Source organism: Magnolia sinica, chromosome 4 (assembly GCF_029962835.1).
Source record: "Magnolia sinica isolate HGM2019 chromosome 4, MsV1, whole genome shotgun sequence".
In the NCBI taxonomy this organism is placed as follows: domain Eukaryota; kingdom Viridiplantae; phylum Streptophyta; class Magnoliopsida; order Magnoliales; family Magnoliaceae; genus Magnolia; species Magnolia sinica.
In genome coordinates, this window is record NC_080576.1 from 112,316,651 (window position 1) to 112,375,810 (window position 59,160).

At 39.3% G+C, this 59,160-nt stretch overlaps 3 protein-coding genes and 1 long non-coding RNA gene across 8 annotated transcripts; 2 read left to right on the forward strand and 2 right to left on the reverse strand.

Annotated features, from left to right (window-relative positions):
• Window positions 1–4,681: 4,681 nt before the first annotated feature.
• Window positions 4,682–8,223, forward strand: LOC131243852 (metal tolerance protein 1-like). The gene is made up of 2 exons (XM_058243466.1): window positions 4,682–5,072; window positions 6,901–8,223. The coding sequence occupies exons 1-2, from the start codon at window positions 4,803–4,805 to the stop codon at window positions 8,176–8,178; spliced, it is 1,548 nt and encodes a 515-aa protein (XP_058099449.1). The 5' UTR covers window positions 4,682–4,802; the 3' UTR covers window positions 8,179–8,223.
• Window positions 8,224–9,210: 987 nt separating this feature from the next.
• Window positions 9,211–14,557, reverse strand: LOC131243853 (ras-related protein Rab11C). 2 transcript variants are annotated; one of them, XM_058243468.1, is made up of 3 exons: window positions 14,367–14,557; window positions 14,042–14,234; window positions 9,211–10,058 (listed from the first exon to the last, which is right to left on the reverse strand). In XM_058243468.1, exons 2-3 carry the CDS (start codon window positions 14,204–14,206, stop codon window positions 9,576–9,578), a joined length of 648 nt encoding a protein of 215 aa, XP_058099451.1. In that variant the 5' UTR covers window positions 14,207–14,234; window positions 14,367–14,557; the 3' UTR covers window positions 9,211–9,575. The 2 variants fall into 2 exon arrangements, with proteins under 2 accessions (XP_058099451.1, XP_058099452.1); XM_058243469.1 differs by lacking the exons at window positions 14,042–14,234; window positions 14,367–14,557 and adding an exon at window positions 13,756–13,996.
• A 9,699-nt stretch (window positions 14,558–24,256) lies between these two features.
• LOC131243854 (uncharacterized) lies at window positions 24,257–37,934 on the forward strand. 4 transcript variants are annotated; one of them, XM_058243471.1, is made up of 3 exons: window positions 24,257–24,403; window positions 25,447–25,519; window positions 37,176–37,934. In XM_058243471.1, exon 3 carries the CDS (start codon window positions 37,191–37,193, stop codon window positions 37,713–37,715), a length of 525 nt encoding a protein of 174 aa, XP_058099454.1. In that variant the 5' UTR covers window positions 24,257–24,403; window positions 25,447–25,519; window positions 37,176–37,190; the 3' UTR covers window positions 37,716–37,934. The 4 variants fall into 4 exon arrangements, with proteins under 4 accessions (XP_058099454.1, XP_058099453.1, XP_058099456.1 ...); XM_058243473.1 differs by lacking the exon at window positions 25,447–25,519 and adding an exon at window positions 36,999–37,092 and having other exon boundaries at window positions 24,290–24,403; XM_058243472.1 differs by lacking the exons at window positions 24,257–24,403; window positions 25,447–25,519 and adding exons at window positions 35,416–36,006; window positions 36,056–37,092.
• Window positions 37,935–43,210: 5,276 nt separating this feature from the next.
• On the reverse strand, window positions 43,211–44,832 carry LOC131243855 (uncharacterized). The gene is made up of 2 exons (XR_009170204.1): window positions 44,238–44,832; window positions 43,211–43,477 (listed from the first exon to the last, which is right to left on the reverse strand). It is a non-coding gene; the product is annotated as an uncharacterized LOC131243855 (long non-coding RNA).
• Window positions 44,833–59,160: the final 14,328 nt, after the last annotated feature.

Sequence of the window (59,160 nt, forward strand, 5' to 3'; positions counted from 1 at the left end):
ATTAGATGGAATTGCATTGGTCCCGTGCCAATTTCACTCAATGTTAGCAAGTTGTGTAGGTCCCACCATGATGTGTGGGCTATATCCACACCGTCCACCCATTTTTTGAGATTATTTTAGAGCATGAGCCAAAAAACAGGTAAATCTAAAGCTCAAGTAGACCCCACCATAGAAAGCAACGGGGATTGGATACTTACCGTTGAAAAATTCTTTGAGGCCACATAAGTTTTGGATCTACCTCATTTTTAGGCCCATGCCATAAAATGAGGTTACAAAACAAATGAACGATTTAGATATACCACATGTGTGTTATTAAGTAATTTCAAATGATGGTGGGTATATCCATTCAATATATCACCGTATTATCAACAAAGCATGGCATTAATCTTATCCCATGGCAATAGGGGATAATCCCTGCCATGGATAATAATTATGTTTTTTGAATCTCATCCCACCTAATCCCTTCTAAATTACCGCCCAAACAGGCCCTAAGTGATTATTTGATTGTTGTGTCATTAAAGGCCCACTGAATCTGTTTTGGCCAAATAACAATGATTTGAGTAAAGTACTACATGTTAGCTCGTGAGCCGAAAACATACATGATGGGCCTAATAAGATGACAATCATAATATGAATAAGGCCAAAAACATGATTCTATGTGATAATATGATGACTATCATATACATGCATATGCATATCAAGAGTACAAGATTAAGTCATTGAATGTGAGCCCATCGATTCTTTTTAACTGGTGAACCATCATATATAAGGCATTCAAATATCTTGGGTTGTCGGTTAGTGAATCCCAAATGGCATGATTCTACCAATAGACCACATAATTGCATTAATCTTAAAATTGGCTATCTATCATTATGGTCCAAGAAAATATGCACTTGATATGCAAGAAGACAATCTTATGTTAGATGACAATTAAATCATCACATGGATAGCTAATAAAGATTCTTTGTCAAATACACCAATCTGAACCTAAGATCTGATACCACATGTTAACATTGGACCAATACATGTTAACATTTACATATGGTTTAACAATAACATAAAATCCATAAGATCTTGACTTAATGCATTTGACAAAATGAAAACCAAAGAATTGTACAAATTAGAGAGTGTACCTTGCACCATTGAATTAGACGATGAAGAAACTTGATGTTGATGAGCCATCGCTTTCAACGGTTTAGGTCATCTCAGGTTTAGGTCATCTCAACTTGGTACAATGATTAAGATCAACTAACTCTGATCTTCTCTCTCCTCAACTCTCTTTAATACGTGAATGGATATGGGAGATCAACTGCAAATGTTGAGTTAGAGAGAGGGACCAGGAGCCTTGAATTTATAGATGATTTGGTTCCAGCCCATCAAAGGAACCAAGTAATTACATGACTCTTTATCTTCTCCAATTAATCAGAATATTCAATGCCATTACATAATTCCAAGAGATGGAAGAGGAAAAGTCACTCCTTAGAATATGAAAAGTCATTCTTGGAATGTGGAGAGACACCCCTAAAATATAAAAAGGTGTGGAATATGAAAAGTTATTTTTTAATACAAAGGTTGTGGTCATAAGTGAGTTACTCTCTTTATATATATATATATATATTCCAACATCATGTTGTATTATTGATGGTCGAACCTAATGAATGTTGAGGGTTATAGTGCAAATCTCGTTCTCGGTCATTTCTCGGGAGATTATTACTTTATTCATCACCAAAATATCGCGATAATTAAAAATCTTGGTCGGGGCGCCCGAGCCGGGCTTGACCGTCTCTAGTTTCCAAAACAGGCTCAGACAGACCTCGGCCATTTTAATCCAAACCATCCAAGTCCTGGGCCACTGCATGGGGTCATAAGGAATATTAAACTGAACGAATGATTTTTATTGACTGGTCGTAGCTATCAAACAGACTTTTAAGATTCAGAAATAGTTTGATGGTCCATACCCAACATATAAATAAATCCATTAATCAGAATCTAGAATAATCCAAATTCATCTTAGTTTTAATGGAACTCTATATAGAGCAGAAAACATGGTTTGGACGGTATGGATTGTTGTATATATGTCCCTCCTATGTAATGAGTAGCATGCACGTGTACATATCTTCGTTCTCTTCCAAAGCATCAGATTAAGTCTCGTGATTACCGCCTTTGGACTTTGGTATTCGGACGTGAATTTCCCGCCACAATTGCCGTCGAAATCCGGTGCAACAAAAGGTTCTGTGGGGCCCACCATGATATTTGTCATCCACTCCGTCCATCAGTTTTGGTATATCATGTTGTTAGGAATTGAACGCAAAAATCTGTCAGATCAAAACTCAAGTGGGCCAGATCAAAGGACATAGTAAAGATTGGACGCTTACCATTTGAAACGTTCTTGGGCCACCGAAGTTCTGGGTCAGGATGATATATTGTTTTCTCCCTTCATCTAGGTGGTTGTCATCTTATGAACGGGTTGATGTCTTATAAACATTGCGATGGGCCCCACGATGGTTTCAATGGCAAGCGTCCCCATCCTCGCCTGTTTCCCATGGTGTGGCCCACTTGAGTTTGTACCACCTTGATTTTTTAGACTCACATCGTGAGATAATCTGGATCAACTGATGTACTGAATGGATGCCACACTGATATTATGAGTCGTCCCACAGAGCTTACTGTCGCATGGTCTATCTACGGACGCGGATTACGTCTACCCCCGCCCGGACGGTAATCCGTCCGGGCAGGGGTCTGTGGGGTCATTATGGTGTAAATGTTTTATCCACGCCGTTTATCATTTTTCTCAGATCATTTTAAGTTACGATTTTAGAAATGAAGCAGGTGTACAAATCCAATGGACCACACCAAAGGAAACTGCAGTGATAATGACAACCACCGTTGAAACCTTTCTAAGGGCCACCGTGATGTTTTTTAACCACCCAACTTATTCATAAGGTCATGTAGACGTGGATGAAGTGAAAAAGCAAATACCATCTTGATCCGAAACTTCTCCAGCTCCCAAGAAGTTTTTAATGGTGGTAGTTCAATCCTCACTTTGTGGTCCACTTAAGCCCTGTAGCTGCCTCATTATTTGGTTCATGCAATAAAATGATCTGAGAAAAATGATAAACGGTGTAGATAAAACACTTACATCATAGTGGGATCCACAGAGCCCTGCCCGGACGGTAGGACGCAATCCGCGTGCGTCCATCTACAGTAAGTGTTGTAGGGAAAGGGTGCGGATTAGGTGTTACCCGGGTAACACTCCTAACCGCGTGGGGTCCACATAGATATATTTTTGTATATCCATGCCGTTCGTCTGTTTTTATATCTCATTTTAGGACTCCATCCGAAAACTTACGAAGGTCCAAATATCAAATGTATCATAACATTAGAAAAAGTGATAAATAATCATTAAAAACTTTTTGTCGGCTATAAAAGTTATATATATATATATATCAAGGTGATCTTTGTAATTTACCGTAATAAATTTCTTTTTGACATTATAAACAGGTCTTTTCGAAATTTTAATGGTGAAGCACTCAATTACCAATATTTCCTGTGGTGTGGTCCACATGAGATTTGAATATGCTTAATTTTTGGTACCAAAAATTAAAATGAGTTGGATAAACAGATGTACAGTGTGGATATACACAATATAATCAATGTAGGCCCCACAGTAAAGGTAACACACATCAACGTGTTACCCGGGGAACACCCAACCCTCTGTCGTAGGGAAGTCGCTTCCGGGTCTTTCAATGTTTGAAGTCTTCCAAACGTACGCCAAGTTACACGAGAGACCGTGCAACAAAAAGCTCCGACTTCCGAGGGTCCCATCATGACGAATTTATTACATCCACTCCGTTCATCATCTTCAACAGATCATTTTATGATATGAGACAAAAAATCATTTTATTAAAAACTCAAGTGAGCCAGAACCAAGGAAAAGGTGGGGATGGGTCACTCACCACTCAAAGTTTACCCAAGCCCCAGTGATATTCTTATGCTATCCAACCCGTTCATGAAGCTATTACCATCAGGATGAATGTATAAACACATATTCAAGCATGATCCAAGACGTTGTGGGTCCCAAGAAGGTCTCGATAGTCAGCGTCCCCATCCCTTATTTTTCCTTTGGTGTGGCTTACTTGAGGTTATTATCTATGTTGTTTAATATGTTACATCCTAACATGACAATTTTCAAACGATGGACGGAGAGGATGCGATATTAACATCACGAGTGGACCACACAGAGATTTTTGTTGCACTGGCTCTGTACCACCGCTATTGTAGGAACTTTGACCGTTCTTCTTTACGTTCAGACTTTTGACTGTCTTTTCCCAGACGCGGTTTGTGCCCTACCCCTGCCAGGACGGACTCGGTCTTGGCAGGGTCTCTGCGGGGCCTACAATGATCTATATGGCAGGGTCTCTGCGGGGCCTACAATGATCTATATGTTTTATCCACACCGTCCATCCATTTTAAAAAGTTATTATAAGGCATGTATCCAAAAAGGAAGCATATCCAATTCTCAAGCGCACCACACCACAGGAAATTGTGGGGATTGAATGCTTACCATTGAAAGATTCTTACGGCCACAGAAGTTCTTGATCAAGCTGATATTTGTTTTTTTCCCTTAATCCAGTTATATGTACCTTATGAACAGATTGGATGGAAAAAAGACATCACGGTGGGCCTTCGGAAGGCTTCAACGGTGGCGTCATTATCAAAACTGCTTCCTGTGGTGTGGCCCACTTGAGCCTTGGATCTGCCTCATTTTTGGAAATACACCTTAAAATGATCTGTTAAAATGTATGGACGGCGTAGATAAAACACATGAATCACGGTGGGCCTCACATAGCCCCTGGACCGAGTCCTTCCATGTAGGGACACGAGTCACACGACGCAATTCCAGTCTTCTCCACCCTAGCTTTGATTGCCGCATTTGTGTTTTTTCCATGTTCGGCCTGCGTCCGTACAAAACCTTATTTATGAGAGAATTCCCATTTTCAATCCCACCCTTCAACCCTGCTGTGCAAAAGCCTAAACTCTTCCTCCATTTTCAGATCATCTCTTCTTCAAAGGTAAGACGACACCATACATATATATATATATATATATATGAGAGATCTTTTATTGTGTAAAATCTTTCTTTGTTTTTTTTAATCTTGGGCCGGTTCCTCTACAGCGTTTGTAGAGAAAGCTTATTCTGCAACTTTTCTTGTGGGGCCCACTGAGTTTTGGTGTACGGGAATCCACCCCGTCCAGAAGATTCGTCCTACCAAGAAACTGGGACAAGTCAGAAATTAGGCCAATCCAACCATTATCTAGGCCACCACGTGAATTTGGAAGTGTTTTTGGTGGATGTCCGTTGTTTTCTAGGTGTGACCCACCTATTGATTTTTGGTTCGTCCCATCATCATGGTGGGATTCATTTGATGCGTGGGTTGGATGGGATACATGTAACACGGTGGACCCCACGTAGAAGTTGAATATCATTTACACGGATGTGAATACATATATGCTACTAAGCATGTGCATGTATGGTCATGCATCGTATATTCGTATGTATGTGTTTGGTTGCTTCGATGTATGTGCATGCTTTCAATCATGCATCCATGGGTACCAAAGTACGGTTTTTTAGGGGGAGAGATGGGTACAAAAGTACTGAGTGTCAGTCATCCAGGGCTATTGGTGGATCAGATGATCTTAGCCGTAGATTTAAACCCCTGTTTATTCTGAACCACTGGTTGTGATTGGCCATTTTCAATAATGGGACACAGTCCATCAAATGATGGGCCCCACCTGTACCACTGGGGGTAGAATAGAGAAACCCCACTTCTTCCTATCAAGCATCATACCATGTTCTTGTAATGAACATCTGATGGCTAGGATCCAATGTCAACCATAACATCTATTGGTCCACCTGAGTCGCATCACATATCAGACAATGACCAAAATGCCCCCAGTGGCCCTTCTCTTTGATGGGCCAAACACTTCGCACACGTGTCACTTCCTCCATTAGTATGATGGAAGAATTCAGAGTGGGACACCAAGGAAATCCTTTAGAGTTTTGATTTTAAGTTGTAGAACATAGTCAGTCCCAATCCCCTTTTTGATCAGGCTCTAACATGTGACCATCACCACCGTTGGATTCAAAACCACATTTTGAATCTTTTTGGGATGTGGGCGTTCCATGATAAGGTGGCCCATTGTCTTAAAGGAAGGCCAATGGATCCGTTGGTTATCAAAATCTAAATGCAGACTACCACACGATCATCTTATCTATGGTACAGTTGTTGATGTCAGATATGGAACTGGTTTTGGAAATTTTCTAAGTAATCTTGAGAATTCCTGTTTGGTATGAATACTAAGCAGGGTAAATGGTATTTTAGTCACTCTCTATCAAACTGACAGTCTTCCAAACTCACGTGGTGGTCCAAATCTATGGATTCTGCCTCAGGCGAGCCACCCGCATTAGGCGGCCCATGTGAAGCGGGTGGTGAAGTGGGTCCCGTGAGGGGGTTCGACCGAGGTCATAACCCATGCAATGTGTCATGCTGTATTAGTTTGAGCTTTTAAAGCAAGTGATTAATTGTTACATCAGACAACCTATCATTTTAACAGGAAGATTGCCCACAAATTGGTCAGTGGATTTTTTTATTTTTTTTTTTTGAATTCTTTTCTCAAATCGAATGATCTGAATCATTCAGTTGTTCTGATTCAGTCGAGTGGTCTAGATTGTTTACATGTCTACCACGAAACCTGGTGGGAACTTGTATATGATAAGCTATCTGCGAATCCTCTAGAAATTGATCAAATGGACATGTTTATCAGTTCAACTGTTTTCTCAAATACTTTTTTTTCCCTCCTCTCTGAACTCAGATATTACCATTGTTGTATCCAAAACAGATGGAAGATGGAAATGTTCACACCATCAATAAAGAATACCAGAGAGAAATTGATGTCTCAAAATTTTCAAAAGAAACCAGGATTTCTTCCGAGCGGTGGCACTGCTCTTGCTATCCCATTTGCGGATTCTCAAAGCAGGCAAAGCACAAGCTAGAACATGAAGAACGGAACAGATCAGCAAAGAAAGTATTAGGAGTTATAGTGCTATGTCTACTCTTCATGGTTGTAGAGATTATAGGAGGTGTGAAGGCCAACAGCCTTGCAGTTCTAACAGATGCAGCGCATTTGCTAATGGATGTTGCTGGATTTGCAATCTCTCTTTTCACTATTTGGGCTTCGGGATGGGATGCAACGCCCCGTCAATCATACGGGTTTTTCCGCATTGAAGTTTTGGGAGCATTGCTATCAATGCAGCTGATTTGGTTAATAGTTGGGTTCTTAATCTATGAGGCAATTGATAGGATTCTTCACAAGAATTCTACAGTTGATGGGAAGCTCATGTTCGTCGTCGCAGCATTTGGGTTCATCGTCAATTTGATCATGGTAGTGTGGCTTGGTCATGATCATGGTCATGCCCATGATCATGACCATGTTCATGCCCATGATCATGACCATTGTGGGACACATGCTAGTTTTGGTAGCAACGAAGAAGCGGGAGAGATGACTATCCTTCTACCGAATTCTCCGAAGAAGCATCGACACGAGATCGGCAATTGTTGTCAGCACAAACAAGTTGTTTCTGATCAATTGGAAGACACTGATTACAGTGGGGATGTGAAACAGAACCATGTAATTCAAATCAAGGGCGGCCAGAAGAAGATGCCCCACAAGAACATGAACATTCAAGGTGCATACATGCATGTTGTAGGTGACCTGATTCAGTCTGTCGGAGTGATGATCGGTGGCGCCATCATATGGGCAAGGCCTACTTGGCTGATGGTTGATTTGATCTGTACTCTGGGCTTCTCTGTTCTTGTAGTGTGGACAACCATAAGCATGCTTAGAAGCATATTAGATATATTGATGGAGAGCACACCAGACGAGATCGATGCTGTTATGCTTGAAAGCGGCATCAAAAGTATTCACGGTGTCCGTGGGGTCCACGACCTACATGTTTGGGCCATATCGCCAGGGAAAATATTACTGGCTTGTCATGTAACAGTTGAACCAGATGATGATTCGAACAGAATTCTTCTCAACATTAGAAATTACTGTGAAGAAACATACAAAATCAGTCATATTACAGTACAGATTGAGAAAGAGGAAACCACATTATAAATTGGATAATTGTTGGTTTGATGAGTAATGTAGATTAAATTGCAATCTCTTGTGTTTTGTGTGGTATTAATCCTGTTAATGATGAAGGCCTGTTTGGATGCTAGGAATCTATGGATTACTCCAATTATCACATTTTCCAGCACCATAGCCCAGTGACTTCCAATAAAAAAAATTCTGTTTTTTCAAGATATTTAAAAGAAAAAACAAAACTATTGTTTGAACAGCAAGCGGAAATCCGAAATTCAATTCGTGTGGAATCTGAAAGGCAAGAAATCTCAAATAAAGGGAAAAGCAATTTTTTTGCCTTGGATTTCTCATTCCTTATATCCAAACATGCCCACAAGACATGTTTTGCAGTTTTTGCTTCAGTCAGTTTGGGACCACCATTTGACAATCAATCAAAGATAGGAAAGTTCTCGAATCATCTATCTCCCACTGCAATTAAGTGCAAGATAAGATTCCTTGAAAAAGGATCATAGTTGCATAGTTAATCAGGCCCACTTATCTGAAAAGGAAGCCTATGATATGATGCTGGTGCGCACTATAAAATACACCAATCATAGGGCCTCTTCGATGGGGCTTAAAAATTCCTAACAGTTTTGATATGATTTCCAACAGGGTCTGAGAGCATGACCTGAGTAAATCTCTGAATTGGTATCTACCTGCCCATGACCTGAGTTAATATCTGATGCCTCTAGTAAGGCTGGTGGGCCATGAAAGGAGGCATCAGATAGTGGCATAGTGCTGCTGGATGGTTGGGTACCTCACATCGGTAGCCGGCACATGTACTGCTGATAAATACAACACAGTCATTTTAAATTGACATGGTAGTACTGGGATCTTGCAAGCTGGGAGAACTGTTGAGGCATAGCCATCCACAGTGGGGTCTACCAGATCAAAGATCTTGATTACAAAATCATGGGTCCATCCTGTACAGACCAAAACCCTGAAATGCAATTGATGGAGGGGCCATACATAAAGAGTTACTAAACAGAGGAATCCTCTTCATTTTGGATGAGACCTCGTTCAGAAAAAAAAAAAGATATAACAATAACAACAGTTATTACAAGTTAGGAACAACAGCTCAAAAGACAAAAAGAAAAGAGTACCACTTACCACACGCACCACTCCTTACAACGCTTTTCTTCATAAAACCCTCCCCTACTCCTTTTTAGAACCCTATCAAAACTCTAAATATGTTAAAAAAGGCAAAAGACAAATACAATGTAGAGAGCCTAAAACTATTACCGTCATCTTTCATTTCATAAAACACAGCTCTTCTCTAATGGCATCTTCTCTGAGAAGTTGAGAGAAGATTGTTAATCTACACGTAATCATTCAAATGCAGAATTCGCTACGAAACATAAGAGAGAGGCTGTTTGTTCGCATTTAAGTCCTCATGTGGAGCAGCAGTTCTTCTTCGACAGGTTGCTGGTCTCGTTAACATTGATGGTTGTCCCCAACCCAGGCCCAGCTGTGGCTGCTGCCTCTTGAGCAGCCAGTGCCTTCTTGCTTATTATGTGGTATATCTCAGTCAGGATGCTCTGGAACGCCTTCTCGATGTTGAGCGCCTCCATCGCAGATGTCTCGAGGAATGAGAGGCCCTCCCTCTCGGCCAGGGCCTTTGCGTCCTCCTCCGGGACGGCCCTCAGATGTTTGAGGTCCGCTTTGTTCCCGGCCATCAGGATGACAATGTTGGAGTCTGCGTGGTCCCTCAGTTCTCGGAGCCACCTCTGAACATTGTCGAATGTTTGCCTCTTTGTCATGTCATACACCATAAGTGCACCCACAGCACCTCTGTAGTAGGCACTGGTGATGGCTCGGTACCTCTCCTGGCCAGCAGTATCCCATATCTGCGCCTTGACCGTCTTCCCTTCCACCTGTGTTAAAAACCAAATAATGGATTCTTTAGACGTCAGAAGGAAAATGTGGGCCTACCACCTGGAACCAGCAGCTCCATCGATAACAATCAAAATGACCGCAGCAGAGAGAATATTGGTGGTGCATTACCAAGATAGCTGTTCCACTGCCTCCAAAGGGCAGGCACTGTCTGCCATTGATCTGCCACTAATAAAATTGTTTTGAGTGGACTATCCTAAGCATCTAATTAATGTAACTTCTCTCACAGAATATGAGCCATTGCTGACTTTTTATTGTGTAGTGTGTATTTGTATGCACTAATTAAAGGGCCGTGATTATCCAAACAGTGGCTTTTGGTACATGGCCCATACATGAATTGTTCTATCAAATGAACTGTTTCAATTGAGTCTGTGCATGACATGTGTGCAGCAATGATGTGGATTCTACAAATTTATTATTATTATTATTTTGAAATATAATTACCCTACAGGACTGCAACTGATTCATTTCAAAACTTAGATGTGGACATAAACATCTGATCAAACTGACAATATCAAACGAAAATGACTAGATTGATGCATATCAAAAACCATTCAAACGTTGTCATTTTGCATAATTTCACCCAGATTATAATAGAGAAATGATGATTGGTTGAAAAGAAACAGCATTGTTTGTTGAAACCTAGCAGGAGAGGCCTTCCTTTTGGTGACCTATTGTTCCAGTGTGCTCCATCACATGATAAACAATGTTCCGATATTGCCCCTGTCAGACGGTCAGTGGAAGATGGGCCATTGCAACCTATCGTCCTGTCCCGGGAAACAGGTGCATCTTTTTCCCACCTTTAGCATGGAGATTCAACTAAGCATAGGTGAGAGAACGAATCATGTAAATTGGCATCATATGACTATATATATATATAGAATCTACTTGAAAGGATAAACAGGAATAAATAACACAGTTATTAACGGAAGATGCAAATCTGTCAAGAGAACTGATGACCTCTAGGAAATGGTACGACAACTCTGTCGTACTGTACCATCTTCCAGCCAATATGTCACTTGTTTAGGAAATTAGTACAATGAAAGCCTTAGGTACCACCATGAAGATTGCCCTTCTCAAAAGTCAGGCTGATCCGCTCATACGTTAACTCATACCATCTGTTGTCCATTGGTTCAAAAGGTGTGGCCTACCTAGCAAGCGAAGTGGCCTGATTTTTGTTCCAGGAGATTTTCACAGTGGGGCGTACCATTTCACAGTACCATAGTCCTGCACAAATGGCATGTTGATGGGAAAGACGGTACAGTACCACAAGCCATGGTAGCTTGCCTGTAAGCGATCAGTTCCCATTTATCAAAAGGCCTGACAAATTTTAACAATCACATTGACATATGCCCAATTAGAAAGCTTTTGTTGAGATATATATGGATCTTCAGTAAAAGAAACAAGTTCGGGACTATGAAACCAGGCATTCAAAATTTAAGAAAAAAAAAAATTGCATCCATTATCCGTTCATCTTCCAATATCCACAAACTACTTTATCATGAATATCGTGTTGAAAATGTCTTGATTTTATGGTACAAATCGACACCATCATTGCCACTTTAGCTCATTATCCTTCAAAATATCTTTGATCCCAATTTCTTTCAGATGTTACGTCTACGGAAAAACCAGCACAAAATAATGATATTATTCAGCACTGATCAATGAGATTGCACATTTATTCTTATAGTATACAATAATTGACTTCTCACTTTCAGATGCACAGACCATAGCATCATGAGACACACCCTAAAATAATACATGGAATACATTTTTTCTTCAGCAAGATGTGACATTTTATGAACATGTGACATTGGTAAGCCTAATTCTAAAGCAATAACTTTTTCTTCAAGATGAGAGAAAATGAAGGAATTCTCTGCTACATAATTATACCAGCAGGGTACTAGTTCTTTTTGCCTGTAATTATGCCCATTTCAACTTCTAAAGCTACATTTCATATGTAGAGGTCATACTCCTTTCAAGGACCCTAATTAGATTTATTTTTCTTGTTTTTCCTATTTCTTTACTATAACAAACAAATATTTGTATGTTAAAAGATCCTTCCTAGATGAAAGCACTGCAGCATTTTAAATGATATTCATTACCATATTACTTCCAGATCATTGAACAATCTCAAAGCAACCCTTGCTTTAGAAAATAACTGCCAAGCAAGACCCATGCCATCAAATGTAATAAATAGCAAACTCATAAATCTAGGTCACATGGAAACAGCAAAGAACACAATGTTAACTCAACATATACATATTAACAATAAACTGAGTTGGTCGTGTCATTAGATGATCCAAGCATGACAGTGACCCCATTTTCAATTGCAGATGTTCCATGTCATATGGCACCAAAACCAATAAAATACTAACACAGGTTGGTGAATTTACAGGTCGGGTAAATATGCTAATCAATCTCTATGCTTATAAGTGATTTTGCTAGTGGTTGAAGTGATTGAGTGATGAAATTTAAAATAAAATGGCAGTAAAAAGGTAAAAAAAATCGAATATTTGGGACTGAGATAAGCCCCTAACTATTGCACAACGAAATGTACAATACTCAAGAAAGGTATGGGCCATATATTTCAGAGCTACAAATCCACCAAAATGTGGCATGTGTGCACATCAACCCAGACCATTCTTCAATCCATGGGATCACCTCACAATGAATGAGGCATAATGCAAAACCATGTTGATAGAACAATTGTGACCCTTAAATTTGAACCAGTGACCTTTTCCTTTTCCACCGTCTATATAATGGTCTTAATTACACCTCTAGGAACATCTGAGCACTGTAACTTTTGGTAGTCATGCACCATTAATAGAGAGCACACCATTTGGACAGTCTGATGTGCGCATATGGTCACGTGTGGAGGATGTGAATACAAGTATTGGTTAGCACACCATAAGAAAAAGGTATATTTCCTACCCTTAAATTATATTAAACAATTGCTCTACCTTTTCTCTTTTTGATAATCACGTCTTAATAAAAAGGAAAAGACATAAAGAGGAGTGAAACACAGGACATATGCTGGCTAAACATCAGTCAAGGGACGGTAGCAGATAATGAATAAATAAGGACCTATCTTCGAAGATGCTCGGTCCATCTCCACTCTTTCCACCAATATACCCTCTCTCGACGACAAAATAGAGAATTATTCATGAAACTGTTCCCCACTCCTTTAAAAATAAAATAAAATAAAATAAATAAATCATAGTTCTCCAAACCCACTTTTTTTTTTTAACATGCACACACACCCCACACACTCACGCTAGTGGAATTTCATCATGGATACTCGAACCCTTGACCGGATGTTGAAACTCCCGAGAGTCCAAACCCACTTAAGATCGAAGAAATATAAAATAATCATTACAAATTGCCAAACTCCAAAAGAATAGTCACATGAGAATGTTTTGAATTTATTGCATTGAATGGTGGTCATCAAGTGTTAAATCGCCAGAAGGGGCCTACAAGAAAGGCATGGCCAGACGATCAAAACGATCTACCTGGCAGAGACTACCAAGGATAGGGGCCATGGACCAAAGTGTCAACCAAACCACCAATCAGTGGACCTTCTACCCAATTATAAATGGACTTTATTATTTCAAACGTCCATTTGAACAACCCCAATTGACAGCCGAGATCGGTCTGCATGTTTTTTTTTTTTTTTACCATGGTCCATCAAGACATCGTCCACAAGATGGATGGTCCTGAACTTCTGATCATCTGAAATTTCCTGCATGTAGGTCCTATCCATCAATCATTCAATGCTGGAAGATCACCCATGCTCGACTCAAAATTTTCTCCTCTCATAAACAACAAACCATCCACAAGATCAAGGTAAGAAACTAATCAATTGAAACAAGACCGGGCGTAATCAACATGTTAGAGATGAAAACAGACAATCAAGAAAACCAAATTAAAGATCGACATCAACGATCAGACAGTCGAAGCTCACCTGCAGTGTCCTCGTTGCGAATTCAACCCCAATTGTCGATTTCGACTCCAAAGAAAACTCGTTCCTCGTGAATCTCGACAGGATATTCGACTTCCCGACGCCGGAATCCCCAATCAGAACAATCTTAAACAAATAATCATACTCGTGATCCACCTTGTGGGCCATGCCTTCTCTTCCCTCTCCCTCTCCTTTCCTGAAGATCCACCCCAAAATCAGCCAAAAATTACCAAATTTCCACGGATTCCAAAAAAAATCACATAAAAATCTCCGATGTTGAGACAGATCTGCTGGGAGAAACCCTAGAAAACGGTGAGAAGAGTCTTACCGCGAACGAAGACGGATTGATCGAGGAGAAACGGAGAGATCTGGAATGGGATCTTATTGGATTTTGGAGTGAATTTTGGATTGGAAAATTTAGGGCAGAGAGACGAGATGAAAAGATAGGAGGAGAGTGAGAATCTCTCGCATCTCGAAGCCAATGAGAAGAAACAGAAAAACTGACGGAAAGGAGTTCTACAACGGCTTCAGGGGGATTATATAGAGAGAGGGAACAGAGATCTGCAAGGCGATTCGCGCGAGGAGAACCTGATGACGTGGCATCGGGAGCAGGGACGCGGATTGCGTCTTACCCCCGCCCGTCTCTAGCCCCGAACGGGCAGTTCTGTGGGCGGGCCCACTTTGATGCATCTGTTTATCCATGCCGTCCATCTCTTCTCTCATATCATTTTAAGTCATGTTCACAAAACTGAGGCAGATCCAACGCTCAAGTAGACAACATCAAATAATAAGCTTGGTTGCATTAAATGCACGTAACATTAAACGCCACTTGCATTAAATGCAAGGATAATCTATGGTGTGGTCCATCTCAGAGTTGAATTTTCCTTATACTTGTCTAAATGGCTTAAAATGATCCGAGAAAAGAAATGTACGGCATGGATAAAAGGATATATATAACGGTGTGCCCGCCCACGGAACTGCCCGTCCGTGGCTAGAGACTGGCGGGGTAGGACGCAATCCGCGCACCGGGGCTATCAACGGGCCGGGCCTGGGTTGGTCTCGTCCCGTATTTTGAACTGTTTCGGGCCGGGCGTAATCAAAATTCCGATTTTGTCGTACCGAGCCGGGCCCATTAAAGTGTTACTCTTACCGTGTGGGGCCTACCTTGATGAATTTGTTGTATATCCATACCGTCCATCCGTTTTTATATATTATTTTAGGAGGTTATACTAAACATTAAACAGATTAAAATCTCACATCGAGCACACCACCGCAATTACTACATTTTCGGGTGGTATGATCCACCGGATATATGCAAGTACTTGAGTTTTGGGATCAAGTACTAAAATAAGATTGGATAAACAGATGAACGGCGTACGGTCAGAGTAACACCCACTAGCGGGTCCGATTAACACCTGATCCACTTCAGCAGCACAGGTGAGGAAGCGGATTGGCTGGTGTACCCAGTGTTTGAGTTGCCGGTATCACTACAAGTTTCGCTGCTGACTGAAGATAAAGATATATTATCGTTATCGTCGATAATAATGCGGATAACCGAAAATGTGAAAAAAAAAATGACGAATAATGAGTAAAATGATGAAATTTTCCAATAAAACTTCATAGTATGCCTAAATACACATATTTGCATATTTAGGAATAAAAAAATTATAAAAAAAATACATTAAATAATAAGTTTTCATTTAATGGGACTCAAAAAGCATATACTACCATGAGAAATCGCTCTAATTGTAATCAAAATGAGTTCATATAATACAAATGCAGTTAACATATAATAATTAGGACATATGAAAATTAATGAACTATAAAAGTACACCTTTCTTGGGACATGGAATTTATATATTGGTATACTTGGTGATTGATGGCTTGGATATGGCACTTGTTTGACATATTGACGCATCCATTCAATTTTCCAGATCATTTTATGGTATAAGCCCAAAAAATAGATAGATCCAAATCTCAAGTGAACCAGATCACAAGACAGTGTTGATTGAATGCTCACCATTAAAAACTTATCAAGGGCCACAATTTTTGTATCAAACTAGTTTGTATAACCTAATCAACAGGTTGGATGTCAAATAAACATTACATTGAACCCTAGGAGGTTTCTAATGGTGGGCATTCAATTGCTATTATTTCTTGTGGTGGGGTCTACCTGAGAGTTATATGTGCCTGATGTTTTGGATCAAGATCTAAAACGATCTAAAAAAATAGATGGACAGCATGGATCAAATAAATACATCATGATTAGGCCCACATAGCACCAACCACTAGCCATCTTGACAGTGGCAACGTCACTAGCCAAATCAAGTCTTCCAGGTGGTGCAAGGACTTTATGGTACCCACCATATCCCATGTGTTTTATCATGCTGTGAATAACGAGGTGGCTACTGGAGAGTGTTCCGTGGGCCCACCATGATATATGCGAGAAATCAACTCCATTAATACATTTCAACATATCATTTTAGTACATGGTCTAAAAAATGAGGTAGTTCAAAATCTCAAGTGGACCACATCAAAGAAAACAACAGCTATTAAATCCCACCATTAAATTGGAAGTGGATTCCATTCCCTTAAAACTGGAAGCAGATTGGCTGGTGTACCACACACCAGCTATATAGCTACTGCAGGTTTGTGTCGTGTGCAGACGTGCACTGACGCTGCTCGAGCTCCGAGTTGCACGGACGGTTCAAAGGAGATCAAAGTTACATGGGCCCCACAGTGATGTATTTATTATATCTAGATCGTTCATCTATTTTTAGAGATCATTTTAGAGCAGTATCCAAAAAATGAATCATGTCCAGAGATCATCTGGACCACACCACAAATAGCAGCGGAGATAATGATTTTCACCGTTAAAAAATTCGTAAGGCCCACCATAACGTTTATTTTCCATCCAATCTGTTCGTAAGGTCACAAAGACCTGAATGAAGAGGAAAAACAAATTTCATATTGATCCAAAACTTTTGTGACCCCAAAAAGGGTTTCAATGGTAGACGTTCAATCTCCCACTGCTTTTTGCAGTGTGGTCCACTTGATAGTTAGATTTGTCTTATTTTTTGTCTCAAGCCTTAAGAGAGCTCTCCAAATTGATGGACGGTTTTGATATAACAAATACCTTGTGATCATACCCATAGAACTTGGCTACGTATACAACAGCTATATAGCTGGTGTGAGAAGACGCGGATTAGATAGATACTAACAAGTTGAGTAGCCAGTCAGCTACTGAAGTGACGTCACCAAGTTCTGTGGCCCCACTACGATGAATATGTTATATCCACACCGTCAATCCATTTTTAGATATCATTTTAGGGTGTGAACCAGAGAACGAATCAAATAAAAATCTGTTGTGGACCCCACCAAAGAAAACAGTAGGGAGAGTGATTCCCATCGTTGAAACTATCCTAAGGCCCATCATAATGTTTATTTGAAATCCAACCTGTTCAAAAGTTAAAAAAGACATTAAATAAGGGAAAACACGAATATCAGCTGGATCTAAAACTTTTGTGGCTTTTAAAAGTTTTTAACGGTGGGTGTCACTGTCCCATTGTTTTCTGTGCTGGGGTCCACTGGAGCTTTGGATTTAACTCATTCTTTGGATATTGCCCTAAAACGAACTCTCCAAATGGATGGAAGGTGTGGATGCAAAACATACATCATGGTGGGGCCCACGGAACTAGCCGATGTCATTTCAATAGCTAGCCTCGCTACTCAACCTATGACTATTGAGTATACTCAACCCATTAGTAGCTAATCCCCTCCTGAACGCAAGAGAGATTTCGTTTTTACGAAATTCTCTCCTCTTCTTTGGAAAATCGCAATCAATCTCATCTTCTGTAAAAAATCTTTCTAGAAATTTATCTTTTTCCTTTTCAAATCCGAACCGAAATCTCCGTAAATCTTGGTGAAATCAAGTTTTCTTTCAAATCTCTTTCGTTGAAGAAAATAAAAGGGTTTTTTAAAAGGGTTTTCTTATCTCGGAAAATTCAGATCTATCAAAAACAATTGGCCCACTAAATCTAGCCGAAATCCACTTCCACGGGTAAATCGGCAGAAAAAGAAGGTAAAAGATCTTTTTTGTATATATTTTTATATTTATTTCAATTTTTTTTCAATAATAAGGAGAACGATAGCGATTTTTTCAATAAAATCAAAAATATCGTCGATATTTCGTCGACATTTATAAGAGAAACGAAAACTTGGGGTTTCGGTATCGCCGGTTCAGCGACACCGATAATATTGCTGATATTTTCGATTTCTCATCGACAATTCAAACACTAGGTGTACCACACATGCTATATAGCTGCTGTAGGTACGTGTCATGCGAAGATGAGCGCTGACGCTCCTCGAGTTCAGAGTTGTACAAAGGGTTCAAAGAGATCAAAGTTACATGGGCACCACGGTAATGTATTTATTATATCCACACTGTTCATTTATTTTTAGAGATCATTTTAGAGCATTATACAAAAAATGAATCATATACAAAAATCAGCTAGACATTCACACCGTTAAAACATTCGTAGGGCCCAGCATAACGTTTATTTTCCATCCAATCTGTTCATAAGGTCAGAAAGACCCGGATGAAGAGGAAAGACAAATTTCACATTGATCCAAAATTTCTCTGACCCCAAAAAGGATTTCAATAGTAGACGTTTAAAGCAGTGTGGTCTACTTGATAGTTAGATCTATCTTATTTTTCATCTCAAGCCTTAAGACGGGCTCGCAGAATGAATGGACGAGTTTGGATATCATACATACCTCATGATTAGACCCACAGAACTTGCTGATGTCAATACAGCAACTATATTACAGGTGTGAGGTACACCGGCCAATCTGCTTTCCCACTGGTGAGTACGTGGCACAAATGTTTGTGATCAATGGGGGTGCGGATGTACACGGATTAGATAATGACATAGTAGCGAGTAGGTTGTTAAAGTGACGTCACCAAGTTTTATGGGCCCCACTATGATGTATGTATTGTATCCATACCGTTCATCCATTTTGAGATATTATTTTATGGCATGAGCCAAAGAATGAGACAGATAAAAAGCTGTAGTGGACCCCACCATAGAAATTAGTGGGGAGAGTGGTTCCTACCATTGAAACTATTCCAAGGCCCACCATAATGTTTATTTGAAATTCAACTTATTCAAAAGTTAAAAAAGATATGAAATAAGGGAAAACACAAATATTAGCTTGATCTAAAACTTTTATGGCCTTTAGAAGTTTTTAATAGTGGGTGCCACTATCCCCACTATTTTTTGTGTTGGGTCCACTGGAGCTTTGGATTTAACTCAATCTTTGGATATTGCCTTAAAATGATCTCTCCAAATGGATGGAAGGCATGAATACAAAACATACATCATGGTTGGGCCCATGGAACTTGGTGACATCAACCTCAATTGCGAGTCTTGCTAAACCTTGAACCCTAAACCTTAAACCTGACCGGTTGAGTAGCAAGACTCGCAACTGAAGTGACGTTGTTGTGATGTATGTTTTGTATCCGCACCTTACATCCATTTGGAGAGATCATTTTAGGGCAATATTCAAAGAATGAGTTAAATCCAAAGCTCCAGTGAACCCAGCACAGAAAACAGTTGGTACAGTGGCTATGGTTGGATTTCAAATAAACATTGTGGTGGGCATTAGGATAGTTTCAATGGTGGGAATCACTCTCCCCCACTGTTTTCTGTGGTGAGGTCTACTACAGCGTTTTACCTGCTTCATTCTTTCGCTCATGCCCTAGAATGATATCACGAAATGGATAGACGGTGTGAATACAACACATACATAATAGTAGGGCCTCGGGACTCGTGACTTCACTTCAGTTGCCGACTCACAACTTAACCTGTCGGTATCTAATCGGCGTCTGATCAAAAGCCGGTGGGGGTGGGGCCCTCTCATATGCTATTGAAAGAAAGAATAAAGTCCAGTCCAAAATGATGGCTTATCCTTTCTGGTACACGTGTATTTACTTTAATACTGATGTGTGTGGCCCACATGATTAGTGGAAGATATTTTGGCCCGAGAAGTTGACAGTGGACAACACTTGATGAATGATTTGGATCTCATACACGTGTTACATGATGACACGTGCGCGGCTGGACTTTTTAATCTCGTTTGGCCCCGATCGCTGTAGTCTCCCGAGGAGAATGTACTGTATTTATGTTAGTCCCGAGGGGACGGGATTTCCCGCGACAGCCTTTTGCAGGAAGTTACTGCGCGCTGGGAACCAGGTGGGGGCCCATTGTGATGTTTGTGAAAAATCCTTCCCGTCCATCCGTTTCGTGAGTTCATTTTAAGATATGTTATTAAAAATAAACTGTATCCAAAGCTCAAGTGAGCTGAAAACATGATAATTAAACGTCCACAATTAAAATATCCATGCTGCTACAGAAGTTTTGATTCCTGCTAATATATTTGCTTTAGCTCACCCTAATGGAAATGATGTTATCAACAGTATGAATGGCACCTAAACATCACTCTTGAGCCAAAGAAAGTTTTAATAGTAGAAATTTCCCCAACCACATCTTACGTTTGCACAGCTCACTTAAGCTTTGGATACAATTTATTTTTGACAACATGTGCTAAAATGAACTCACAAAATGGATAAACAAGAAAGATTTTTCACAAATATCACAATGGGTCCCACCTAAGTTCACAGGAACTTTGTAGGAAAGGCCTTAGTAGGAAATCCATGTCCATCCCAAGGCATTTAAAAACTGGTGGTGACTCTTCGGATGTGCAAACGGTGGTGGACGCAGATTTCTGCACTTTTCAAAAATCCTCCCAGTCCATCCATTTTGTGAATTCATTTTAAAATATTTTGTAAAAAATATTTCATAAGCTCATTTTAAAATATTTTGAAAAAAATGAACCGTATCCAACGTTGAAATGAGCCATGCTAAAGGATAATGTGATTAGAAAAATTTCTACGGTTGAAACCTTCTTGGGTTCAAAGTGTTGTTTAGATGTCATCCATGCAGTTAATAACGTCATTCTTATTGGGATGAACCGAAAGCAAAACTATTAGCATGAATCAAAACTTTTGTAACCCAGTGAATATTTTAAATGTGAATGTTTAATTATTACATTTTCAGCTTACTTGAGATTTGGATATGATTCATTTTTGACAACATGTCCTAAAATGAGCTCACAAAACAAATGAACGGGAAAGATTTTTCACAAACATCACAGTGGGCCCCACCTGGGTTCCTAGCGCAGGAACTCCAATGAAAGGCTTTTGCTGGAAATCCGCCTCCCATGGTGGTGGGGTTTTACGGGAATCCACGCCGTCCACATCGTTGAAGCATATGTGCATGGAGCAGGATATGAGAAAATGACATTAACCATTTGTTTTTTTACTTCGAATTTAGACCACGCAGTGCTTTACTTTAAACCATACATTTAAAGCCATTTTAGTTAATTTGGATTGGTTAATCAAAGTGATGTTAGATATATGATCAAACCACAATGAGACTCACAATTTGAATGGTGCAGATATCATGTACGCCAGATCCACGTGTGAGGAGGATGATTCACACCATCCCAAACGCAGCTTGGTGGATCCGGACTGTGGGGCCCACCTTGATGTATGTACCTTACATCCATGCCATCCATCCATTTGGACAGATCATTTCAGGGGATGATACAAAATAATGAGGCAGATCCAAATCTTAATTGTACCACAAAAAGGAAACGGTGGTGATTGAATACCAACCATTAAAATTTTCTCAGAGGCCATTGGAATATTTATTTGCCATGCACGATGACCTGGATGAAGGGACCACACAAAGATCAGCTTAATCTAAAACTTTTGTGGCCTGTTAAGAAGTTTTTAATGGTCAATCATCATTCATCACTATTTCCTATGGTGAGGTCCACTTGAGATTTGGATCTGCTTCAGTTCTAAGATCATGCTCAAAATGATCTGCCAAAACGGATGGGCGGCGAGGATGTAAGGAACATAAATCACAGTAATCCGCTCCTACGTGTAAAGCATCATGTATCTAATATTGTTTTAAACGAAAAAATTAGCACGGTAGGCACTTACCTTTTATGTGTTTTTTTTTTAGATGATCGGAAATTTTTGGTACAAATATAGATTTTTAAAGTAGGAAAAGATATAAATAAAGATCTAGATTAGGAAAGTAGATTTATTCGGGTTTTTAAAAAAAAGGTGAATTCTGTCTCTCTAGTAAAGTCGTGTCAATAATAAAAATTTACCCGTTTTAAACGTCCAATCCTACGCTACACTGCGCCCGCAATCAAACGGTGGAGATGGAAGAACAGTAATACAGTAGATCCATCTCTCCACAGGACTCGTGGCAGGTTGATGTATTGATCTGGTCCACCCATGGACGGAGGGATTGCTTTTTTAAAATAAAATCGCATGACATAATCCTATCCGTTAATTATTTCTGCACTTCCTGCCAATGCATAATTTAACTGTTATTGTTTTCCACCGTCAGTCACATGGCTGATGAATGGAATTGCCTAATAGGCGTGATTTCGTGACGAATCCATGATAGGGCGCTGCACATGGCCAGACCTGATTTGCATGTAAGCCGGCCACGTGTACGTTGTGGAATACTCCAGTGATTTATCTCCCCGCTTACTTTCTTATTTAAATACAGGAGGGATGGACGCGGCTACGGTGGATCCCATACTGTACCGTGGGGTCCACATTAATGATGTGATGTATATCCAAGCCGTTCATTCTTTTCTCCCGCCCATTTCAGGACGTGGTCCCAAAAATTAAGCAGATTCAGATCGTATGCGTACCACACATTAGAAAAAGTGGTATATGACTGCCTCATCATTAAAAATTACAAAGGGACTATAGTAAGCTTTTCATAATGTTTAATTTCCACCTAACCTCTTGATTACGTCAAGAAGACATAGATGAAGCTAAAAAATATATATCAGCTTGATTGAAACTTTGGTGGCCCACGAAAATTTTTAATGATCATGGTGTGGTCCACCTGAGATTTGGATCTTAGGATCGCATGCGATGGAAAAATAGATGAATGGCATAGATATACAAAAATACATCAAGATGGGCCCCACACGGTGAGAGTAACACCACCTGATGTTTATTTGTCATTCAAGTAGATCCATGTGGACAGAGGATGTCATCCTCAAGCCAATCTATGCTACCTTCAACCAAACGGCCAGCCAATCAGCGGTTGGATGATTACGACCACTGCAGGCCATCCACTTCCGCCAGCCCCAGCAAGTGGGAAACGGATTGGCTACTACCCCTGACACCAGCCAATGGCTGGTGGTCGGTGCTATGTGGGCCCCACCATGATGTATGTGTTTCATCCATGCCGTCCATCTATTTTTACAGATCATTTTACGGTATTAGACCAAAAATGAGGTATATCACAATCTCAAGTGGACCACATTAAAGGAAACAGTTTGGAATAAGTGTCGACCATTAAAAACGTTTTGTGGGCCTAAAAGTTTTGGATCAAGCTGATTTTTATTTTTTCCCTTCGTCTGGGCCTGTATGACCTAATCAAAAGATTGGATGTCAAATGAACAGTACATTAGGCCTTAGGAGAATTTTAATGGTGGATATCCAATCACTATTGTTTTCATGTGGTGTGGTCCACTTGAGATTTATATCCAGATAATTTTTGGTATTAAGCCCTAAAATGATCTTTAAAAATGGATGAACGGAATGGATGAAACAGATACATCATGGTGGGGTCCACAGAGCACCGACCACCAGCCACGGGGCTGGTGTCAGGGGAGTAGCCAATCCGTTTCCCAGCAAGTGAAGGCAGAAACTTTGATACTCCGGCAGAGGGTGGTGGATGATAGACACGAACTTAGAAATTTCTTGGAAATTCTATGCACAGCATACAATTTACAAAATTAAACTGTCAAAATACAGTTCGCAGTTTAGATGCTTCTTGAACAAAAAATTAGACATAGGTAATGATCTGATTATCAGATTGGAGGGCCTTTATTGGACGGTCAGGAATGAAAGTAGCCAGATGTCCTATTTCCTCAAATAAGTGTCCAGTAATCAGAGGTTAAGATTGTTTAACTAATCTGATATTGGAACTGTGACTTAGAATCAGCGGTTTCCACAATTTAGTCGGTTTATTTTGAGTTAACATATTCCATGTGTACAATTTCTTGGTGCCTGCGTATCGAGCGTCATACTCTTCCAGAGTATCAATTAGTTACTCCACGAAAAGAGTATTTCTCTAGCTCTGCTCCGTCTCCGCATCTCTGTCCAGCTGGCCTCCCTCTCAATCTCTCTCGTCGATCTCTTCCGGCCCATCTCTCTCGGCCTTCGAATTAGAAAAAGAAGACCGCCGAGAAGAAGAGGTAATGCAAGTTTCTCTATTTCTTTATATTTTTCTTTGGGTCTCTCTCTCTCTCTCTCTCTCTCTCACATTACTCATCGAGGAAAAAAACGATTTGCGGGGTGGGGGGAATTGACGCGAGCCGGACCGTTTATCTGTCGGGCCCCACTGCGATGGACACTGGTTTCTTTCTTGGTCATGGATACCGCGATGCATTTTGTTGATCTGATGGCTCCGTGGATGGACATGTGTCTGGGATGATCCAAACCGTTGATTGATGCGCTATAGCACATTAATATTCTGAATGGTGCTGTCCATAATAACAACGGCCTGGATGGGACTCATCGGTTTTTTACCCTGGCCATTGAGTCATGGCATGTGGTGCGTGATCTTGCACCAGATGGGCCCCACATGAGCATCTGAACCATTTATCTGATGATGACCATAAAATCAACGTTGACACTGAATATGATCATCTAGATCGGGCCCCATAATGGAGACTTTGTTAATGGTCCAGTTCCTGTATTTTAGTTGCCTACTTTCTATCTCTTGAGCCACCAATTCAAGAATCCAGAAATTTTCATCTATTTGTTAGGTCTACCAGTTTCTGATATGAATGTCAGAATCTTCCAGATGGGAAGGTGATAAACCTTTTATCAAATTGGATGCTTAAGATGATAAGATCAACAGTCCATAATCAATGGGAGAAAATCATATTCCTTGGAGGGTTTGTGTTGCTTGAAATATACTGGGGTCACTTGTTGTTTGGAGGTAAGCGACGCACAGCATTGGAACTCTGGTGCTGTAAGAAATGGGCAAGGGTTGGCTAGTATAGGCCTTGATAGAGTAGAATGGCGGAATTGGATTCACGTAGCCGACTCCAATTAGTTGGGAGAAGGCTTAGTTGATGATGATGAATTGATGCATTTGGATTTCCTCTTAATTTTTGCCTTTTTGGTGCCGTAAGTTTTGTTTATTTCAATTACTTCTCATTTTGAGGGGCTGATTCAATTTATGCATTGTTATTCTCTTTCAATCTAACAAATGGTTGATTTCCTTTTTCAGTCATCTGGTGGAAGCAATCTATCTATCTTCTCTCAATATTTGTTTCAGTTGTGTAATTTTCCTATTTGCTAAGGTAAATTTTTGCTTCCTTGTTCTCTCTCTCTCTCTCTCTCTCTCTCTCTCTCTCTCTCTCTATATATATATATATATATATATATATATATATATATATATATAAATCTTTTAAACTATTTTCTATTGAATATGATGTCTGCGGTATTGATAATGTGGTGGTGGTGGTGAATTGTGATATGGTGATGTTGATCATGATGGATGAAGGCATGGCTTTGAAGGGCAATGTGAGATGAATCAGAAGCATGGGTTTAGGAGGAAGAGATATAGCAATGGAGATGTCTATGATGGTTGGTGGTGAAAGGGTTGTATGGGCATGGTAGATCTGAAGGTAGTGGTGGGGATATGTCGTATAAGTTCAGAGGCTTTAGTTGTGGTGGTAGAAAAAGGGTTGCTGTTGGTCTTTATCTTGATTTTTTACATTGAAAATTCATTGACTATGAGCCCTACTTATTAGAGGTGCAACTCAGATGGATTGGCTTAGGTTGAGGGTCAACCTGAGCCTAGCCCGACCTTAAGAGGACCCAACCCACAACCCAACTTGACCCGAATCCCAACTTGAGGTGCCCAACCTAAATCCAACCCAATGATTTCTGATGCAGGACAATTAACTACTTGCTCTAAAAGCTCGAATTGATAGAGCATTGTGAATCAATCTATTTATCTGATAGCCTAGGCTCCACATCCCATGGGTTAGGACCTCGGCCGAATCACTCATCGTGGGCCCCACTTCACATGGGTTCCGCTTCACACGAGCCACCTGCCTCACATGGGCTGCCTACTCCAAGTGTGCCCCTACATATCATAGGCCACCCCACTCGGGCCCGGTGTGAAAATGCCCCTGCATTAATCACTCTCGGTGAGGAGTCTCAAGCACGAGACCTCCCGCTTTGATACCACTTTGATGCAAGACAATTAACCACTTGCTCTAAAAGCTCGAACTGATAGCATGGCGAATCAATCCATTTTTCTCATTGCCCAGGCCCCACATCCCGTGGGTTAGGACCTTGGCCGAGTGGGCCCCACTTCACACGAGCCACCCACCCTGAGTGTATCCCTACATCTCATAGGCCACCCCATTCTAGCCCGGTGTGAAAATGCCCTTGCATTAATTTCCCAACCTGATCTAACCCGAGCAATATTTGATTAACCCAACCCAACCCTATTTCAAATCCGGCTGGAGTTTTCCAACCCTAACTTGACCCGACCCTACCCTACTTGAATTTTGGTTGGGTCGGTTGGGTTCAGGTTGACTCAAACCGAAGTTGCAGTGCTACTGCTAAATTGCTAATCTCACCTGCATGTGCAAGGAAGGTTCCCACTCACACTTATTGGTCATGTAGGTGACTAATCTAAGCAAAAAAAGCATGACTTGCTTGGATGTGTGGGTTTCAAGGCTTATGCGGTTTGCGAATCCTAGTGTTGTGGGCCCCCTTTATATTGCATGCACATTGGGATTAGCATCTTGCATAGGTTATTGATTTTATTGTCATAATGGTGTTTACACTATTTGTGGACAAATCTACACATCAGCCAAAATTTGAACTGTATAGACTACCTTTAAGAAGCTGTTGTCAAGCTACAGAACAATAGAGGACCTTTTGTCCATTGAAATTTCTCACTATAAGAACACATCCTTTCCTTGTCTGAATGACTCCATTGTCAAATCCATGACCATTGGATAAAGTTTGTGAATTCCACTCATTGAATTCCATCCATTCCAATTCAAGGGATATTAAGCTTACGATATTCGTTCATTTACTCAAAAGGTCCTTAGCCTAAGCCCATCATCTATTCAAATTCGAGGGTTCTTGAACTGTGAGTTTTCATTCAAAATGCTATTTGACCCATGCCATTCAAATTTCAAGGTTGCCAACTGCTAAGCTATAGACTTTAATCATCCAAGTTTTAGACAATTAAGCTTTACATCTCATTCAATTCAAGGCAAGAGTGACACATCTTAGTCACTTGAACTAAGGACCAGCTAACATGCCTTATTATTTCAAACCAAGGACACGAGTTCAACTTAAGCAGGTCATGTCAAGTTGAGTCAGGTCGGGTCGGGTTGAGGGTCAATCCAGGCCCAACACGACCTCAAAAGGAGTCATTGTTGTGTTTTTATAAGAAAAATAAAATATTTATTTTTAGAAAGTAAATAAATATATTTTATATGAAACCATTTTAAAAATGCTTATTGGATTAGTGGTAAGAGGAGTTTTTACTATAGGAACCTGGGTTTAAATTTCCACAAGGAAGGTGTGAAGTACCGTTCACGCGCGTGGTGTGGGTTGTAGGGCTGCTTGGGCGCTTTATTAGGCATACTTTGCATATACGTATCTTCATAAGGAACCTAAAGAGTCTAATCTTTTTTGACACTTGTTTCGAATCCATCTGAGTTATGATGTACTTAAGAAGTAAACCAGAGTTTAGCCAAAGGATTAACCCATTAATGTCTAAAGTTCTAGTTATAGTGTTGGTTGAATGTGCCTGACATATGGTTGTACATGTGGTATCAGTGCCACATGTAGTATACATTACGACAGTTGGGCTAATTAGGATTAGAGTGACAGTTACATGTATTGTCATGTGGCAATAGTTTTTCATTATTGTTTAACTGTCTCTGTTTAAAAGAAACAGAAATAACTACCACAAGAAAAGACATGTCCATTAATGGAAAATATGATTGTTACATGTGAATGGATGTGTGAATTATTGGAAATGAGAAGTAGTACATAATGGAGGAAATGAAGAAACTTGAGTTGAAAATATTAGATTTTTTTGGTTTGAAACCTTGACTCGTTTAGTCAATATCTCAAGATAAATTTGCCGCTGTTGTTTTGGATATTCCGGCACGTGCAAAAGAAGAGAGATGGTAACGTGTCTTCAGGATATAATGAACTCACATATTTGTAATTCAACATGAAGATTTGCACCTTTAAGCATTGAAAATATCTCCAAGTGTTGACATTGATATGCCTTACAAAAATGATCTCAAAAGGACAAGAGTAAGAGGGCAGAGATAAAAGTATAAGGCCAGAGATGGCTTAATTAGGGAATATTGTACTATCTGCGGACTATAATGTCTAGAATATATAGGACTTAAAGGGACATGGTGTCCTTCCTGGAGAGATACTTTTGTGTCATTTTAGGACATTCACACACAACAATCATTTTGTGATGAATGGACATGACCATTTGCTTTTGAAAGTTATTTCTATCTCTTTTGGACATAGACAATTACACAACAATTAAAAAACTATTGTCATATGACAACACATGTAACTACCACCCAGATCTTAAGCAGTTCAACTGTCACCACGTGTACAGCATGTGACATTAATCCCATTTGTACAACCATGTGTCAGGCACACTCAATCAGCACTATGGCTAGATCCTTAGACATCAGCAGGTCAAACCTCTGCTTAGACCCTGGTTCATTCTATAATTGCATCATGGTTCAGATGGTTCTAGTAAAAGTGTCAAATTGTTGGGCTCTTTAGGTTCCTTGCAACGATGTACATGTGCAAAGTATGCCTAATAAAGCTCTATAAACTACTCAAGCACCCTTACAACCCACGTTACACTCGCACTGTTCTTGTGGGGATTTGACCCTAGGTTCCTGTGGCGAAAACCCCTCCCCTTACCACTAATCTAATGAGTATTTTAAAGAAAGTTTATATATATATATAATATAATATATTTATTTATTTGGTTGCTTAAAAAATAATATGTTTATTTACTTTTAAAAACTAAATATTTTATTTTTTTAATTTTTTATATAAAAAGTACAACATGGATATCTTAAAGAGGCATAAGAGTGTCTCCCGAGAAAGGACACCGTGTCCCTTCAAATTCTATATATTGTAGATATCTTAGTCCAGAGAGAGAACACATCATTCCCAAATCAAGCCATCTTAGCCCTATGCTCTCATCTTTGTTCTCTTGCAATTGTCTTTTTTAGAATGTTTTTATGAGGCATATCATTGTCAAAATTTGGAGATTTGTTCAAAACTTAGAGATGCAATTTTTTGTGTTGAATTATAAATTTGTGAGTTTATTGTATCCTGAAGACAATTTTCTACCTTTCAGAAAAGGGCAATATTTTGTGCTTAGATATTGACTATTTGAGTCAAGATTTGAACCCACAAATCTAATATTGTCATTTCAGGTTTCTTCATTTTCTTTATTGTGTACTACTTCACTATTCCAACAATTAAAATAATTTTGTTGCCCTATAGTCAAAATGAAGGCAATTCATTCCATTCAAGTGATGAACTAAAACTTCGTTTGCATGAGTAGATCATTTCGACGATCAATTCTTCTCAAGGTAGCTGCAGAAGATGCTTTTCTTTCGACTCTAAAATTGTCCTACATCCTAGATGACGATCTCCTTAGTTAAAGGATAATGATTTAGAGAGGTCAAGGTAGAGAGAAAGAAAAGAAAAGGATGATTTCCTGTGTAAATGTTATATCCTTAACGGCCTCTCTAATTTAATCTATAACTCACATCGTAAAATACCATTTGTCAAGGAATTGTGGACAATTTTAGATAAAAAATATAAAACTAAAGAGGCCAATACTTATCTATATATATATATATAATCAATAATTATGTCCACTTTAAGTTGAAGAATGATCAACCAATTCTCTCTTAAGTGAACTAATAAACTTAGTAGACGAATTGAAAATTGGTGATATAGATCTTCTTGAAGAATTCCTAATTGGTATAATAATTGCAAAATTACCCTAATTGTGGTGTGATTATGAAAAAGAAATCAAAACATGATGAGAAGAAGTATACTCTTGAAGGGCTTCAACGATATCTTCGTATTGAAGAAGAATCTAGAAATTGAGACAAAAGAGAAGATGCTTCGAAAATTTATTTTAAGAAAATGTAGCCAAAGAAGACAAACCAAAATCGCATAACTTTAAATTAGTGTTTCAAATAGCGCCCGTAGTGTAGTGGTAGCGTACGCTACATAGCGTAGCGTTGCGTGGCCGTAGCGCTACGTAGCGTCCCAAATATCGTAAATCCCCTGTAGCGTACGTTACAGGGGTCGTAGCAACACTACAGCTACGTAGCGCGTAGCATCAGTAGCGTAAGCTACAATGTATTTTTTTACTATTTTAGTTTTCTATTATTTTTTCAAGTTTTCTTTGTTTCTAATGTTGAGAAATGTGACACATGTATTGTACTTGATACTTTTAACTTATGGGATTTTTATTTCTTTTCATAATTGTGACTTGTGGTTTCAATTAGACATTATTAATTAAAGTGGTTTGCTTAGAAAGTTGTTGATGTGATAATTATTTGATTTGGCTTATATATGTGGATTGGCTTTTGATAAATGATAACTAATAACTTTTTAAAACTTGCTTATAATTGATAAAATGAATCATCTTTTAGGCATTTTTATATTTTTTTCCTTTTTTTTTTTTCACTATTTATTATATATGTCCTATTTTTAAATTAAAAAATAGAAGTATTGTGTGGCTTACGCTACACGCTACGTATTTACGCTACACGCTATAGAGGGCTGAGCGCTACGCATCACGCTACCGCTATTTAAAACACTGCTTCAAATCCATTCTTGCAAAGAAGGATACAAAGTTTAAGAAAAATGAAAGGCATGTCACTTTTGTAACAAGTCAAAACACTATATAAAGGAATGCCAACACAGAAAGAAGCAACTAAAGGCTTGGGCAAACATGGCAGAAGACCAACTTATTGCAATGATTACCGAAGCAAACACGGTAGAATTGATGATTCACATATTGAAGAACTGAAACATCTTTAGGACCTATGAGTGCATTGCTAATTGACAAGAGGCAAAATTGGATAACAATGTTCAAGCAAAGGTTATAGCGAAAGGATATGTGGAGCTTCAATTTACATCAAGCAAAAGATTGATATTAGTGACTGTATTCTATATAAGAATGAAGTGAAAAATCAGTTGAATTTAAAGATTAAAGCTTATTGAAGTGATAGAAGAGGTGAGTACTCCTCTAATGAATTCAATAATTTCCGCGAATCAAATGGTATAATCTGAAGGTATTTAAAATTGGTTACATAACGGTAATGATCAAAACCGTTACGTGTTACGGGGTTGAAACGGCCGTAACGGTTTTTTCAAAAAATAAAAAATGGCCGATACAGGGGCTGTAACGACTGTTACGGCCCATATCATAACGGTAACAATGGTGGCTGTTATGGACACCGTTACAGTTTTGGAACACCTTATATAATCCACGAATTTATAGCCCTTTATACACCTAAACAAAATGGCCTAATGGAACATAAAAATAAGACCTTAGTTAAGATGATCAATTGTATGATATTAAATTTTGGATTACCACTAAATCTGTGGGGGGAAGTATTGTTAACTGCAAACCGTATTCTAAATATCATCCCACACAAAAAATCGGATGTCTCCTTGTATGAATAAAACTTAGCCTTTATTACTTCGAAATATGGGAAAGTATAGTAGAAGTCAAGATAATTAATTCTAAAATATCGAAGTTAGGTCCTAGATGAATAAAGTATGTCTTTCTGAGTTATAGGATGCATAGTCCCAAATATGGATTTCTAATTTTAGAACAATCTGCTTTTGCTAACAAATACATGATTACCAAGTCTAGAGATGTTATCTTTTTCAAAAATATAATATATGAAAACTATGTGAATGATGTTACAAAAGGTCAAATTGATAGAAATGAAGTGAAACTGATTAATGAAAATCTATAACATTTTTAATAAATTCAAGTTCATCCGAAAGAAAATGAACCAAGAAGATAAAAAGGACAAGAAAAGAAACATCTTTTAGCCCGAGTTTCAATTTGTTCCTAATAGAAAGGGATAAGAATGAAATAAGAAACAAGATATATGTACCATTAAGTGTCGAAGGTGATCATTTAACACTTAATGAAGTTCTGTCATCTACTAATACACATTTTTGGAGGGAAGCCATTGAAGATGAAATGGAATCCATTGTCTCCAATAGCACTTAGTGTTTGATCGATCTTCCACCAAGTTCAAAACGTCTAGGTTGTAAGTGAATTTTCAAAAGAAAACTCAACCCCGATGGTACCATAAATACACTTAAAGCTCGGCTAGTGGCCAAAGGCCTTAAACAAAAGGAATGTATCAATATTTTTTTAAATACATATGCTCATGTATCTACGATTAAGACACTTATTGCTCTTGCTACAATTTATCGACTAGTAATCCATTAAATGGATGTCAAACCGATATTCTTAAATGGTGATCTAGACGAAGAAGATTATACAGAGCAATCAGAGGAGTTTATATAATCTGGGCAAGAGAAGAAAGTGTATAAAATGGTCAAATCTTTCTCTGGACTCGAGCAAGCTCCTAAGCAATGGCATGAAAAGTTTGACCAAGTAATGCAATCTAATGATTTTTAAAGTAAATCAAGCAAATAAATACCTATATACCAAAGGTCAAATCATCATTTGCTTGTATGTAAATGATATGCTAATATTTAAACTAAATGTGGATAGTGTAAAAGAAACAAAAAGGTCTTCAAGTACCAACTTTGATATGAAGGATATGGGTAAAGTCGATGTAATGTTAGGAATTTAGATTCATAATCTTAATGATAGAGTAACCTTAACACAATCTCATTATCCAAAGAAAGTGTTAAAGAGGTTTGATCACTATGATTGGGAACTGGATTCTATCCCATTTGATTCAAGTATTAAATTAGTTAAAAATATTGGTGGATGTAAAACACAATAGGAACATGTTGGAGTTTGTGGAACATGCTTGAGTTATTGGGAGTGATGTATGCAATGAATTATATGAGACTCGATATAGCATTCACAATAGGAATGCCAAGCAGGTATATTAGTAATATAGGATAAGAACATTGGGATGCAATTTCTACTTTTCAAGATTTTGAGGTATCTGAAAGGAACTACAGACTATTGAGTCCATTATAAGTCCTATCCTCTTGTACTTTAAGGGCACAATGATGCTAGCTGGAATGCAAATAATATAGAATCAAAATCTACAGGTGGTTAGATATTTACTCTTGGAGGAGGAGCAATATCCTAAGCATCCAAGAAACAAATGTGCATATCTCATTCTACTATAGAAAGTGAGTTTATAGCACCTAGTGCTACTTGTAAAGAAGAGAAATGGCTTATATACCTACTGATGGAACTCCCATATTGGTCCATATTGGTCAAGATCTACTCCAACCATATTTATTTTTGTGATAGTTAAGCCATCCTTTGTCATGCCATGAGTAAAACTTATAATGGTAAGTTTATAAATGCAGGTCACTTTGTTAAATGATTGCTTAAGGATGGAACATAGTAGCTTGTTTGTTTCACTCGTTACCACGGTAATGTAAAGGAAATGTGCAATGATTACAAATTACTCGTCTCCTGACAACAATTGCATATGACCACCAATTCCGGTGTTTGGTAGGCCTAAAAATTTAATACATTTCAAAGTAAGACTTATAATGGTAAGTTTATAAATGCAGGTCACTTTGTTAAATGATTGCTTAAGGATGGCACATGGTGGCTTGTTTGGTTCACTCGTTACCACGATAATGTAAAGGAAATGTGCAATGATTATAAATTACTTGTCTCCTGACAACAATTGCATTTGACCACCAATTCCCATGTTTGGTAAGCCTAAAAAATTAATACATTTCATTCATCTAAATTCAAAGACTATGAAACCGGGAAAAGATCTTATTGACATTCTTGAATAAGGGAGAAGATTTAGAGTAAAAAGAAATCCTTGGGGATGAGAGAGGCTCTACAGCGCTGGCGCTTTCAGGACCCATCAACTCATGCGACCAGGATGCCACAAAAGCATTGGCGTTCAAGGAAACTCTCTGAATTCTAGTGCCTTGAAATTTTGGCTCAGTTGTGATCGGAAGTCATGCCTCGTTCCTCCTGTGATATCAGATTTCACTATCCAAGTTAAACATTTCATTTTAATCTAGTATGTAAAGAATCTAATGATGTAGCTGTGTCTTTGGCTTTGTAAGGTTCTAACTGCCAAACCATGTACATGGGACCCGAGAGAAGGAGGGAGGAAGGGGGGGATATTTAAATATGAGAGCCTACATTTTAGAGAATGTTGTTATAGCTATTTCATTGAGAATAAAGTGAATATATACATGAGGTGGGAGATCTGTAAGAGATCTTAACAGATACACATGTATCCATGCATATACCCATCTAAAGTATTTATAGCCATACATAGATATCTTATACTCTAAAAAAGTTTGAAGAGAAGTGCCGTGGCTCATGGGATGGGCTGCCCTTTTGACGTGTTGGGAAAAGGGATAAAGAACAGTGGTGGCATTCTTGAAAATTCAGTTGCATTTTAGAATTGAGTAATGGGAAATCACCTTATCCATTTTCATCTATGCTTGCATAGGCTCTAGGACTAATCAAATATGCAATAGTGACACTCATTTTTATCTTCATACAAGATTTATCCATTACGGGTCCTGCTTCAGCTACTCAAGAGGGTAGGATCTCGAATCCTCTCTCCTGACGAGATATAGTCCAGCCATCAGGCAGTACCCAGCATGTATGTGCCATGAACCTAATGACCCTTGTTAATTCTTTTTACATGTTCATTTTTTTCCATACATGTGTGGCCCACCTGATGACCAGAGCAGCTTGATTGTTAAGATGTGGCAGATGCATGATGGAGCCAACCTGATGAATGGCCTGGATTTGAGACGCACATTGGGGAGTTGAAATCCAATTCCTAACTAGCAAGATCAATATTCTAGTATCAAATCATTGAGGGGGGGAAAAAATTCAGGTATCAAAATGTGATATTTTGTATGCTGTATGAAATACAACATTACAATTGCTTTCTGTTGTCATCATTGTTATCATCATCCTATCTTTAAAATAAAAAAAAAAACATCTCATCATCATCTCAGCCTGTATGGTCATTTATTAGGTTTATTGAAGTTTGCTATCTTATCAATTATGATTTTTTGGCTGCACGCATGCACACACTTATTTGCTATTTGTGTGGTGCTGTCTTATTAATTGGTTATGATGATGATTTAACTTCTACTTCCAAGTTCTTCCGTGGATTTTTATATTGGGATGTTTGGGGTGAGAAACATGTCCTGTTTATCTTTCAGGAAACATGTTGGTCCCCTAGACAATTCTACAATTGACTTGTTGCGTAGTTCCCTGCCTCTTGCAAAATGTTAAGGAGGACATTTCTCGTTCTTCCTCTTTTTTTTTCTTTTCAAGATCATGTAAATTTCAATAGAGGACAAAAAAATCCTTGCAAAAAGGACTCAAAAGGCTACAGGACTAAACAGGAAAGGCTTAAGGATCAGAGCCTAAGCAATGACATCCAATCTCACTTCCCCGAACAACCTGTCGAGACACGTGGAATTTCTTCAAATTGATAAAATTCCAAACTTACAGAAGTCCCTTATTTCAGTTTTGTTCTAGTTTTACGGAGAGGTGTGCTAGATGACAGCTTATTTCAGTTTTGTTCTAGTTTTACGGAGAGGTGTGCTAGATGACAGCTCAATTGTGTTGTTGTTTTTGGTGGGCCCATTTGTCTTTTTTGGCAGGCCCCACTTAGATAATGGGTTGGCATTCACACATACAAATGATTGCCTAGAGACTCCTTCCTTAACAGACCCATCCGCTAATGAATCCACTTCCCAAACCCTTGGGTAAAGAGGCCCCACGCCTTTAATATCTCATTAATATGAGTATGATTTCACACTAAATGTGTTCTAACAGTCTATTTCTAATGATGAGAAACGACACACATTATTTTTAATCTGCATTACCCTGCAAACACAACTGTTCTTGGATCCACCAACTGCTCAATATCTCTTGTGGAAGAAAGGATAGATGAAGATGATTTCTTGGGTGGAAAAGCGTAGCAGAGAATGGAGCGCCAGTAGCATATGTTACCACTCCCCAACCATGAAGAATGAGAAATAAGGATGCTAGAAGAGGTTAAAAGATGGAAGAGAAAGGAAGTTATGATGTTAAGGCAGATTACTCACCTAAAGCGGTCGAGTAATCCTTTCATTATACTAATTCTAAGAACCTTTCTGCCCTCAATAACAACAGCAAAGACACTCATGTATCTTTCTCTTTTAATTCTGACAATATATATTGAAACCCTCAAAAGGGATTTTTGGGTGCAAATATTGTCTAATTCGATTCAAATGAAAATAAAATCAAATACTATCCCAATAGACAATTTTTTTAGAGGTGCAGTCTAGTGGTTCTGGGCAGATGTGGGGCCCACATAGGGCCTGCCTAAGTTGCATAACATCCTGATTTTGGAACTGACCATTCATCTAGGGCAGATGAAGGGTTTGGATGGCCTGGATTCTGTATACATAACATCATCGCCCCCCTGGCAAATCAAGGATGGGCGTCCTCTCTTAACTTGTCCCCTGTGCGGGTGGTCACCTTAGTTTCCTTTTCAGCTGATTTTTTGGTCCCTGTGGATAATGTGAGGCAACACATCTGATGGACAGCTCAGATGTTGTGAAGACATCACATGAGCCCGACTTCTACCTGGTACCACTGCCCCACATTTTTGTTAACATAATTGTTTGTTAATGCTTGTAATTTCTTATATATTTTCTTAATTTGTCAATTAGGACGTTCCAAGATAGATGAATCCTTCCTCTCATTCTCATCGTAATAAATCTCCTGGCAAGGAAGAGAAGGAGAGGCCGAGGTTCTTTGACGCAAAAGCCAAGTCTCTATGCTGGCTGAAAGCAGAGGTTGTGGCAGGCCGACATCCAGAGCGCTGGAGGAAAGACACTGCTGGCAACATTGTGTGCAAGCGCTTGTGGAACTGCCATGGCTGCCTTTGCTATGAATACGACCACATAATACCCTTCTCCAAAGGTGGAGAATCCACCGCAGAGAACTGCCAAATTCTTCAGACAAGGGTGAACAGGTATAAATCAGATAAGGAATGGTTGGACAAAGCGGAGTTGGAAGGTTTCTCATGCGATCTCAAGTTCACAGATAAGGAACTCGATGTAATTGAAATGGCTGTTTATGGCGATGTCATCCGACCAGGGAACCAGTGCCGTTGCAGAACTGTTGCTGAAATGCTTGGTCAGTACAAAGCGAAGAACCCCTTGGCTGCTTGTGAATTACCATACAAGGAGACATCAACAACACTCTAGGAGGCGACAATGCTAGTGCAATGTCACAAGGTAAGAAATTAAGAACCCAAATCAGTTCCATTCGATCTTCTTGTCTGTGCAATTTACAACTAATGTCAACAACTGTTTGAGATTACTCTTAGTAGGTGGGAAAAAAGGTGAATTCAAATCTCATCTTTAAAAGTTGTGTATCAATATTTAAAAAAGAAGAGGAAGATAACATTGAGGTATTGGAAGAAATTTATGTCATAAAAACAAAAGAGGTGCTGCATGGGGAGAAACACCATGTTCATGATGGTTAGCCAACCTGAATGGCTTAGTTGGTGCCACTCACCACTGCCATCTATTCATTAAGGAGTTGTTTGGCAGACCCAATCTTGTTTTGATTTGACTTAAAAATTTTCAAAACATGATTGGATAGGCGATTTAAGTAAGATTTAGTTAATGGTCCACATTTAAATGTTTAGTAGGCACTTTTAATGGACCATGGCTCTCCAAGTTAGCACCGGCTAATCAACCAACCTTGCAATTACATGGACTCTGTCCACATTCATGAGAGAGAGGGAAATCGGTTGAAAATAAAATAAATAAGAAACATCACATAAAAGAGTAAAATGATTTTTTAAAAAATATTTAAATGACGTTTAAAAAAGAAAATTGAAAATCAACCAACAATCCAAGCACAAATTGACCATGTCTGCATCTCTTATACACGAGATCGGGTCAACAGCCAACCATAGCACACCTTGTGGCACCATATCATCTTTTCCACTTACATGTCAATTGTGTAGGACATATCTACCCTGAAAATCATACGCCTGGCGCTTGGTCCACTCTGTTAAACAACCATTTACTCTAAAAGCTTAAGCTGTCAGAGTGTGGTGTATCAATGTATATCAAGGGACTTTTATCACTTCAACACACTCATCCAATGGTATGATAAATTGAAAATTGATTAGTCTGACCGAACATGTGATCCACCTAGTAAGCATATCATCCTGGCTTTTAAAGAAGGGCGATCTTCATGGTAGGCCCTACTGTTTCAACGGTAGGAATGTCTAAAGAGGCATGTAACCATAGGTGATTGTTTTTCATTATACACATTCTTCCAATGGATAATCATATCCCACCACAACCACATTAAATGATTAAAATATGTAACGATAAAATAAGAACATAGCAAAATTCGTGATCTTAATCCAGCGGCGATGTGCGAGATGGTATCAAGATGAAGTAGAGAATGGTCGGTGCCTGCCGGATGACTATAGTTGAATATTTGGCAAATAATAATAATAAGTTAGCCCTAATAGATAAGACAGGCTATGGTGAGATAGAGGATGATGATAATGAACAACTTAAAATATATAAAATAATGAAATTATTTATATGAAAGAAAAATCTTGACGATAACTTACCGTCCACTCAACGAATAACCTCCAATCTATCATGTACATGCTAGATCCATCTTGTCCATAAGTTGGCCCCCAACATGAGGATCATCATATATGAAAATCACCCATCCACTTATCAGCCTAAGCTGCGCTCGATACGAGTGTCGATTAGGCTGATTTTGCATATGGTGATCCTCACAGTGGGGCCAACTTATTCGACGGTGTGGATCTTGTATGTACAGAATAAATTGGACGTTATCCAATGGATGGATGATAAGTTATTGTCCAACCGGTCGATGTGAGCATTTCTCTATATAAAATACTAGTTTTGAGGGTATTCTTTTGTGTCCGCAACATGTGGCATTGATTAGATTCCCCCAAAACTTGTTTAAGTTACTCGATTCATGCATTGAAGCGGTGGCCGCTCAATTGGACGGTCCATTTTTTTATGGGCATTGACCATTTGATGAGTGTAAGGATGACACTTTGAACTGCCAAAGTGTAGAATGACTATCAGCTGACCAATCTCTTCTGCTCTACTGCATGCATGTGCTCATTGACTCGTACCATAATGGACGGTTAGAATGAAAAGTAGTCACCTGTCCAAATTCACAAACATGTATCCATTAACAAGAGGTTAGCCTCCTTTAATCAACTGGAATTTTAGGGATATTGATGGTCCCATGATTTGAACGGGGCTGATTGTGTTAGGTGTATACCAAGTGTACGGAGGTAATGTGCATATGCCTATGAGGGGACGAAAATACCCGTGCTTTTCACAAAGCATTGCACGTACGGACAGGGGTATTTTCGTCCTCAAATGCTCTGTTCGTACGTACAAGGTCTAAGTTGGGAAGGTAACTTTTCTACTGTTCATAAAAGACGTTGGATAAAAGGTGGCGTCTACAGTGATAATTTTCTCATCGAATAACTCCCAGAGTGAAGAATTAGAGCGTGCAAGCTGATAATGCATTGAAGATGGCATGCGATGCCCCTCTTCACCTTCTTTAGTGTGCATTGACATACACGTGCGACAATCTGAACCGTTATTTCACTAGGGAAAATCATGATCAGATTATAGTCCAAAAATAACGGTGACCCAACATTCACAATCATTTAAATAATGGTTCACAACATACAGTATTTTTTACATGGTTAGGATTGTGTAATTATCTCTGTTTTTGTTTTATGGTCCAATAGTGATAGTCCTTGATGAATGAACGGTTTGGATCATCGTAGATATATGCATGTACGCTATAAAAAGTGGAGGAATGAGACGTTTGTGCATCCACGTGGATTCGGATTTGGTGGTGACCCGTTTAGTACCAGGTCGGTACGGGAAAAGCTATGTGCGTCCCACTAGGATGTATGTGTTTTATCCATGTCGTCCATTCCTTTTGACATGAACTCAAAAATGAGGCAGATTCAAATCTCATGTGGACCACACCACAGGAAACAGTGGTGATTGACCGCCCAAAAATGGATGAATGAAACGTTTGTGTGCATGCACGGGGCATTAGATTTAGAGATAATGACTATTTCTCTTTGTTATAAAAAAAATGCAAAATCTTAATCCTCCATCTTTGACTGAGAAAAGATCCCAATAGAATAGAAGACTTTTCAATCTAGAACAAGCATATCTTATCAGCTTCATCGATACATGAATGGCTATTATAAGCCCAACGACTACTGAAGACTTGCATTCTTCTAGAAGAAGTGGGGACCATACATAAATTAAAGCTGGGTTTCCAGCTTTGTGCAAGTGGGGCCCATTTTTCAAGTGATCTAAACCGTTGCTATCTAATGAATCCCACTGCTGATACATCATGCTATGACTATATCTCTAGGTTTGGAAGATTCGAGGCATTCAATCACTGGCTTTTTCTCAGGGGCGGTTTGACTCCCACGAACTGTAGAAGGGATTGTGAATCTGTTTCTATTTCTTAATAAAAGAGATTCTGTCAGTAGCGCTTGAATACTTGAAATGTTATTTTTAATATTAATTTTTCGATTTATAATTGTTGAATGAGAATCATGAAACAACAAATTTTGAGAATTGAATTTTTAGAAAAATTTATATCCTATAATTTTTTTAAATGTACACATAAATTAGGGTAATTAGGGTACGGATTAGGTACTACCCCACGACTTAACTAAACATGGACGGTCTTGTCATGGGCTATGGGGGCCTATTGTGACGTATATGTTTTCTTTATGCTATCCATCCATTTCAACATATCATTTTAGGGCATAAGCAAAAAAAAAAAAAAAAAAAGAAGGACAAATAAAGGGCTCAAATGGACCACACATCAGAGATGACAAAAGTTTTGGATCAAGCTAATATTTATATTTTCCCTTCATACAAGTTTATGTGACCTTATGAGTAGGTTGGATGGCCAAAAAACACAACAAAAGGTCTTGGAAAGTTTTCAACAATAAGAGTTTAATTCTCACCGGAGTGGTTACTTATATTGTCACTGTTTTAGGCTCATGTTCCAAAATGATATGGCAAAATAGATGAATGGTAGAAACAAGTAAACCTATAAATTCAATTCCTCGAATCTATTTCTGAAAACCAAAGTATGATCCAATTAGGAAGCATGTCGATCATCCGTTTGGCTAGATCATTTTAGAGCATGAGTCCAAAAATGAATCATATCCAAAGCTCAAATGGACCACACCATAAATAGCAGTGAAGACAATGATTCTCACCATTGAAACATTTGTAGGGACCACCATGATATCTATTTTCCACCTACTCTATTCATAAGGTCATACATACTTGTATGAAGAGGAAAAACAAATATAATATGTATTTAAAACATATCTGAACCAAAAAAGATTTCAATGGTAGACGTCCAATCCCCCGCTACTTTGTAGGAGCTGGCCAAATGAATGGACAGTTTAGATATAAGACATATCTCATTATGGGACCCACATGACTTGGTGACATCAACACACCAGCCAAGTCGGTAGTGTGTGGTACGCCAGCCAATGGGCTTCCCCAACTAAGGATGGTACTTTCCTTCACTGTAGAAATTGTCAAAATATCATTATTTAAAGAATCACAACCACCCAACCCAATGCAACTACTCCAATAGGCATGTGATGGTAATGGTCTCCATATCATTAATTAATCCATTTGAAAAACATAATAATGCCTTCTCAATTGGGACTATGTGGTGGGGTCCACTCGCACCGTGTCAACTGTTCCTTCGCATGTAGGTGGGCCCCACCGTGTGGAAGGTATGAGAAGGTGTGTATTTATTTATGGGGATTATGACTATCTCACCCCCCTTTTGAAAACACTTTATTCAATTCATGGCTTCTTTTTTTTTTTTTTTTTCTAGAGGTTCTCTAATTCCACACGTTTAGAGCCCTACAGTTAGACGTGCGGGAATAAGTCCAAAGATGGAAACACGTGTGAGATCTGAGATTTCCAGAAGGTAGAAAATAATTCTTAGATCTTTTTCTACCTAAACAATTAGACAATTTCACTTTTCAGGTGGGTTGCAACGTACAAAGTAAATTGATGATTTTTTAGCCATTCATTTGTTTTTATATGCTGTGGCCCTCCTGAGGTGTTAAATAGCATGATTTTTATGTTAGAAGATCTAAACAGTGTTGCAGCTGATGGAAAGCTCAGATCTCTCACACACGTACACACATGTTATATGCATGTGTAGGGCTCCCACACCAGTGTGGAATTATCAAACATCTCTTTTCCCTGTCATTTGAATTCGCCAGCTTTGATGAACTGTTATTCACCGTTCATCACAGCAATGGATACCATCAGACCCTGTAGAGGGGCTTACCACTCTTGTTTAATTTCATAGCTAAATGTGGTGTTGGTTGATATCATTCATTAATATTCTTGTGGCACTTTTATCTCATGATCTGGACTGTTAATTCGGTGGCTCTCTCATGGATAGCACTACCCGAACAATCAAAACCACCAGACTATGGTACTGATCTCATCTCATCAGCAGCATGAAGAAGGTGATGGTCAGTTCTAAAAAAAAACAGTTGGACTTGTCCGATCACTGTGGGGTTTTTTATCTATAGGATCCACGTGGTGGACCACCAGATCAACGGTCCAGATCACATAGAGCTTGAAAGGAATCATGCACACAAAGACAGCATTTTCTGAGGCCAATTAATTACATGAACTGCTATCTGATTCCGACATTTCAAAATCAAAATTAGTACTCTTAATGAGCACAATACAGGGAAATGTACATGGGCAAATCTCAGCCGTAGAAGATCAATGAAATTTCCATGGCCCACAATCGAGCTTGGGGCACGATGAGTCCCACGTAGTCCGGCATTCACCTCCAACACCATCACAACACCTACACATGACTCCAAGCGATGCCAATAGTTTGACATATCCTGTAACCAAAAACCAAAGAGATACAGTTAAGTATTATAGAACCTCAAATAAAGATGAGAAGAAGACAGATAAGGGAGCACACATGCCAACATGGTACACTTGTGTGAGATCAGGTCCCTTCATCAGGCAAAACACCGATGAAATGCCCTGACCCAAAAAAAAAAAAGGCCCATAGGTAGCCTGCAAGTAGTGAATATGGACTGTTGATCATCCATCTTCATCATGCACGCGTGGCCCACCTATTGATTGGACAAAGCTGATTTTTGGTCCCATGACAGGCGGCTTGGATCTTGCACACATGTGCCATGTTGAGACGTTTAACATGAATAAACACTCAATCTCGATAGAGAGAAAGAGGGCTTTTACTTCTCGCTTGCCAGTGGAAAGGTTTTCTCCTAAACCACACGTGCCAACATGGTAAACTTGTGTAAGATCCGTGCCATTAATCAGGTGGAACACTGCTCAATGCCCATACCCAAAAAATTTAGACGAACAGGCGGACCAAGTAGTGAATATGGACCCTCGGTCACATTATTGACTGTCCATTTTTTTCATACAAATGTGGGCAACATATTGTTCAGACCTGGATGGCTTTAGAATTGGAACATTCACCCACAGAAACCAACGTGATGAGCGGGTTCGATCTTGCACGTGGGTGCCATGTTGGCACGCGTGACAAGAAGAAAACACTCGATCATGATAGATAGAAAAAAAGAAAAAACGAAGAAAGAAAGAGAAGTGGGCTTTTTCTTTTCTTACTTTCTTGCTTGATGAAGGGCAGTGCTCTGGCTTCTACACCTGTGTGGAAGTGAGATTGGATGGAAATCAAGATCAAGGCCAAGACCATGCAATGCCTGCAGAGACCCATGATTCTGTTTTTTGAGTTTTTGGATTAGAGCACAACTCTCTTTTTTTTATATGAGAGTCTATCTACAGCGACGACCTGTGGAAAGATCCATGGAAAGTTGATTTCTTTAATATTATAATTGTTTAATAATGGTGGGTTTCTCTCTCTGTGAATTTGAGCAGGTGGGGCCTTCTAGAAGGGGATGGATTAGGTTCGGCCCCGGCCTCACCCAAGACGGTACGTCCCTTACCTTGGGGCCTACCTTGATGTATTTATTCTATATCCACGCCGTCCATACGTTTTTCATGATCATTTTATGGCATGAGAGAAAAATTAAGAAGAAGAAAATATCAGGTGGACCATACTGTAGGAAACAGTGGTGACTGAATGCTCTACCAATTAAATACTTCCTAGGGCCCACCGTAAATTTCCGTAATGTTTATTTCCCATCCAACCTGTTGATAAGATCACATAAATCTGGATGAAGGAAAAAAAAAAAAAACAAATATCAGCTTGACCCAAAGCTTATGTGGCCCATTACTGATCAATATCTACTGTTTACTATGGTATGATCCACCTTAGAATTGGATCTACTTCATTTTTAGATTCATGGCCTAAAAGGACTTGGAAAAACGGATGGACGGCATGGATATAGAATACATGCACCAATATGGGCCCCACGTTAAGGGCCGCACTGTCCTGGGTGAGGACGGGGGCCGCACCTAATCCGCTTCCTCTAGAAGGGGAGGAATCAGAGGATAATCTAGGGGAGCTTGATGCATAGGATCCTCGAATTTTGAGTTTGTACTTGCAAGGCCATCAGCTCGATGATCCAGGCATTTGTTCTTGTGGGACCCACAGTGTGTTGCAGATTCCATGAAATTTTTCCTGATAAAATGATCTTGATCCTTCCATAAGAGTCTTTCAAAATGGATGGTCGAGAAGGAAATAGAGAAACGGTCCAGATTTCATCAGAAAAGTACAATCAGAGGAATTTTTTCTGGAACTCGCTATCCTTGTCTTTCGCGTGAGATGGACGCCCTGGATCATCGATCTGTAGCCCCCACCCTTAGAAACTAAAGGATGGAGGATACTTTGCACGTCCTCAGCTGTGGATCATGTTATCCTCCACAGTAGAGCGCGGTGGGAATTCCATGCAGCTTCGTTGTACGTCGGTAAGCAGGTTGGAAGCTTGTACACATGCGGAAATTGTAATGTTCGGCGTGTCTATCCTTCATAGGCCCGATTCTGGTAATCAAAACCATGCATCTCATGGGTCCCATAGTGGGTGTCTTACGGTTAAAATTTTGTGGGCCCACCCTCCAAAACCCATAGATGGTTACAATGAAAAATCCAACAGTAATCCGATTAATGAGCCATTTAGGATTTTCAAACCATTGGTATTTACGTGATGAACATCATCTACAGTGGGGCCCACTGGATGAATTGTTCCGATCAGTGGTTGCGTGGGCCGCATGTATGATGGATGCCTTGCAGACTACACTTCCAAACAGCACCGCGGACTACCATATTGAGAATCTCATAGAGGAATCGAAGCTTCCTTTCTTTACCTACAGGTGGGGCCCACCTCTTGGACTAAAGAAAGAAAAACCAATGGTTGGGAAGGTGCATTCAAATTTGCCACCTGGTTTTGTCAATTTGATTTGATCCAACCCTTGTTTTCTTCTCATTTTTCTTCCATGCAAGCTTAGGTGGAGGTACCTTTCCATGTCTACTTGATTCCCTTTGTTTTTAGCCTTTGGACAGTGACATTTATTTACTTTAAGTTAATTACAATTGCATCCTTTACTATATAGAAATTACACATTCCTTACCTCTTATTTCAATCATTACACGTACCTCCCCCATGTTTTAACGATTCACTGCTGGTTTCCACGCATGGAACTACAACTTGGCTTCTGGTTGTCAGGGTCCTTGGGTCCGGTTCCTTCAAAAACTCAACCCAATCTGAAATTGGTTGGGTTCAAGTTTAAAAAATTTCAGATCAAATGAGATTAATCATATGCTTATGAGTTGGGTTGGTCACTATGAGGTTGAGGAATTCTAGTTGGGCACCTCGAGTTGGGATGCAGGTTGGGTCAACTTGAGGTTGGGTTGGGCTCAGGTTCACTTTCAACTTAAACCAACCTGCCCAAGTAACACCCTCAATCTATTAGCACTTTTGAGTTAACTTCAGTCATTTAGGACAGTTTCCTCTAGTTTCTCCCATGTAGGGGAGGTTCCTGCAATAATCCAAACTATGTGGAGGTTATTTGTAATTTTCACAAGATAACTGAGGGGATGCTTCTGCAATTAACCCGTTTACTTCTCTACTGAAAGCTATTATCCTGAACGAAATTCATATGGTCCCAAACCAGCTCACCTATCATTAATAAAGACCGTTTGATAGGAGGAATCCACTATAGATTGCACCTGAAGCTAAAAGAAACATGATCAGATAATCCCAACCATAAGAATAATGGCAAACAAAATGGACTGTAAGAGTAAAAGTATACAGACCCTCCATTTGAAGACCGTTATTTAAAAAGCTGTGATATAGAATCACGTTTATGTTGGAGCCGTGTGCAATCGACGGTCTATACTTCCTATCCAGTGGTCCATCGTGATTGTGCGTTACTCCACTTGGGCCCCACAAAGAAATTCTCACCGTAGCGAGATGTGAACGATTGTACTGGATTCTACCTCTACTTATCCAGTTGTCAGCCTACCTTCCAGATGTTTGCGCGTATTCATAATACCGTTCACACTGAGAAAGCATATATTTTAGTCGCGAGAAACAGACAAACTAGGTACAATCCAATCATTGTTCTTTTCGGTTTGTACAAATGGGCCAGGGTTCAGTAATCCAAACCCTTGATTCCATGGGACCCGGTGTGGATGGCCCATCCACCAAAAATCTCCTTGAGGAATGAATCCTAACCTTCAATTGGAGGCCAAAAAATAGACGGTTAAGAAAGAAACACGGCGATGATCCACACTCAACCTTAAAAAGGACTGTTTGTTGTATGGCCCATCCATGGTTAGTTGGGTCCCAGTCGTGATTCGGATCAGTGAACCATTGTAGAAACTCTGGTCCGAGCATGGTGTGATAGTAAGCATGGCCCAGTTGCTTTGTGTTAAGAAGGTTTGCATGATCAACTGGGCCCACCTGATTGATTGACACCTAAGAGTACAATCCCCCGCAAGACAAGGTAACGTGATACACGCCCCATTTTCTAGACCCTTTGAACCCTCGAAAAGAAACATTGACCATTGGTCTACTTTATTTAACCCAACATTTCCTAGTGCTTGAGAGCCAAACGGTGACATGAACCTGATTTTTTAGTTCAGGACATCCACATGTTCATAAAAAGCTGTGATGTGGAGCTATTTCATTGGTCGATTAATACCTGCCAAAGACAGAGTACTGGACCTTGATGGTGTTTGGTAGGACAATGAAATGGAGCCAGCTCATAATGTATTGAAAGTCCTTGTTACCCCGGCCTAATTGAATCCACTCCCAGTGCAGCTCATGAGATGTTGCAATGGGACAGGCGGCCCGCAGGCGTGGTTTTAGACTAGGCTTTGACATGATAGCTTTGACCATGATAGGAGTTGGGTTCGGCATGAATGGCTCGTTCAATTGCTGGGCCGGGATTAGGCCAGACTCACTTCATGTGCACATGTCCATTTTACTTTTACGTCGCTGCAATCATCATCCGCGTATTAAAACCTTGATTTTCATTTTAATAAATTCCTCTCTTAATGTGTGTGTGGCCCACCTTATCAATGTACAAGTACTAGGAGTATTTGCCTTAGGAAATAGGCCATTTTGGGCCGTTCTAAGTCAACCATTTTTTTGGGCTCATGTTCAGGCGCACCGTGGTAAGTCCATTGGAGGATTGGGGCCTTGGCAAGCTTATCCTGGCCCAGTCCATTGCACACATCCACTGTCATCTGATTGTGTAGCTTGGATCTCATGGATATTAGAAACTCATATGCATCCGCTCGTTTGATTGATGAATAGCAATTTCCATGACTGATGTGAATAGTGAGATGGTGCCTAAGTAAAACTCAACCAAGAAGCGGATCCGAGTAGCTCATTGAGCCCATCGGGTCTCATTTCAAGCATGATTTAGAATCCCCAATAGGATCTGCATACAGATTCGGGCTACATGTAGAAATATGACTTTGGTATGGTTTTAAATCAGAAAATAATAAATAGTGAAGAGAAATGTTAATTCCAAACTTTCATGTGTGTGAGACATCCAACCCATCCAATAGTTCGGCCCCAACATTAAGATCACCTTGTACGAAACTCAGCTTGAGACATTCATCAAGTGGATTGAACCATCATGAACAATTTATAGCTGCTGATATAATAAAAGATCTGAATGTGGTCCACTTGATGAGTGGATCACACCAATTAGACACATTTTCTCATGAAAAAAGATAAGGATATTTGCTCAGAAAATTCCTCCTGATGCATTATATTATCAGAAAATGCTTTGAGGTTGGATATTTACCAAAACATTCTTACATTGGTATAGAAAAGAGGGAAAAAGTCTAATATTCCTTGCGAAAGAATTCATGTATGACAAAGGAACGCAGATTGTCCATGTTACTATCGTAGCTTCTCATTGGTCCACATCGTCACCTGCTAACAAAATTGGCTGATTTTCCCTTTTCCCATTAATTAAGTATTGCACAACACAACTTTTAATCCTACAGAACTTTTGTGAGCCCCACCATTATTTATGTATTAGATCTACATCATTCATCACTTTTTTCAGATCATTCTAAAGCATGAATCCAAAAATGAGGCACATCTAAAGCTTAAGTGGATTAAACAAACTACCGTTGAAACCTTTTTAAGGCTAACAATGAGGTTTATTTGCTATCTAACTTATTCATGAGGTCACATAGATATGAATGCGAAAATACGGATATCAACTTAATCATAGCTTTCTTGGCCTAGAAAGTTCTATGTCAGTAGGTATCAAATCCAACTATTTCTATGGTGTGGTCTACTTAGGCTTTGAATTTGCCTTTTTTTTTTTTTTTTTTCATATTTTAAAATGATTGGAAAAAAATAGATGAACAATGTAAATATAATAAATATATTATGGTATAGTCACATAAACTTGGCACCTCAAGAAATTCACTTGCTTGTTGTGTAGTGCAGCACATTTCAGGGAGAAGAAAACTGAAAGTATTGGCATGTGGTACTTCTATGGGCCCCATCACGATGTACGGGTCACATCCACACCTTCCATTAATTTTTTATATTTTATTCTTCATGTTGTTTTAGAGCATGAGACAAAAAAGAAGAAAAAAAAAAAAGAAAAAAAAGAGGAGGAGATACAAGGCTCAAGTGGGACACACACTACATGAAACAATGTGAATTTCACATTTACTGTTGAAAACCTTTTACAGCCACGAAGGCCCAAATCAAGCTGATATTTGTGTTTTCACTTCATCCATGTCCATGTAACTTTATGAAGGGGCTCGATGGAAAATAAACCTCACAATGAAAATATCTAGAGAGGCATTTACTATAATATATATATATATATATATATATATATATATATATATATATATTTAAGATCCCACTATGATGATCATGTAAAATTTACTCAAAACATCAAATGCCACACCAAAATTTAAACCTAGTGCCAAAAAATCAGGACAACCCATGCTTCAGATAGGCCACATCGAGGGAGATAGTTTGGAGGGTAGGTGTTACCCTATACACCTTTTCCAATCATTTGGTCCGTCTGAATCAAGAGTGGGGATTTTTTTAGACTTACACTTAAAATTGAGTCAAGCAACTAGTGGTTGGTGTGGATTTCTTAAACACATCACAGTAGGGCCCACATAGCATCATAGTGTGATAAATGCAATAGGGTTCATATGAGGCGGGGAGCCCTGGGTTTAGGTTGTACTTAATTCTCATAAAGGTAAATTATACTTTTCACCTCTTCAAAAGAATAACTTGATAAACATGCAATCTTAAAGCATTTTCTTGTAATATCAATTACAAGGTGGAATTATCGGAAATAAATCCCTAAAAGAAAACATATACCGAAGAGACGAAGAGGATTAAACTTATTATGAAACCTTTTAAATTTTAATTTCAAATTATTATAAAACTTTTTAAAATTTAAATTTATTAAAAACTTTTTAATTTTGAATTTAAATTTTAAAAAATTTTCTAGTAAATTCAAATCTAAAATGAGTTTTTAGATGAGTGAGTGACATGATGAGGTCCATCACGGTCTAAGCGACAACTACAGAGAAATCAGAATTCGCAACTTAGTATAAATAGTAAACTTATTATTTATAGACGGTCATGATGTCTACTAGTGTGTAAGGTTTTCGGCCAACGACTGTTGATTTGGTAGTATTTTACAAATTCAGCTTGCACAACTCGGTGTAGGGTTGAGTGGCCAAAGTAGCTCATTTTATCTCAAAATTATATATTTTACGTCGAATAACTCATTCTGGATTGCAAGATACATCCGATTTAAGGTCTGACAATCCGGATTACTTTTGTTATCAACCGAGCCTTTTTTGATCCATCTTGGTAATGAAACTGTTCGCGACCCACTCTATGTCAGTGAGCAATCCATATTTGAATCCAAATTCTCACTAGGATGAGTAAGAAATCCATGTTTGATACGGTTTGGTGAACCGTTTGACCATCTCCACATGTGACAGCAAGAGCCTCACTCCTTCATGGGCATGCTGAGATGGACTGATGATATGACCTTTCAATGTTCTAGATGTTAAGCCATGCCGGCTGCCTTATAAAACTTATTTTAATGGATGATTTTGACCATCACTATTTACAAATGAAATTTTCAAAGACTCACATTCAAGCAGGATCAAAGGTCAAGTATTATAAATTGTTTTGATTAATCGGTCTAAATAGGTGCAACCAAATGCAACTTCATTCCTGATTACTGAGTCATAACTGAGATGTTTGCTAATTTCACAAGCACATCGGAGCCGTATGTGTGTGAGATAATGAAGTATCTGTCGGGTTTGGTATATTGTTTTGATCTTTTGCATAAAAATCAAGTCAGCTCACACCCCAGGTGGGCCAAATTATTCAAAATTAATTAATGGCTCAATTTTTATTTTTATATTTTTTTTTAAATGTCAATTTACTAGGTAAAATAGTGAAATTGTTTGATTTCTTAGATTAGAAGTCTAATCAATATTTCCAAGGTTAAAGAAAGCTCTATTGGGACCACCTGGGCTCATTTCAAATATGATTTAGAATCCTCACCTGGGTCTAGGTCTGCACACATAACTAAGCAGCTTGGAGAAACATGGCTTTGGTATGGTTTTGAATAAATAATAACAAAAATATATAGACGACGACATAAAGCGATGAATAATGCATTATGAAAACATAGTGACTTAAAAAGCCCACACTTATGCAATTCTGCAAACATACTTAATGGTATCTTTGATGAGACTTTGATGACATCAACAATCTGTCAATAGCAACGAACACCTCCATTAATATTGAGTAGAAACACCGAAACATTTTAACGACAAAACATGAATTTTCTGAAATTTTTTTAATGGCATCGACTACTAGATGGCATGCCAATGGTATGTCAGTGGCATTGACGGACCCTGTTATTTACAGATGTCTAATCCATATAACAGTTCAACCCCACCATGAAAATCACCTTGTGTGAAAGTCAGCTTGATAGAATCTTTAGGTGGATGAACCATTGTTTAACAATGGATAGCTTCTAACATAATAAAAGATTATAAGTGTGGTCCACTTGATGAGTGGATCACGTCGTCTCTCATAAAAAACAAATCATATATTCATATATTGGGGAGGTGAATTGGATAGACTTGATTTAGACAAGTTGCATCTCACTTGGACGAGTGAGCAAGCCATGTTTGATAGGCTGTGGGGAGCCATTGGACCATCTCTGCATGTGACTCCCAGGGCTTGACTATTGCACGAGCATCTGAGATGGACTAATGACATAAACTTCCATGTTCTGGATGCCACGCCGGCTGCCTTGTGCTAGCTGGAAGCCCCTGACCCTGAGGCTCCATATGTAAATTGATTGCATTCCATAGTTCTCATTCTATCCAAAATGCCATAAGAGTGCATTTGGTTGTACAAAATATCATAAAATTTCATGATATATTCACTAAACTGGAAATTAATTCATGGCAACTTGGAAATTGTTTGTTATGGCTGAAATTTTTCAGTTCAACGGCTGTTTGATTAAATAAGAGATTTGCTAATTCCACAAGGGGTAGCCAAACACACCCACACAAGTCCCACGTGAAAATATGAAGCACGTTTTTGAGATCTGAGCTTTCCAAGGTTGGAAATAATGCTTAGAAAATCACACAATTTTCACTCTTTGGGTGGGCAATAAGCCATTGGACCATCTCTGCATGTGACTCCCAGGGCTTGACTATTGCACGAGCATCTGAGATGGACTAATGACATAAACTTCCATGTTCTGGATGCCACGCCGGCTGCCTTGTGCTAGCTGGAAGCCCCTGTCCCTGAGGCTCCATGCCTTCTGAAGAAGTGTAGGCTTCAAAGCCTCCGTCCCCAACGTCAAACACTTCCATCCAAGATCGGCCTGTGAATCTAGGGTCCCTATATCACTCACGATGTCCTAAGGTATATGGTATATCTATGATTAATATACATATTATTTGGATCCTTTGGCATAAAAATCACGTCGGATCACACCACAGGTGGGCCATTATTCAAAATAAATGAATGGCTAAAAAAAAAAAAACTGACCATTTATTTTGTATGTTGTGCCCACCAGAGAGGGAAATTGTTTTATTTTTTAGGCAGATGATCTAATCAATATTTCCAAGAATAGAGAAAGCTGGAATGTTGCACACGTGCCAGTATTTTATGCTTATGCCCGTGTATGGATTTGTACAGCTTTAGGTGCATGTTGAATTGCAAACTCCGTACACCGCTCGTTTATTTATTTTAACACCAAGAAGAATTACGATTCAAACCATTGGCCAATCTTTGCATGTGGGCCCCATGCTGGCAATTCGCAACCATAAACAGTAGAAGCTGAGAACATGTTAAGATAAGTAAAGGAGGAACGATCACATCCATCCTAACGTACAAATCACGTCCATCCATCGATCCAACGTGCCAGGAGCGTCTGACATGCAAGCTGCTGACAAAAATCAGGACGATCCATTCATCAAGTGCACCATACAGGTATATTGAGTCAATTCATTGGCTGTCCATTGTTTTCCTACTAGATGGCTCACTTGATTGATGGATCAGCCTACTTTTTAAGGCCAATCATCTTCAAGGTGGGGCCAGCCATTTTGGTGGCTCAGATTTCATACAGGTAGTATGACATGTTGGCTGCACGCAAATGGATGGATGGTAACTAGGCCTGGCAAAGAGCTGGACGGCCCCGCCTAGATCAGCCGCCTCACCCTGTAGGGCCAGGGCTTAGGCCCCAAAAATGGGCCTGCCTGGGCTTGAACAGCGACAGACTTAAATAGATTTTTCTGGGCCAATGATTTTTTGGGGCAATAACCCAACCAACGATGAGCCCACCAGACCAATGGTCTAATGTTATGTGCGTGGGTTCAGATTGGGCTGGCTAGTTATAGCACCGAGCTCCGAGGGGCCCACCATCGTGTCCATGTGACATCCATTCCGTCTATCAGTTTCTACTGCTCATGCTAGCGTAGAAGCCCAAAAATGAGATAGATTCAAAACTCAAGTGGACCACACCACACCAAATAGTGGAGAGAAAAAAAACCCACCATAGAAACCTTCCCAGGGCCCACCGTGATGTTTACATGACATATAACCTGTTTATAAGGTAATTCCAGACATGATGAAGGGAAAACATAAAATCTAACCTAATCCAAAACTTCAGTGGTCCCCAATAAGTTTTCAATGGTGGACGTTCAACACCCACTGTTTCTTCCTGTGGTGGGCCCCACTTGAGTTTTGGATGTACCGTAATTTTGGACTAACATGCCGTCCAACATGAGCTGGCAAAACTGGTGCACTGAAACATAACAGTGGGCCCCACAGAGCTGTCGTCACAGGACCTGCCCGTAAAACGCGCGTCCGTCCGTAGTATTATAGTTCCGTATAGCATGAGAAGAGGATAAGGATTAAGGTCCTCTGCTGCTTTGACTCCATATCCATTTCCAACCATAAACGAATAGGCTCCCCATTCGCGCCATGTTCGCCACCCATGAAAAGGAGCCTGGGCAGGGTTTATCCACATCACACGTGCCATCCTTTCGTTTGGTCCAAAGTACTAGTCCACTTGAACGGCCTGGATGACCCCACGTGTAACTTACCCATTTGGTTCCTTTGTACGTAGGATTCCACTAACGTGCTATGTCTACTCGCGAGAGTAGCCATCGGCGTCCTTTTCACCCATTGAAGTCTCCTCCAATACATCGCGACATACTGGAATAAGATGAGTCGGGACGGTAGCCATTCGATTTTTTATTTTTCTTAATTTTTTAATTTTATTTTTTGTGACAGAGCTTACCCAAGGGCCAAGGAACTCTCGATTGAAGATTTCAAACCTTTCGATTGTACAAAGGTAACATGTTCAAAGCAAAGAGCCAGATTATCAAATGGTTGAAATAATACGATTGAAATTGGTCATATAAACGGTTAGAATCATTGGATGATAATCAAGATTTAAGGGCTATAGTCCTAGGGCTGAAAGTTGGGCGGGTTCAACCCAACTGACCTGCAACCAACCCTGCATTTTGCTGGGCTTGGGCAGAATGTACCGAGTTTGGTCTTGAGCTTGGGCCATACAAACACCAACCCGGTAAAACTTGAATTAGGCTCCCGACTTAATCTAAACTCAACCGATATATAAATTCCTCATAAATTAATTATAATTGAGTACAGTCGAAGTATAAGTTCCTTATAAATTAATTATAATTAAGTGCAGATTGTTTGCATTAAAGGCGCAAAAAATTCCAATACTATTGGGTTTTATTATTCCATGTCATGTTCAACCACTCAAGTTAACAAGATATTCCGAATTTCTCTTCCAAGTAGATTGCTTGATACACAATATAATTTTTAATAAAGTAGTTGTTATATATTTTAACTTATTTGTTTAAAAAAATAAACTTCTTTATGATAAATAACTACGTATATATAATAAATAAAATTATAAGTATAAAAAATAAGATATATATTGAAAATATAATAAACTAATATAATAATAAAAATATTAGCATATATCTATCCGACTAACCTGGTCAACCCAACCAAGCCCACTTAAGTTGGGCTTGGTTTGAGAATTCTCAACCTAAGGTTGGGGTGGGTCAGGCTAGGATCCAGGTACACAAACCGGAACCTTGGATTGGGTTAGGGTCGAGCACTACCCTACCCTACCCTACCCTAACCTACCCGACCCTACCCTACCCTACCCTACCTAGCCCAACCTAACCCAACCCAACCTAACTTAACCTGCCAGACTGCCCTAATAGTCCCAACCTGCCTTGTTGCAATATGGATTGTGTCCTACCCATGCCCGGGAGGTAATCCGTCTAGGTAGGGCTCCGTGGGGCCCAAAGTGATGTAATTATTTTATCCACGCCGTTTATAATTTTTCTCAGATAACTTTAATATATGGTACCAAAAATGAGATAGGTACAGTGCTTAAGTGGACCACGAAGTAGGGATTTAATTTACACCATTAAAAACTTCTTGGGAACTGGAGAAGTTTCGGATGAAGCTGATATTTATGTTTTCACTTCATCCATGTCTTCATTACATTATTAATAGGTTGGATGGTAAAAAAACATCATGGTAGCCCTTAGAAAGGTTTCAACAGTGAGAGTCATTATCACTGCAGCTTTCTTTTATGTGGTCCACTGGAGCTGCGGATCTACTTCATTTTTTTGTCTCATACCTTAAAATGATCTCATAAAATAGATTAATGGCGTGGATAAAACACTTACTTCACTTTGGCCCCACAGAGCCCTGCCTGGACGGATTACCGTCCGGGTTGGGGTAGGACGCAATCGGCGTCGGTTGCAATACACCGAGATGTATGCAAGCAAACCTCTCTTCCACGTACTTGCTCAAGCCGCACGTGTGTGCTTAGATCCAGGAATTACGGTATGTGCTGTGTTCCCAGCATAAGATGGACCACACTTTTCATGGGAGCGGATTAGGTGTTACCCGGGTAATACATTAGTTGGTGTTACCCTCTCTGTGGAGCCCACCTGATGATTTTTCGATATCCACACCATCCATCCGTTTTTTCAGACAATTGTAGGAGGTGATTCCAAAAATTAAAAAAATTCAAATCTCAGATGAACCACAGGACAGGAAACAGTGGTGATTGAACTTCCACCGTTAAAACCTCATCAGGGCCAACTGTAATGTATACATGCCATCCAATCCATTCATAAGGTCTAACACACCTGGATGGAGTGAAAATAAAAATATCTTCTTGATTGAAAAACTTTTGTGGCACAAAAAAAGTTTTTAATGCTCATTTGCCACTATTTCCAATGGTGTGGTCCACTAGATTGGATCTTCTTAAATTTTGGAATTACATCCTAAAATAATCTATAAAAACAGATGGACGGCGTGGATATACAAAAAATTAATCAAGATGGGCCCTACATGGTAAGGGTTACACTTGCTAAGGTATTATCCGAGTAACTCCTAAACCGTTAACAGAGTGAGGACAGTTGGTCAATTTTCACCAAAAGCATCTGTTGTTTTCATGCATGTGTGGCCCACCTGAGAAAGGAACCTTCATCAGGACCACCTAATCTGATTGACCATCCAACAAACGTAAGTCACGGTGTCACGTGTCGGGAGAGTACCATCTAGACGTTTCGAGGAACGATAGGCTACTGGGCATTATGTCCACATCCTACCATACACGTGGCACACACGTAACATCTGAGCCGCCGGAATAGAGATACTCACCATTGACGAAATATAAACATGAATTACATTCGAAGTAGAGGACCTTTTGGTGGACGATTACGTTTAGAAACGAACACCAATCTAGATTTTCTAATCAATCTAACTTTTGGGATATTAACAAATCCATATTATTGCATCATAAAATTTATAAATTGATTTTAAATATATTTTAACACGAATTTATATTAGAGTATTATGAAATATAAGTTATATATCTTTTATGTATTAAGTAATAACCACTGCGATTTCCTTCAAAAGCATCAGGCGGATGTTCTACTAAAACTTAGGTGGGGCCATTGTGGTGTTTGTAATAAATTCTTCCTGCTCATTTATATTGCTGGCTCATTTTAAAATATGGCACCAAAAATAAGGTGGATTTATAATCAAAGTGGGCTACACCAGAAAAAATTGGGAAAGAAATACCACCCGTTGAAATCTACTTAGGTCCACCTTTATGTTTATAGGCCATGCAAACTGTTTATTAGGTCACTAGCACTCATATGAGCTTAAAACACACAAAATTAACTTAATAAGAACCTTGGTAGCCTTGTAAACTTTTCAACGGTGGTTGTTCAATTCCAATTTCTTCGTCTTGTGTGGTCACTTGAGTGTTGGATCTACCTCAATTAATTTTTTTTATTTTTTATTTTTTATTTTATGTCCTAAAATGACGTGACAAAATGGATGGGTAGGATGGATTTATCACCTCCATCATGGTGGGCCCCACTTAACTTTATATTTGAGGAGCTTTCCGCAAAAGGTTTTCACAATGCTAAGAAATACTACTCATATTTAGCAATCTTTTTATTTAAGAAATATAATATTAACCATGGATACTAAAATTTAATTTAGAAATTTTATTTATTTCCAATCTAATACACGCTTTTTAAGCCATTTTAATATGAAGCACATGCCTTGTTGGTTAGATCATAGGTGTAGTAGGATGTCTTGAGAACGTGTTCCCAGTAGTCTGTGTGATGCCTCGTCACTGTGGTCACATGTGAGCGGACTCCAAAATGGTTGGTAGGCTACTGTGGACATAGTAAAGGTGAAACTTTATCTTACATCGAAAGTGTCGTCTAAAGTTATGGTGGTTATATGTGGAGTTATCACTCTATACTATATGAGGCTTTTTGAAGGAGTTTTCCCGTAACAAAACTGTGCATGCTGTGCCCAGAGCAGAAAATATCATACAGTTTGGGTGTGGACCGTTACAGTCTGCATGCTAATTCGTAACCATGCCACGTAAGCAACAAATCGATGGGCCCACCATGAGGTGAAAGAAAAAGCTGGAACATTCCTCTAGTGGGCCACGTGGTTGAAATCAATGGACGGCCCATGTGTGGCTCGCCGTTCAGGTAGGAACTAACCAATGGGTAGATCAACCCCATTTCCGAAAGATAAGATCTTTATGTTGAGCCCACCATCTTTAATGGGTCAGATGATCCATACGTGAAAAATCTGGTATGGATTTCTATGGTAGTACCATTTAGAAAATGGCGGTGACTCATGTACCGTTCAATCCAGACCGGCCAAAACTCTGATCAAATTTTGGATGGACTAGAATCCAAAAAATTACGCCGAGAATATAACAGAAACCATCTGAAATTCCCTTTGAATAAGGACCGCTCAATATTGTACTTTCAACCATCAATTTAATGGCCTTTAATTGGATGGTTAGGATTAATTGAGCAGTGTAATTTTAGAAATATGCAAAGTGCCACCGCGAATTAATGGCCTTGGTATCCATAAATACAAATGCGCGCAAGTACGATGAATATGAGTCGCCAACGTTTTGAAAGGACGGCGCTAGCCTGACTTGCCTAGCATCCCTGGGGGCCTGACTTCCG

Bases quoted from the DNA above. Each gene is read 5' to 3' on its own strand.
- LOC131243854 (XM_058243471.1), top strand. From the start codon at position 37,191: ATGAATCCTTCCTCTCATTCTCATCGTAATAAATCTCCTGGCAAGGAA.
- LOC131243853 (XM_058243468.1), bottom strand. From the start codon at position 14,206: ATGGCCCACAAGGTGGATCACGAGTATGATTATTTGTTTAAGATTGTT. The intron at 10,059-14,041 runs GTGAGCTTCGAC...TTTTTAACACAG, and splicing joins TCGCAACGAGGACACTGCAG to GTGGAAGGGAAGACGGTCAA.
- LOC131243852 (XM_058243466.1), top strand. From the start codon at position 4,803: ATGGACGGCGTAGATAAAACACATGAATCACGGTGGGCCTCACATAGC. The intron at 5,073-6,900 runs GTAAGACGACAC...TATCCAAAACAG, and splicing joins AGATCATCTCTTCTTCAAAG to ATGGAAGATGGAAATGTTCA.